We start from the raw sequence: 60948 nt of genomic DNA on the forward strand, positions 1-60948 counted from the left end.
CTGTGTTCTTGGGCTTGAGGGGCAACAGCGGGAGGGTTTCTAGAGTTCCGGGTCTGCTGGTGGACCTCCTAATGGCATCTGGCTTTTGGTCACTGTGTGGCACAGAGTGTTGGACTGAATGGGCCACTGGCATGACCCAAAATGGCCTCTTTTATGTAATAATCAGTATGAAAGTAAAAGCAAAGGTCCATGATCCTTGCGCTCATGGGTCAATGGGTCTATCCCATTGTGCTTTAGTTGTGGTTGCTGGTGCTCTTCGATCTCACCAGAATACAAGCCATGGGATTTTCTGATCACAAGCCAAATGTCTGGAAGGGGATGCAGGTTTTTTCTCATGCCTCACTTTTGGTTGCCCCCCAGTTCTTACTCATGGTTTTTGTTGCTGCTCTGTTTGGTCATTGGGTATCTTTCTGTCTTGGTAAAATTGTAAGAGCATAAGAAGAGCCCTGCTGGCTCAGACCAGTGGTCCCTCTAGGACAGTATCCTGTCTCACACAGTGGCCTTGGCAACTGGTTCCCCTGGAGGGCCCACAACAAGGCATAGAGGCTGAGGCCTTCATAAGAACACCAGAAGAGCCTTGCTGGATCAGACCAATGGTCCATCTAGTTCAGCATTCTGTTTCACACAGTGGCCTTGGCAACTGGTTCCCCTGGAGGGCCCACAACAGGGCATAGAGGCTGAGGCCTTCATAAGAACACCAGAAGAGCCTTGCTGGATCAGTCCAGTGGTCCATCTAGTCCAGCATCCCGTCTCACACAATGGCCAACTGGTTCCCCTGGAGGGCCAACAGACATGGCATGACAATTAACCATGATGGCCAAATGGAGCCTCCATGCTCAGAAGCAGTGTGCCTCTAATTACCAGTTGCTGGGGGTGCATGGGTAGCAGCAGGAGGAAGTTTACAAAATTGTGCATGGCGTAGAGGAAAAAATCTTTTTCTCCCTTTCTGTTCCAAACAATTTTATTAGTAACATATGGTAGTATATTCAATTTCTTACATCATTAATAACTACTTTTCCCTCTATCCCATATATTACTTTCTAACCACTCCTCCCCCCGTTACTTGACCCCCGCCAGTGTACTATACATAAAATATTAGTATTAAAGGTACCCTTAATTAAAAAGAACCAAAATTCATACCCTCCTCCCTCTTATACTTAGTCATTATAAAAAATTGTCTAGTGTCCTTTTATTTTCCACTCTTTTTCTACGTATCTTCTGAATTTTTTCCACTTCATCTTAAATACTTCTAAATCATAGTTTCTTAAGATTCTTGTGAACTTGTCCATTTCACTCCATGTCATAACTTTTACAATCCAATCCCATTTCTCTGGTTTTTTTTCTTGCTTCCGCAACTGCACATACAATGTCCTAGCAGCTGAGCAAGTACCAGATTAAAGTCCAATCTACTTTTGGAAATTTTTCCATTTGTAATCCCAACAGAAAAGTCTCTGCCACTTTATTAAATTCATATCCCAAGATCTTAGAAATCTCTTGTTGAATCATCTGCCAGTACTTTTTTGCTCTTTCACAAGTCCACCACATATGGTAGAAAGAACCTTCATGTTTTTTACATTTCCAACATCTGTCTGGCATCTTATTATTCATCTTTGCCAACTTTTTAGGAGTCATGTACCATCTATACATCATCTTAAAACAATTTTCTTTAATACGCTGACATGTTGAGAGTTTCATAGAATTCTTCCACAAATATCCCCATGTATCCATCTGTATTTCTTTATTTACATTAATTGCCCACTTAATCATTTGAGATTTCACTACTTCATCTTCTGTAGACCATTTTAAAAGTAACTTACAAATTTTCTAAATTAATTTTTCATTATTTTAGTGTAATCATGGTGTAAACCATGTCATGTGAGCTGCCCTGAGCCCGCTTCGGCGGGGGAGGGTGGGATATAATTATAAATTTATTATTATTATCTCCAAGCAGAATTTTTTCCATTTCCATTTGTTCTCGTCTTATTCCTTCGGTTTAAAGATCACTTTCCACCAAACTCTTTATTTGCATTTGAAACCAATCATACTTATAATTCAGCCCCTCAGCAGTTTTCAACTCTGTTTTACCGCTTTGTATTTTTAATAATTGATTATATGACATCCATTTTCCCTCTCCTAACTCAGCTGTTGTTTTTATTACTTCTGCAGGCACTATCCATAGTGGTTTTCTCTCATCTCCATATTTCTTATACTTCATCCAGACATTTAACAAATTATTTCTTATATAATGGTGAGAGATTAAACCATCCATCTTTTTCTTCCCATAGTACATATAAGCGTGCCAGCCGAATTTATTTCCATGACCTTCCAATGTTAAAAGTTTTTTATTCAACAACGTCACCCAGTCTTTTATCCACACCAAACAAATTGCTTCATGATATAGTCTTAAATCTGGTAATTGAAATCCTCCTCTTTCTTTAATGTCTGTTAAAACTTTCATTTTAATCCTTGGTTTCTTTCCAGCCCATATGAATTCTGAGATCTTCCTTTGCCATTTATTAAATTGTTTGCTGCCTCACAATTGGGATAGTTTGGAATAGATACATTATTCTCGGCAAAATATTCATCTTAATTGCAGCTATTCTCCCAAGCAATGACAAATTAAGCTTGTTCCACTTTATCATATCTTCATCCATTTTACGCCATAGCTTTTCATAATTATTTTTAAACAAATCAATGTTCTTCATTGTTATTTCCACACCCAAATATTTTACTTTAGATGTAACCTCACATCCTGTTAGCTTCTGCAGTTCCTTTTGTTTATTTACTTGCATATTTTTACATAAAAGTTTTGATTTTTCTTTATTAACATAAAGTCCAGCCAATTCTCTAAAATTTTGTATTTTAGCTAACAAAAGTGTTACTTGTATAGGATTTTCATTTATAAACATTATATCATCTGCAAATGCTCTATATTTATAGGTAAATCCTTTAAATCTCATTCCTTCTATTCCTTCGTCATCTTGTATTTGCATCAATAAAATTTCAAGAGTCACTATAAATAACAATGGCGAAAGCAGACAACCTTGTCTTGTGCCTTTGCTAATTTTCATTTCATCTGTAAGATCTGCATTTATACATAACCTTGCATGTTGTTCAGTATATATTGCCTTTATCATTCTTACAAAGTTTTCCCCCAACTTTACTTTTTCTATAACTGCAAACATAAAGTTCCAGTTCAGATTATCAAAAGCTTTCTCTGCATCCACAAAAAGTAATGCAACTTCCTTCTCTGGATGTCTTTCATAATATTCTACAATATTTACAACAGTTCTAATATTGTCTCTTATTTGCCTTTTGGGGAGCAAACCCGCTTGGTCTTCCTTTATAAAATTTATTAAATATTGTTTAAGCTGTTCTGCCAGGATTCTTGTGTATATCTTATAATCATTATTTAATAATGAAATTGGTCTATAATTCTTTACATTCATGACGTCTCTATCTTCCTTTGGAATCAACGAGATTACAGCTTCTTTCCATGTATTGGGTATTTTTCCATTTAATCTTATCGCATTCATCAATTTTTGGAGTTTCGGTACTAATTGTTCTTTAAACATTTTAAAAAATTTTGCCATATATCCATCTGGACCAGGTGCCTTTCCAATTTTCATTACATTAATCGCTGCTTCAATTTCTATTTTTTCAATTGGATCATTCAAAATTTTTTCCATATATTCAGTTAAGGGTGCTATTTTGATCTTTTGCAAATACGTTTCAGTCCTTTCTTTCCTTACTTTAACACCCTTAAATAAATTACCATAATACTTTAAAAAAATTTTCTTTATTCCTTCTTGGTCCACCATCTCTTTCCCATCAACTACAATTTTATTAATAATTTTGCTTTCTCTCTTTTTCTTCAATTGCCAGGCCAAGTACTTTCCAGGTTTGTTTGCACCCTCAAACGATTTCTGTTGTCATTTTTTCAAATTCCATTCCATTTCCTTATTTAACAAATGTCTCATTTGTGTTTGCAATATTGTAATCTCCCTTATAATTTTCTTTTTCCCTGGCCTTTTTCTTAATTCACATTCTTTTTTCTTAATTTCATTTTGAATGTCCAAGATCTGTTTATCTTTTGCTCTCTTATCTTTATTATTCAGTGTTATCAATATTCCTCTCATTACTGCCTTATAGTCATCCCATACCATCTGAAATTCTATATCTTCTCTTTCATTAACTTGGAAATAAGCTTTAGTTTCATTTTCTAAAGATGTCACTATTTCTTTGTTTTGTAGTAAATCTTCATTTCTTCTCCATCTTCTCGACTTTTTAGACAATTTTGTAATCCACATTAATGGGTTGTGGTCAGCTCCTATTTTGGGTAAAATCTCTATCTTCCTTGTTATAAGTCCCAAATCTTTAGTACCCCACAACATGTCAATTCTAGAAAAGGAGTTATGTCTGGCTGAGAAAAATGTATAGTCCCGTACTTCAGGATTAAACTTCCTCCATATATCTTCCAAACTCTCTTGTTTAACCAGCTCAAAGATTTTGGCAATTTCCCTTCTTTATCAATGTTTTTTTCTTCCCAGATCTATCTATTGTGTTCTGAATTGTTCCATTAAAGCCCCCCATCAACAAAATTTGCTCTTAAGTCACTTCATCAAGATGTTGCGTAATATTTTTAAAGAAAATGTCCTTTGCACCATTTGGAGCATAGAGTCCCAACAATAAAGTTTTTTTAGCATTCAATAAAATTTCCACTGCTGTGTATCTTCCATCTTTATCTTTGAAAACCAATTTCGTTTTCCCTTTCTCACAATATAAGAACTTGTAGACACTCAATGAAATTAGAACAGATTAAAGGAAGTCCTTCTCCACTCAAAGAGTAGAACAGATTAAAGGAAGTCCTTCTCCACTCAAAGAGTAGTTAACATATGGAATTCACTGCCACAAGAAGTGGTGGCAGCTACCAGGATATGTAGTTTCAAGAGGGGATTGGATAAACAGGAGCAAAGGTCCATCACTGGTTATTAGCCACAGGGAATAGATGGAACTCTGAGGCAGTAATGCTCTGTATTCTTGATGCTTGAGGGGCCACAGTGGGAGGGCTTCTGGAATTCTAGCCCTACTGGTAGACCTCCTGATGGCCCCTGTATTTTGATTGGCCACTGTGTGGCACAGAGTGTTGGACAGGATAGGCCATTGGTCTGATTCAACATGGCTTTTCTTATGTTCTTATATGGAGCAGAGGTCCATCAGTGGCTATTAACCAGAAGGTATGGATAGAACACTCCGTCTGGGGCAGTGATGCTCTATATTCTTGGTGCTTGGGGGCAACAGTGGGAGGGGTTCTGGAGTTCTGGCCCTGCTGTTGGACCTCCTGATGGCCCCTGGGTTTTTGCCACTGTGTAACACAGAGCGTTGAGCTGGATGGGCCATTGGCCTAACCCAACATGGCTTCTCTTATACTCTCATGTCTGGGGCAGTGATACTCTGTATTCTTGGTGCCTGGTGGGGGTAAGAGTGAGAGGGCTTCTGGAGTTCTTGCCCTACTGGTAGACCACCTGATGGCCTCTGGGTTTTGGCCACTGTGTGACACAGAATGTTGGATTGGATGGGCCACTGGCCTGATCCAACGTGGCTTCTCTTATGTTCTTATATTCAGGGAAAAGCTTTCACCTCCAAGTTCCATTTACAAGGGCATATGGTTGGCAACTGAGTAGACAATGCTGACTTTAATGGACCAACAGTCTGATTTGGGATAGGGCACCTTTATATATTCAGTGCAAATTCCACTAGCAGTGATGTGGGAAGAAAGGGAGGCAAGAATTGCAGCTGGGTTTGAGGTCTGCTTTTAGATATATACAAGATTAAATTGTAAAGCACAGAGTGCACCTTAAAAGCAAAGGAAATACTGTTTGACGCAGTGCATCATTAACTTATGGAATTGGCTGCCAAAAGAGATCGGGATTACCACTAGCTTTAAATGTCTTATATCTAATAGAGGAGGAGGAGGAGGAGGAGGAGGAGAAGGAGGAGAAGGAGAAGAAGAAGAAGAAGAAGAATGCAGATTTATACCCCACCCTTCTCTTTGAATCAGAAACTCAGAACAACCTACAATCTCCTCTATCTTCCTCCCCTACAACAGACCCCCCTGTGAGGTGGGTGGGGCTGAGAGGGCTCTCACAGCAGCTGCTCTTTCAAGGACAACTCCTGAGAGAGCTATGGCTGACCGAAGGTCACTCCAGCAGGTGCAAGTGGAAGAGAGGGGAATCAAACCCGGTTCTCTTAACCACTATACGAAACTGGCTCTCCAGAAGAAGATGCTGATTCTCTAACTATAGCCATTCCACCTTGTGCCCTGTGGTCTTTCGGGGGCGGGGGGTGCATCCTCAGGGCAGCATTGAGGTTGGGGGCTGGAGAGGGAGGTAAGAAAGTCTCATTCCATGAGTTCTGCTTGTATTTCTCAAGAGTGTGGGCTGACACCTTTAAAAGAAGGTTAGATAAATCCAGGTGGGATGCCTCTGTTGGGGTTAGTCGCAGTGGTGAAATGGAACCACCATGCTCCTGACCCCTTCTGAGGGTTCCCCCTCCTCCTCCCCACCTACCTTGTCCATTGAATAGCAGGTGCAGCTGCATAACTATCCCTGGATTAGGAGATCAGGCAGCCAGCCAGCCACCAGGGGCTCTGCCACAGCCCTAGCAGCCCTCATTAACCCCTGGAGAAGCCCACACCACCCTTTCTCCACTTCTTATGTGATTTTGGGTGGCGAGGGGCTTGCTGGCCTTTTGACTGGGTGGGGGGGGGGGCGGCCAAGGAGAGCCCCAGGCGAGTGAGGCCTGCTTGGCCTGGCTGGATCTCTAGCCTTGCTTGCTCAAGGCTGGTGGTGGGGTGGCATATGCTAATGAGTTATGCTAATGAGCGCCACTGCCTATTTTTCTACAAAATGACCCCTGCCTTTGAATACCAGTAGCTGGGGAAGCTTTCACACACTGCCTGTGGGCTCTTCTGGTTGCTCTGGGATGCAGGAAGTCGGATTAGATCGACCTCTAGTCAGATCCAACAGGGCTCTGTCTGATTTCTTAATGGCACAACAATGCAATCAAAATGGATTTAAGCAGGGCATTTTTTTTTTGTAGCAGGACCTCCTTTGCCTGTTAGCCCACGCACCCCTGATGTAGCCAGTCCTCTTGGAGGTTACAGTAGGCCCTGTACGAAGAGCCCTGTAAGCTCCAGGAGGATTGGCTGCATCAGGGGTGTGTGGCCTAAAAGGCAAAGGAGTTCCTGGCCTGCTACCAAAAAAGTGCCTTGGATTTAAGCGATTGTCCACACCCACGTTTTTCTTGTTGGAATATGCAGATTTGTACCTTTGATGTGCTATTTTGTTTTTTTTGGGGGGGAGGAGAGAGGGGGAGGGAAGCATCAAGTTACAGCCGACTTACAGAAACCCTTTGAGGTTTTCAAGGCAAGAGACACTGAGAGGTGTGTTAGCACTGCCGGCCTCCACTGCATGACCCTGGCATTCCGTGGCAAACTCCCATCCAAATACTAAACAGGGCTGACCCTGCTTCGCTTCTGAGATCAGGCTATTTGGGGCTGCCCCAAGTCAGAGCAATCCATGACGACTGCATATCGAGTACTCTGATAACAGGAAAACCACCGCCTTCCCAAGATTGCCCTGTATGGCGAACTTTCCACCGGCCATCGAAATAGAGGGGCACCAAAGAAGAGGTACAAGGACTCCTTGAAGAAACCCCTTGGTACCTGTCGCATCAACCATCACCAGTGGTCTGACCTAGCCTCAGATCGCAAAGCATGGAGACACACCATCCACCAGGCTGTCTCTTCCTTTGAGAACGCACGCATAGCCGGTCTTGAGGACAAAAGGAGATTGAGGAAGAATCGCACTGCTACAGCACCAACCCTAAATCAGACTTTTCCCTGCAGCCACTGTGGCCGGACTTGCCTGTCCCGCATTGGTCTTGTCAGCCACCAGCGAGCCTGCAGCAGACGTGGACTATTGCACCCTTCTTAAATCTTCGTTCGCGAAGTCAAGCCGAGAGAGAGAATGCTTTCTACCAACTTTCCCGGTATTGAAGTCAGACTGACTGGCCTGTAATTTCCCGGATCTCCTCTGGAACCCATTTTAAAGATGGGGGTGACATTTGCTACCTTCCAGTCCTCAGGAACGGAGGCAGATATCAATGATATCTTTTTGTACGTTGCAGTATTGCAAGAAAGGTCCACCCAATGAGCACCCAGATATGGGCTCATTTCGTCAAAAAAAAAGCAGCATCCTCAGAAGTATTCCTATTTCCTTCAGGGTTACCAGCCTCATGTTACAATTCAGTATTAATGCTCTCTGTAACATCTTTATCTTCTTCAAGCTCGCTCATCCTGGAATACACCATGGTGATTTGGCAGAGGTGGCCAAACTGGGGCTTGGGAAGCACACGTGGCTCTTTCACACATATTGTGTGGCTCTTGAAGCCCCCCCCCCCCAATCAGCTGGCTTGGGGGAGGCATTCCTCTCTGTAAAACACTGCTCCAAGCTAAGCCAGCCTGCAGCTTGGAGAATGCATTTCACGTTAAACTTGCTTTCTTTCCACCTCTCTCTCTCCCCCCCATTTATTTGCCTGAGTTCCTCCCTCCCTCTCCCCATCTATTTTCCTTCCTTCCTTCCTTTTATCCTCCCTCCCTCCTTCCCTTCCTCCTTCCCTTCCTTCCTCTTATCCTCCCTCCCTCCCTCCTTCCCTTCCTTCCTTCTTTCCTTCCTTCCTTTTATCCTCCCTCCCTTCCTTTTATCCTCCCTCCCTTCATTTTATCCTCTCTCCCTCCCTTCCTTTTATCCTCCCTCCCTCCCTTCATTTTATCCTCCCTCCCTTCCTTTTATCCACGCTCCCTTCCTCTCTCCCTTTTATTTTCCCTCCCTTCCTTCCTCCCTTTTATCCTCCCTCCCTTCCTTCCTCCATTCCTTCCTCCCTTCCTTCCTTTTATCCACCCTCTCTCTCTCACTCCCTTCCTTTTATCCTCCCTCCCTCCTTTGCCGCTCTCAAACATCTGTCGTTTATTCTACGTGGCTCTTGCGTCAAGCAAGTTTGGCCACCCCTGGTCTAAGGGATGATGCCCAATACTTCCCAGGGAAGCTGGCCACTCCAGGGTCCCTACTTTGAAGCAGTCAAGGGCATGGCAAGGTAGAATTCCTGCAGGAAAGAGAAATACCTGTGTGTGTGTGTTTGGGAGGGTGCCATTTATTTTATCACCCTAAGCAACCACCAACAATGAGGCCTTTTGAAGGTGTGGGTTCTCATTTGTTTCCAAACAGACGCACCACGTCCTCCCAGAAAGACTTTTCCCCATTCCCCTCCCTCAGACAGAAGACCGCTTTCCTTCTCAGCCCCACGTTTTCCCCCAAACAAGCGCAAGCCCCAAGATCTGATTGTGAACTGGAAGCCTGATCGCTCCTCCTCGGGGAGGAAGCCTACGCCTCAAAGGCCTGAGCCGACCTGCTTCCAGCTAAGGTGGAGCAGCCTTTTTGGCCCAAGCAAATAGGCAGGCCTTCCCCCCCCCCCCACCTCTTGGCCCAGGGCCCTCCCTCTGCTCCCACTCGCTCTTCTGCTGGTCAGACTGCAGGCTGCTGCCCGAGCTGGCTCTTCAGACTGAGTGCTAACAAAGATGCCCCTGGCAGGAAGCCGCACTGTAAAGGGAAAGGCAAAGAAGGACGGGGGGAGCTGCCCAGAGCTGCCAAGAAGACGGTGAGGCAGAACAGTCCTTTCTCCTTCCCTCTCCGGAGGCTGGGATGGAAAGCCTCAGCATCGCCCAGAAGCAAAAAGCCAACGAGAGGCATCACAGAGCCGAAGTCATGATTGCGGGAGAGCAACTGAGGTATGTTTGGACACTGGCTGCCAGGGGCTGGTGGGTGGTGACCCCCTGCCTCTCCGCAAGGGCAGGTTTAATAGTACACTGGATGCGAATTTCCCAGTCCCTGCATTTCTGCCTCTTGGAACGGAAGAGTGAAATCCATTCCAACTGATGCCCCCGCCCCCCTCTAAGCTGCAGAGTCTTGTGAGCAAAAATTCTACTTTGTGAGCTACCGGCATTAAAATTGTGAGCCGCTGGCATTAAAAGTTGTGAGCTGTTGCATCAGTTATTGTGCTCTGGGGTCATCCTTCCTGAGCGAAGACAAAAAAAAAGTGCAAGCTGGAGGCTAAAAGTGTGGACCAGCTCATGCTAACTCAGCTTAGAGGGAACCCTGGTTCCAATTTACCTTATTTTGCTTTAAATTGGAAACGCCGACAGCGATCCAGGGAAAGGTACGGTAGAGCCTGATCTCATCAGGTCTTGGAAGCTAAGCAGGGTCAGTAGGTGGAAGGGAGGACACCAAAGAAACCTCTGCAGAGGAAGGGGGTCTTGTGCTCGTAAGCAGACTTCAGCAGACAAAATGGAATGGCAAGCTGTCTTTAAATATAGAGAAAGCGGGCAGTGAGTTGGTATGTAGAGTCACGGGAATGTTTTTAGCAGATTAAAAGAACCCCAAATTGGGGGGGGGGGGTCTGTGTTTGTTTGTTTAGTATAGTTAACTGGGCTGTAACAGCAGTGGAGGGTGATGAAAAGCAGACATGTCATAGGTCTGAAGTGCCACAAATCTGGGTGTCATTCTGGCTTCTTAGTTGTGGGCTTAAATGGAGGGCATTAGTATCTCAAGAAGTTATAGCAACGTTATAGTTTGCCATTAGAAGAAAAGAATACATTAGAATATAGTGGAAGATGGGTATATGTAATAAAATAAACAGCCAATATCCCTATTTGAGTCTCTCTCGGCTTGACTTCGCAAACGAAGATTTAAGAAAGGTGCAGTAGTCCACGTCTGCTGCAGGCTCGCTGGTGGCTGACAAGACCAATGCGGGACAGGCAGGTCCGGCCACAGTGGCTGCAGGGAAAAGTCTGATTTGGGGTTGGTGCTGTAGCAGTGCGATTCTTCCTCAATCTCCTTTTGTCCTCAAGACCGGCTATGCGTGCGTTCTCAAAGGCAGAGACAGCCTGGTGGATGGTGTGCCTCCATGCTTTGCGATCTGAGGCTAGGTCAGACCACTGGTGATGGTTGATGCGACAGGTGCCAAGGGATTTCTTCAAGGAGTCCTTGTACCTCTTCTTTGGTGCCTATTTGGTCCCTATTTGAGTATGTCAATACAAAAAACCAAAATATTCTGATACACTGTTCTACAAGAGAAATACATTCTAGCTTGCCGTTAGAAAAAAAGGGTACATTAAAATATAGTGGGAGATGGGCCAGTACATGTAACGAGATAAACAGTCCATATCCCCTATCAATACAAAACCCCCCAAATATTCTGAGCTGCTGTTTCACAGCGCAGACAGGAGGACAGCTAAATCTCATCTGCAGAAGTGTGAGGTAGGACAATGTAGTGTAAGGCTGTCAAACTCATTTGTTATGAGGGCCAGATCTGACATAAATGAGACCTTATTGGGCTGGGCCGTATCGGGCCATGTGTATGCCTGTTTAAGATTAGGTCACAGTATAGACGGGACCATGGAGGAGAAACTAAGCCACAACAAAGAAAAAAACTCTCCGTGTAAAAACACAATTCTGACTTGTTATGAATAATAAATGTCAAAATACAAAGAGAGTATCAGCAGTACACAGCGTCTCAGTCGTGCACAAAGTTAAAACCTCCTACTGCTCCTACTGTCCTTATGTGGCTCAAAACCACTATATTACATTCGGTGCAAAGTTTAAGAAAAAGGTCCAAAGGACCAAGTTTAAGAAAATGGTCCGCTTTGCAAGCCATTTTGGATCTCAAATCCTTCTTCTTGGGACCAGTCTTGTATAGTGTGTGCAAATTCCTAGGTCCAGTAATGTCAAAAATTATTCAGTCATGTCAGTCCGAAGTTCCTAGCTTTCTCTAATTTTCACGCTTAATAGCGGGAACGTCTTAGGTTATATGTTCCTTGTCAGCAAAGCAGAATTATTATTATTACTATTATTATTTTATCAAAGATTTCCAGTTTTCCCGGCTGGTAACATCATTAGGGTTTGTAGAATCTTTCGGGCTCAAGTGCCGTGTTCTACTGGTGTTCTACCAGTAGAACACGGCACTTGAGCCCGAAAGATTCTACAAACCCTAATATTATTATTTTATTTAATAATAATAATAATAAAATGCTACATTACAGAGAATGATTAAAATGTGGAATTCACTGCCAGAGGAAGTGGTGATGGCCACAAGAATGAACTGTTTTAAAAAAGAGATTAGATAGATTCATGGGGGTTGTCTATCAATGGCTACTAGCCACGGTGACTGAGAGGAACCTCAGCATTCAGGGGCATTAATAAAGATCTGTCTTTACTGAAATCCAGTAAAGACAGATCTTTATTAATGCCCCTGAATGCTGAGGTTCCTCTCAGTCACTCTTAACAGGGATTCCCATGATGTTCTGAGGAGTAAACCTGAGGATTATGGACTGAACTCTAGAATAGTTAGGTGACGATGACGATGATATTGGATTTATATCCCGCCCTCCACTCCGAATCTCAGAGCGACTCACAATCTCCTTTTCCTTCCTCCCCCACACCAGACACCCTGTGAAGTGGGTGGGGCTGAGAGGGCTCTCACAGCAGCTGCCCTTTCAAGGACAACCTCTGCCAGAGCTGTGGCTGACCCAAGGCCATTCCAGCAGGTGCAAGTGGAGGCGTGGGGAATCAAACCCAGTTCTCCCAGATAAGAGTCCGCACACTTAACCACTACACCAAACCGGCTCTCTCAATGTGGATAGGGAACTGATTGGAGAAGTGCATTCAAAGAACAGTTGTCAAGGGCATTTCATCTCAATGGAGGGAAGTGTCCAGTGGGGTGCCACAGGGCTCAGTTCTGGACCCAGTACTTTTCAATATTCGTAATAAATGATGTGTATGAGGGTGTGAGGGGCTACTCATTAAATTTGCAGATGACGCCAAGTTGGTTGAAACAGCGACGACACCAGAAGACAGAGATAGAATTCAATGAGATCTGGAAAACTGGGCAGATGTGAACAAAATACAATTGAACCAAGGATGTGCCAACTTTGACATCTGGGTAACAAAAACGTGGAACCTGCATACTGGATGAGGGATACACTTCTGGTTAGCAGTGTGTGAGAACAAGATCTTGGGGTACGGGTGAACCATAATTTAAATATGAGCAGCCAATGTATGGCTATGAGAGCTGGACCATAAGGAAGGCCGAGCGCAGAAGAATAGATGCTTTTGAGATGTGGTGCTGGAGAAGACTCTTGAGCGTCCCTTGGACTGCAAGAAGATCAAATCAGTCGGTCCTAAGGGAAATCAACCCAGACTGTTCACTGGAAGGTCAGACGCTGAAGCTGAAGCTCAAATACTTTGGCCACCCAATGAGAAGGGAGCGCTCCCTGGAGAAGACCCTGATGCTGGGAAAGACAGAAGGCAAAAGAAGAAGGGGGTGGCAAAAGATGAGATGGCTGGACAGCATTACTGATGTAATAAACACGAATTTGAGCAGACTTCGGAGGATGGTGGAAGACAGGAGGGCCTGGCATTACTTTGTCCATGGAGTCGCAAAGAGTCGGACTCGACTGTGCGACTGAATAACAACAACAATGTGATGCAGCAGCAAAAGAGGCTAATGTGATCTTGGTGTGTATCAACAGAGGCAGAACATCCGGCTCACAAGATGTCATAGTCCCACTGTACACTGCATTGGTCAGGCAGTATTGTGTGCAGTTCCGGAGACTTCACTTCAAGAAGGATGTGGGGTGCAGAGGAGAGTGACAGGGATGATCAGGGGCCTGGAGATCAGGGGCCCTAGGAGGAATTCCTATGGGAACGTTCAGTCAGGAGAAGAGGAGACTGAGGTGGGATACGATTGCTCTCTTGAAGTCTTTGAAGGGCTGTCACTTAGAGGAGGGCAGGGAGCTCTTCCTGTTGGCAGCAGAGGAGCGGACCGGCAAGAATGGGTTTCAATTAAGGGTGGGAAAGTACCAGATAGATGTTAGGAAAAGCTTTTTTACAGTAAGAGCTGTTCAATAGTGGAATCAGAGGAGATGATGATGATATTGGATTTATATCCCCCCTGTACTCTGAATCTGAGTCTCAGAGCGGTCACAGTTGTCTTTACCTTCCTCCCCCACAACAGACACCCTGTGAGGTGGGTGGGGCTGAGAGGGCTCTCACAGCCGCTGTCCTTTCAAGGACAACGCCTACGAGAGCTTTGGCTCCCCCTCCCTGGCAGTCTTTAAACAACAGCTGGACAAACGCTTGTCAAGGATGCTCTAGGCTGATCCTGCACTGAGCAGGGGGTTGGAGTAGATGGCCTGGATGGCCCCTTCCATCGTTGCGATTCTATGATCCTGAATCCCGGAGCTTGGAAGCAATGTCTGGGGAAGGCCGCAGCCTCTGTGCCCTGTTGTTGGCCCTCCAGAGGAACTGCACTGCTTAGCCACTGTATGAGACAGGATGCTGAGCTAGATGGACCACTGGTCTGATCCAGCAGGGCTCTTCTCAGGGCTTTTTTGTAGAAAAAGCCCAGCAGGAACTCATTTGCCTATTAGGCCACACCCCCTGACATGGTTTCTATAATATAGTGGGGTCCACGCATTGATGAGGCGAGGTGGTAGTGAAACATGAGCTCTCTTGGTTTCAGCATAGTAAAGGCTGAGTGAAAAAGACTGGAAACTGGGCCAACTATTTATGCACACAAAGTTCCTGCGGTTGGGCCATTCAAACCAGCCAGGGGCTCATGATTGGAGCAGGGCAGCAGGGATTTGGATCCTACTGCCTATTGTTTCCGAGTCCCCAAGCTCAGTCCTACAGCCTCCAATGAGCCAGGCAAGAACTCCATAAACTAGATACAATCCTATCCACATATACAACAGTTTTTGTAGAAAAGGCACTGTGAATCATAGAATGATAGAGTCGGAAGGGACCTCTAGGGTCATCTAGTCCAACCCCCTGCACAATGCAGGAAACTCACAAACACCTCCCCCCTGAAGGGGCTATATACACCACTTTGTTGGTGTTAAAGGTGCTACTGGGCTCCAACTCAGTTCTCACATTTGTTGACTGTCTGCGTTACTATCTGTAGTAGGAGTAAGAACCTGGGTCTGGCAGATCGCACTCTGAAGCCCTAACTTGTATGTCCCCCTTCCCACCCAACCTCAAGGGGAGCTGATCTGTGCCATCTCTTTAGATAGCAGTGTAATTCTAAGAGATCTCCAGGCCTCACCTGGAGATCGGCAACAGGCGGGGGCACGTGCCTAGAGGCCTTTAGTGGTACCTTTCCAAGTCACTGGGAAGTTCCCAAGGGATCACCATAGGCCTCTGAGGGAAAGGCCTTTCCTCCTGGGGAAACAGTGTTGCCAATCTCAAGGTGAGGGCTGGAGATCACTCAGAATCACAACTGCTCTCCAAATCGATGGCAGAGATCAGCTCCCCTTGTGGTGGGGAGGGGGAGGGAATGCCTTCACTTGGGTGGGTGGGAAGACAGCAAGGGAAAGGCAGTTGACTGGGTGATTTTGGACCAGGCATAGACTTCCAGCCTAACCTGCCTTTCAGGGTTGTTGTTCAGATCACACAGGGGGGAGAGGAGAATGATGCAAACTGCTTTGCCCCCCTCCCCCATTCGTGGAAGCTGCAAAGTAACATTGTATCGTAATCTGTGAGGAATTGCCTTTAGCAGGGGTTCCAAAGCTAAAAGAAAGCAGCCAGTGGAAGGTGAATGAAACACAGAACTGAACCTAGGACCTGTGTAGCCGCCACACCTGTCAGACTTCAGTCTGCTACGCATAGGAGGCATCGTATACAAGTGTGGGACCGTCTACGTCTTTCAAGCAAAGGAGAACTGAGACAGTGGACTGTAAAGTACTACCTTACAAGAGTGAGGTGAAATAACATTCTGATTTTGAAAGTACTACCTTACAAGAGTGGCGTGAAGTAACTTTTTTTATTTTTCTATGGACATTGAATGAATTTTGGTTTGTGATGAGAATAATATAATTGCATCATTATGAAAGAAATTGCTTAAGCATTTATTTGCAACATAAAAACGCAGCGGTTTCTTTCTAGTGTTTGCTAATCAGTACACTGCAGTTTCCAGTTTGCCTAATCCCAATTGGGGGCCGGGGATCCCCCAGTTTGGAGGCCCTCCCCCTGCTTCAGGGTCATCAGAAAACAGCGGGGGGCGGTAGGGAAATGTCTGCTGGACACTGATTGATTCCCATAGGGTATAATGGTTAATTGATCTGTGGGTGTCTGGAGCTCTGGAGGGACTGCTTTTTTAGGTAGAGGCACCACATTTTCAGGATAGCATCCAGTGCCTCGCCTCAAAACAACCCCCAAGGTTTCAAAAAGTTTGGACTGTGGAGTCCAGTTCTATGAGCCCAAAAAGATGCGCCTATCCTTCATCATTTCCAATGGAAGGGAGGCACTGAAAAGGTGTGCAGTCCCTTTAAATGTGATGGCCAGAACTCCCTTTGGAGCTCAGTTGTGCCTGTCTCAACCTTGCTTCTGGCTGCATCACAATGTCTTCTGGCTCCACTCCAAAGTCTCCTGGCTTCACCCCCAAAGTCCCCAGATACTTCCTGAACTGGACTTGGCAACCCTACCTAGGTAGCTACGGTCAAGCATGGGACAGGATAGGCTCAATCGCTTGGCTCTTCATGGACATAAGCATATTTCTCAGGAAATTGATCTTAATGTTATAGCTAATGAGTTCATTCAAAGAGCATCTATTAGAAGAAACACATTCAGTGTCAGTTAAGTACAGGGGTTTCGGAATAGCTGCAGCTTAACAGCTGTGTTGTTCTTAGATGAAACAATCTTTAAGGTTTGTCACAAATCATGCCGCACATGGCAACTGCTGGGGTGGGGAGGTGGGAAATGGCAGGAGAGGATGCTTGTGGGAGCAGAAGGGGTAACGGGATTGGGAGAATATTTGATTGTAGTGTAATTTCTAAAAGTAATTTCTAAAGAAACAGTTTGCGTTGTTAATCAAGCTTCAGAGCACCCGAGTACGGGCCTTTTCAATAGCGGCCCCCGCCCTATGGAATCAGTTTCCTGAGGAGGTGTGGGCCCTGCGGAACCTCGATCAGTTCCGCAGAGCCTGCAAGACTGTTCTCTTTAAACAAGCATACATCGACTGCTGTTGTTGATTAAGGATCCGCCAATATGGTCCTTCCAAGGACCTATGTCAATACTAATCACATCGGCAGAAATTAGCGTCAGAATGCCACCATTGCTGCCAGATGGAATTAAATTATGAATTTTTAAAGACATTAATGGGTTTTTATGATGTTATGTTTGAGTTTTATTGTTAAATTTAAAGTTTTATATTTACTACTGTATATGTATAAGATGTTGTTAGCCGCCCTGAGCCTGCCTAGGCGGGGAGGGCGGGATATAAATAAAATTTTACCTTACCTTACCTTAATTAAAAGTTAAAGCTGTAAAATTCAGCTGTCTGAAGATCATTTGTTGAAGCCCGATGTGTTTTGCAAGTTGAACCTGAAGAGCGGAAATACATGCACAGGAATGCAGTCATTTCCCATAAATTGAATCATGTGCTTTTCAGTAATGATTTGTTCTGAATATCTGTTTTTTAAGGTGGAATTTCTAAGCAGTGTTCTAAGAGGCCAAGGTATATAAAATCCTAGGTGGTATGGGGCCATGGGCCATGGGCACTGTTCTAAATTGCCAAAATGTACTTGTACTCACTTTGTAGGATATGAGTTTGAAGTGAGAAGAACATTGCCACTAACTCTGAACTTTGTACATTGCTCAGAAATTGAGCACCTGTAGGCTTGCCAATCCCCAGGTCCCAGCGGGGGATTCCCTGGTTTTACAGGCTTCCCCCCCCCCCCCCCCCGTCCCAGCCAGCTGGCTGACGGGGGAAGCTCCTCCCCCCCCCACAGCCACCATGTACCTCTAGATCTTGGACAGGACCTGCAAACAGGTCCGGTTTTAAAATGTGTGTGTGCCTTTAAATTGGAGCAGGAAGTACTTCATGGGGAAGGGTTAGAAACAGCAGACCTCATCAGAGTGCAGCCCCTGCGTTTGTTTTGCTTTCCTTTCGGATGAGTGTGTGTGTAAAAGAGCAGCGTAGACCCTGTACTTTCCAGACCTCGTTGTCGAGGCACCAGAGACTTCTGCTTTGTTCTGCTTCAGACCAACACGGCTGCCCACTTGCACCAGAAACAGTTAAGCGTGTGTGTGAGTGAGAGAGAGAAACGGCGGGAGGGGAGGGAACTCTATTATTCCCTATGGAGACTTATTCTCATATGAAATAATGGAGAATTGATCTGCGGGTATCTGGGGCTCTTGAGGGGCTGTTTTTTGAGGTAGAAGTGCCAGATTTGCAGCATAGCATCCAGTACCTCTCCCCAAAATACCCCCCAAGTTTCAAAAAGATTCGACCAAAAAGATTCGACCAAGTTTCAAAAAGATTCGACCAAGGGGTCCAATTCTATGAGCCTCCTTCATTATTTCCTATGGAAGGAAGGCATTTAAAAAGGTGTGTGGTCCCTTTAAGTGTTATGGCCAGGGCTCCCTTGAAGTTCACTTCTGCTTGTCACACCCTTGCTCCTGGCTCCGCCCCCAATGTCTCCTGGCTCCACCCCCAAAGTCCCCAGATATTTCTTGAATTGGACTTGGCAACCCTAGCACCCAGAAACTGTTTTGTGTTCTGCCCTGGGTCAGAGACCCATGAATTTATCCAACAAAGGTATCTGTGATGCCATAATTTTGTCAATTTCAGTACAATCGTACTTTATTAATGAGGCAGAAACAAGACACCTGCAAGTGAACGTCCAGGGAAACCTATAAAATGTTCCCTTAAAGCTTTTCTGCATTGCCTTTTACTGTCGATTTTGTGACCATTGGTTTGTCCTATGCAGATGATATGTATATTTGTAGATCTTAAAGTGACTATTCTAAAAGTGAATTTCAAAAACAGGACACAGCAAGAGACCTCTGAGATACCACTATAACCGCTGGCCAACTCCCACCTTTTCCTGTATTGGCCCAGTCCATGGGCATTGTTGGGGGGGGGTGCTCCCTAAATTTATGGGGAGAGAGCGTCTCTATAAATTCATAGGTAGTGGTAATGGAGGCCCCTCCCTGTGATGTCACTGGGTCTTCTCTATGATGTCACTGGATCAAAGACCTCTGGCTGGGCCCCAGCCGCCCCCCCACCCCCCAGGGAAATTAAAAAGTCTACACCCCTGCCTCCAGCTCAGACATTTTTGTCTTAACTCAGGAAGGATAACCCCCCAGAGCACACTAGGGTTGCCAGGTCTGGGATGGCAAATACCTAGAGACTTTGGGGGTGGAGCCAGGAGAGGGTGGAGTTTGGGGAGGGGAGGGGCCTCAGGAGGGTCCACCGTTCCAAGCAGCCATTTTCTGCAGGGGTGTAAATAAAAAACCGCTGAGAGACACCATAAATGTTTTCTTTCTTTCTTTCTTTCTTTCTTTCTTTCTTTCTTTCTTTCTTTCTTTCTTTCTTTCTTTCTTTCTTTCTTTCTTTCTTTCTTTCCTTCTTTCCTTCTTTCCTTCTTTCCTTCTTTCCTTCTTTCCTTCTTTCTTTCTTTCTTTCTTTCTTTCTTTCTTTCTTTCTTTCTTTCTTTCTTTCTTTCTTTCTTTCTTTCTTTCTTTCTTTCTTTCTTTCTTTCTTTCTTTCTTTCTTTCCCCGCCCTATCCCATAATGGGCTTAGGGTGGGTTCCAAAACAATAAAACAATCAAACCAACAATAAAACAGAATCAAACAATTCAAAACAGATTAAAATTTAAACAAGTTAAGCCGTTTAACTCAGTGTTGATTTCAAAGCGGCATGGAATTTAAACAGCTAGACAGCGTAATGTAAAGGTCAGTGGTGCTCTGACAAAGCTTGCACTTAGAACTTCAAATAAACATGTAGCACCTGGAAATCTAACAGATGTGTTCTGAACCTTGTTGGTCTTCTATGAATGTATTGTAAAGATTGGGTTCCAGTGATAAATAAGCCTTTAAACTGAAGAAAGACGGATGAAACGTCTTGATATCTAGAACAGACGTCTTTGGAAGGGCTTCCTTTAGTTCTATGAACTAAATACTGGAATATTGTTACTCCTTTGTGATCGGAAAGACTGTTTTTGAACTGTGAATGTCTTTTTGCTATATGCTCTTGTTTGAAGTTCTATGTGCAAGCGTGGTCAGAACACCGCTGACCTCTACATTACACTGTCTTCTTGTTTAAAATTTATGGTGTCTCTTAGCAGTTTTTTATTTACACAGCTGTACGCTATGATCCTATAGTTTTGCATTTCCTGCAGGGGAGCTGATCTCTGCCAGCTGGAGATCAGTTGTAAAAGCGGGAGATCTCCAGGCCCCACCTGGAGGCTGGCAACCCTACGTCTTCTGCCTCCCCCTCCCTGCTCCTTTAATTTAAATGTAATGTAATTTTAATTTAATTAGTGCCCTGGCACCCCCCCTGGAAAAAAATTCCTGGCCATGGGACTCTATATAAATAAATATCAGGATCAGCTCTTCCTCTGAAAAGGTAGAATATCTCAATATTTGCTCCTGAACATAACGCCAGAGAAGGCTACTTTCCAAAGCCCTTTTCCCCCTTGCTGCCGTCTCCGCCAAAGCTAAATCTCATAAAAAATGGTTTTACATGAGCTCCTTTCAGCCCCACCTGGCCCACTCCCGGCTTCTGCCCCCTGCAAAATTACAGGCTGCAGCAACCTGCTCCGTTTCTTAGCTGTCGGTGGTTAGACTTGCACAAATTCACTGCGTGCAGCCGCAAAAGGCAATCACAGGGTGCCGGCAGCTTGTCCTGAAATACCCCCCCTCCTCCTAGTATAAAAATGTCGACACTTCAAGTCCTCTGGAATGTACTTTACCGAAAGGATCACAAAACTTCTCTGAGTGAGTAATGAAAAAATAAGTTATGATCAATGTTCTCTTTAAGCCGCAGAGTCTTGCAAGCAACAATTCTACTTCGTGAGCTACTGGCATTAAAGTTGTGAGCTACTGCATAAAATAGTGTGCTCTAGGCTTCCCAACCCCCCCGCCCTGGTGGGGGACCCCTGAATTTGCAGCCTCCTCCCCCGCTCTCTCTTCTCTCTGGAAGCGGGAGGGGAGGCGGGGGAGGGAAGAGAGAACATACCTGTAGGCATCATGTTGTTGTAGAGCTTCTGATCCGTTTTTAAAATGTGTGCCCCTTTAAGGCTGCACAGGAAACAGGAAGGGCTTCATGGGAAAGGGTCAGTAACAGTTTCCATGGAGAACGGCCCCTCCCTTTCTTTTCCTGTGCAGCATTGATTTCGTTTTCACAGTAAGCAAAGTTCTGCTGGAAGAAGACCAAGTAAGTATTTGTGTGTGTGAGAGAGGGAGGGGGGCAGGGAGGGGGGATTCCCTGGTATGGGGGCCCTCCCCCCCCTTTAGAAAGCGTGGCGGGGGGAGGGAAATGTCTACTAGGCACTCTATTATTCCCTATGGAGAACGATTCCCATAGGGAATAATAGGGAATTGATCCGTGGGTATTGGGGGCTCTGGGGGGGCTATTTTTTGAGGTAGAGGCACCAGATTTTTAGTATAGCATCTAGTGTCTCTCCCCAAAATGCCCCCCAAGTTTCAAAACGATTGGACCAGAGGGTCCAATTCTATGAGCCCCAAAAGATGGTGCCCCCATCCTTAATTATTTCCTATGGAAGAAAGGCATTTAAAAAGGCATGCTGTCCCTTTAAATGTGATGGCCAGAACTCCCTTGGAGTTCAATTATGCTTGTCACATCCTTGTTCCTGGCTCCACCCCCAATGTCTCCTGGCTCCACCCCCAATGTCTCCTGGCTCCACCCCCAAAGTCTCCTGGCTCCGCCCCCAAAGTCCCCAGATTTTTCTTTAATTGGACTTGGCAACCCTACTCCTGGCTCCACCCCCAACATCTCCTGGCTCCACCCCCAAAGTTCCCAGATATTTTTTGAATTGGACTTGGCAACCCTAACAGGCGCGCATTAAAGAAACACCTTTCGTTGTTAGCTACGCAAAAGCTTGGAGACGGTTACCTCTTCGCCAGCCGGAAAGTCCTACTCCTGTTGCACCAGATTGCAGCCGTACCAGGCACAGAAGAAATTTATAAGCCGGAATGACAACGTTCACACAGGCACCAACCATTAAGACTTGGGTGCAAGGCCTAGAGACCGAAGGCGCAACCTGGGACATTATCGGTCATATCTTGTGCACCAAGGTCACTCTAGTAGCAACAAGGTGCTCCGCTGGGACGGTGCTCCTTCTTTGTTTAAACAAAAACAATATTTGCAAGAAACCCAGAGGCTATTTGGCTGGCATCAGGTATCTTGCGTGGTTTTTTGTTTAATGTGCCGAGACTTTTTCCTTTTGAACGAGATCTGTTCTGTCCTCCTCTCGACCTTGACAAAGGAACATTTGTTGCCCGTACTGTTCTGGGCCTGGTGCCAGATTCGGAGAGAGATGCCGCTTTCTCGGGCCTTTCAGCTACAGGGATTCCTTCTAGTGTTACATGGAGGGGGAATTTCTTTTCCCCCTGAAGAACACTGTTGTCGTGGCCAAGCGCATAGGAGTAGGTGAGGTGGGCGGTGGCCTTTTAAATGCCTTCCCTCCATTTGGAATAATGAAGGATGGGGAACCTAGTTTTGGGGCCAGTAGGGTTGGACTCCCTGGTCCAATCTTTTTGAAACTTGGAGAGTATTTTGAGAAGAGGCAACAGATGCTATGCTGCAGTGTTGGTGCCTCTACCTCAAAAAAACAGCTCCCAAGAGCCCCAGATGCCCATGGACCAATTCTTCATTATACCATACGAGAATCAGTCTCCATTGGGTATAACGGAGTGCCCAGCAGACATCCCCCCCTCTTCCACTTTCTGATGACCCAGAAACGGCCAGAGGGTCTCCAAACCAGGAGATCCCCCGCCCACAACTAAGGACTGGCAATCCCATTGGACCACCGTCTCCTTCACTCCTCCTACCCTAAGATTCTAAGAAACTGACTCCAGTAACCACCATTTTCTGAAGAAGTCTGCATGCACATGAAAGCTTACGTTCTGAATAAAACTTTGTTGGTCTTAAAGGTGCTAGTGGACTCCTACTTTGTTCTATCAGGACATATTGTACGCAAACAACATGTACGTGCAGTGAAGAACAGACACCAACTAATGTATGACGTGGAAGGTACTGTTTTCAGGGTCACATCTTGGTTTCCAAAATACACGTTGTACTTTGATGTGTGGACATGATTAATTTAATTAATATAGAGAGCATCTACTCCCATGATTGTGATTGACGTTCCACAACTAAGGTGTCTTAGGAGACGACAGCACAGCCACAGTTCTATAGGTCTTATCGTGTTGCAACATATACCGTGAGTCTTCCTTTGATTTCTACCCTCCAAAGCAGCCATTTTCTCTAGGCGGGAACTGATTTTGGTTGTCGGGATGATGGTTGTCTGGAGGCAAGAAATGTTCAGAGGTGCTTTTGCCACTTCCTTGGTGGACACTCTCGTCCAAATACTAACCAGGCAGGGCTGATCCTGCTTAGCTTGAGAGATTGTACAAAAATACAAAGTGAATCTGTCATCGAATTGTGTCTGCTGTTAGCCTCTCTGAGCCAGTGTGGGGAGGGCGGGATACAAGTGCAATAAATAAATAAATAAATAAATAATGTTATATTTATATCCCGCCCATTCTATGCAGACTCAAGGCAGCTAGCAACATAAAATACACAATAAACAATAAGCAATATTAAAACAGTAAAACGATCAACTAACATTGCAATGGTGTGACTTCATCTATTCAGGCGGATCAGGCCTTGGCGGGGGAGGGCGGGATATAAAAATAAAGTTTATTATTATTATTATTATTATTATTATTATTATTATTATTATTATTATTATTATTATTATTATCATATAAAATTTTCCTTTCTCAAGCCTAGGCACTTAGTACTGAAGAGCAATAGATCCAGATGTGGCGGCAGCCCTCTCCTGCAGGGGTGGGGAACAATGACTCTCCAGATGTTTTTTGCCTACAACTCCCATCAGCCCCAGCCATTGGCCATGCTGGCTGGGGCTGATGGGAGTTGCAGGCAAAAAAAAACATCTGGAGAGCCACTGTTCCCCACCCCTGCGCTAGATGTTGTAATATGCCATCCGAAACAGTTCAGTCTTGCAGGCCCTGTGGAACTGTGTTAAGACCCGCAGGGCTCTGATGGCTTCTGGGAGGGTGTTCAAGAGTATTGGGGCTGCAACTGAGAAGGCTCTTGCTCTAGTGGAATTAAGCCTAGCCTCTTTTAGCCCAAGGACGGCCAAAAGATTTTGAGAGCTTGATCGAAGTGCTTTCTGGGGAACATGTGGGGCAAGGCAGTGCCGCAGATAGGTAGTCCTAGGCCATATAGGGCTTTGAAAGTTAATACCAGGACCTTGAAAAGGATTCAGTACGCAACAGGCAGCCGGTGCAGCGCTCTCAGCACAGTCTGAATGTGCTCCTGCTGCGGAAGCCGCATTAGTAGCTTGGCTGCAGCATTCTGATGGTTCCTTCAACAGGTAAGAGGACAGATGTGGGGCCATCTCAATATAGTTCTGAGGTAAAAAAAAAAATTAAGTGTCCTCTCACAGCAAAGGATATTATTTAGCAATTGGGTTGCCTTGGGAAATTCCTGGAGATTTGGGGATGGGGCCTGAGGAGGGGGGTTTGGGATGGGGGAGGGACCTCAGTGGGGGATAATGCCACAGAGTCCATCTTCTGAAGCATCCATTTTTTCCCAGAAAGGAATGGATCTCTGTCACCTGGAGATCAGTTCTAATTCCAGAAGATCTGCAGGCCCCACGTGGAGGGTGGCAGCCTGATAAATTTCCTGCCCTTCACACTCTGTTGACCCCCTCGATAGGACCGGCCCTGAATAAACCTTGAGAAGAGTGTAGAAGACAGGAAAACACATTTCGCAGTGATGGACGCCTTTCGAACAGCCTTCACAAAGCAGTTCATCATGTTTTTAGTTTGTTCAAAGCCCTTGACCTTGATGGAAAGCCGCACTCAGCCGCTGATGATTAATGAAGTAAATGAGCCCTAGAGAGGCATAATGACAAAGACCAATCCCACAGGTTTCCAATGGAGTTTATGGCAGGCAAAAAGATTTCACCGCCCAAATTTGGTGTGAAAGCTTTTTAAAACACCCCCTCTCATCCATGTCCATTTCTCTTGTAGGCTTCGACTCCATGACGGCAAACTGATTAAGGACAGGCGTTACCACCTACGCACCTATCCCAACTGCTTTGTGGCCAAGGAGCTCACCGATTGGTTGATTGACCACAAAGAAGCCCCGGATCGAGAAACGGGCATCCGTCTGATGCAGAAGCTGATGGATCATTATATTATCCATCATGGTCTGTGAGTTTCGTAGTTCTGGATTCCACTTTGGGTTGCTAAATCCAGGTTGGGAAATTCCTGGAGATTTTTTTTTTTGGGGGGGGGGGTGAAGCTTGAGGAGGTTGGAGTTTGAGGAAGGGAGAGTCCACCTTCCAAAGCAGCCATTTTCTCCAGGCAAACTAATCTATGTCCCCTGGCAGGGCTCTTTTTCTAGCAGGTACTAATCTTCACATTAGGCCACACCCCCTGATGTAGCCAATCCTCCTGGAGCTTACAGTAGGCCCTGTACGAAGAGCCCTATAAGCTCCTGGAGGATTGGCTACATCAGGGGTGTGTGGCCTCATATGCAAAGGAGTTCCTGCTACAAAAAAAGCCCTGGCTAGCACCTCAGAGACCAACATGATTTAGGGACTAGACCCCAAAAATCACATTGGTCTCTAAGGAGCTACCAGACTTGAAGCTAGTGTTTAGGGGCCTAAGGAGATTCTGTCAGTAGTTTCCTGGGAAAGTTAGCTTTTGAAGATGGCTTTTTTTTCTTTCTTTTCAGAAAGAGCTCTTTGAGGGAAGCCTGGGATAAAATGAAAGAACAAAATCACAACGCTTCTTGAGGGCTGGGTTTTGTTCAAGAACAGTGTCACATTCTTGAGGGAAGGACCTCCCCAGCCCTGCCAACCGGCCATCAGTGTTTGGGTTGTGTGAACGAGGCAGCCCCAATGAAGCCTGCCATTGAGAAGAGATGGTCACGTGAGGTGTTGTGGTGAATCTCGCGCTGGGCGAGTCTGAATGCCTGGCTTTCAGGTTTCCCTGGCAGAGACCCTTTCAGGCAACTTTTCCTCATGAAGAGCCGTACAAGGCCTGTGTCTGTGTCTGGTTCCATCACTGGCCGAGCCTGTCAAAATATACAGAGGTTTTGCAGGGTGCTTTTCAGACATAATCTGAGGAATGGATTGGAAGATTTTTTTTTTTAAAACCACACGCTTACCAGGGGATTTGGGGAAGAGGAGGAGGAAGAACTTGGAATTTATCTTGAGGGGGGAGTGTGGAGAATTTCCCTCTCTACGTGGCACATACGTGTCCACATTTGAACACCTGAAATGTGGAGATAGCAGGCAGTTCATGGGGTTTCCTCCACAGTGGACTGAAGCATGTAGATATGGTGAAACAGATATGTGCGTTCATCATGCGGCATCAATTATTTATTATTAATTATTTAATGAACTTATTTTAATGGAACTTTAACTTAATCAAGATTGCAAAATAATTAACAGAAATATAAATTAACAAAAATATTTGAAATAGCATTCGGACTTAAAATCTTTATACTTGCTTAATTACATCAATTGAGCAACTGCTGTAAGGAGAGGCCAAACTCCAGATCTTTTTTTGTAGCAGGAACTCCTTTGCATATTAGGCCACACACCCCTGATGCAGCCAATCCTCCAAGAGCTTACAGGGCTCTTAGTACAGGGCCTACTGTAAACTCCAGGAGGATTGACTACATCAGGGGTGTGTGGCCTAATATGCAAAAGAGTTCCTGCTGCAGGAAAAAGCTCTGCCAAACTCTATTCAGTTGAGAAATGCCCTTCCCTCTTCTTAAGAATGTCAATTGGATTATCAGAAAAGGTTTCTTTACGTTTCATGGTCCATTCTCATGTAGGTGGATATTTTTCCTGACTTCCAATATCTTGCAAGGGTTGTTTAAAACATTTAAACCAGGGTCCCTGGAGGGCTCCTATCAGGCCCTCAAGCAGCTGACTGTAATGTACTTCCTTCTCCCTCTCTCTTGCTTCCTTCTGTATTACAACTTGCTTTGCCAAGCTTGCTCAATTGCACAGGAGCTACAGAGCAAAGCCTCTATTTTCTCAATTGGCTGAGGTTCTTCCCTTGGGGAGGAAGGTGGGGGAGGGATAGCTTGCTTTGCCAAGCACACAGCAGAACTACTGAGCCAACTCTCTCTTCCTTCTGTTGGCTGAGGCTCCTCCCCCTCCTGGAACCCTGGGGAAGGAAGGAAAGAGACAGTTTCCTTTGCCCAGTTTCTTGGGTTCCATGGAGAGATACAAAGAAAGCACCTTTTAGACCAATGAGTGCTAATGTTTTAAGCATGTTTAAGTATTTTTTTTTAAAAAATATTCAATTGTGTTTGTCTGTGTCCTTTATAAAGTGTATATTTCTGCTACCTAATCTTAAGTAGGTACACACATGGCCCAGCCCGACAAGGTCTCATTTATGTCAGATACAGCCCTCATAACAAACGAGCTCGACACCTCTGATTTAAACAATAGGTACCATAGAGTTTTCCCTCCCAAAATGCTAGAACATCCGGGAAAACCATAGAGTTTCCCCGGAAACACCTAGAGTGGCCGGCGTGATGACGTCACTCGCTGGTGACATCATCGCGCCATGTGTACTTCACCCGCACGAAACAAGGCCCCCCCGCCGGAGGCTGAGGGGGGACTTGACAACTCTAGCTGGTACTGTCCGGCAAGGTGAACATTCTGTCCTCTGCCATCTGTCGCCTGGGGAAAGAACGCTCTACCTGGAATGCAAATCAAACTCTACTGTGGCGCTTCCAGCACGGCTGCAATTAGTTCTGGGTTAATCATTCGCACATAAATCTGAGGTTCCCCTCACACACACACACACACACAGCTGGGAGGGTCATTTCAAAAAGAATCCTGGGACTTTTAATTAAAAGACAACTGGCAGGAAACAAACCCGTGACTGTTTATCCAAGACGTCATCGGAGTATGATAATCCTCTCTAAATTGCGTAGTGTTGGGCACATTTTTTGCTGTGTCTGATTTTCCTTTGTCTGGTCCATACAGGCTTTCTCCCTCCCCCCCCAGATGGAAAGATAATTGTGTCCTTTTGACTCACCGGGTGAAGTAACTCGCTTCTGGGAGCCTTTCCCTAGGTCAGGAACTGTCGTAGTCTGATGGAATGTATTTGATCTGAATTGTCCCCCCCCCCCTTATTGATAAGGGCATATGTGCCCTGAGAAAGAGCTCACGCAAATAGGTGAGGCGATGACAAATGGAAAGTCAAATGCACAGTCCTTTATCTCGTAAAACTACATTCAGTGAAAAAAGGTTAAGTATTTCCCACGATAAGAACAGGACAAAACCTGCCTCAATTACATAGAAGTTGGAGACAGGCTTCCTCAGGAGGTGGTGGGGTCTCCTTCCTTGGAGGTTTTTAAACAGAGGCCATCTGACAGCAATGAGGATCCTGTGAATTTAGGGGCCAGTGTTTGTGAATTTCCTGCAGTGTGCAGGGGGTTGGACTAGATGACCCTGGAGGTCCCTTCCAACTCTATGATTCTGTGATTCTATAATTCTAGGTATAATTGAAGACTCAAATCCACTACTGGGAAGAAAAAGCAGCTATTGTGGATGTATTGCTTTATGCCATGAAGAGAAACTTCAATCACAATACTCCTGTTTGGTGGGGAAATGGGCTAACTGTTTTGGTGGGACGTCTTCCCTTACAGATGACCATTTGCTGAGTCAGAGATCTCCAACATGGTGGCCATGAGCATCATGGCACCAGCTGACAACTTTCTAGGTCCTTCTATTTTTTTTTTTATTAAGCGAATGGTTGGGTTGGCGTCAGGCAGGGCTTCTGACTGTTGCCAGAGATCTGAATGGCTGGGCAGATTCAGATTTTAAAAATTTAAGGTATAATTTTCCTCCCTGCACTTAGGTTTCCTCTGTGCAGTTGACCCCGCCTTCGGTTATAGCCATTTTGTCGTTGGTACTGCCTCCTGTTCTGCGACAGCTGTTTTGTGGCTGTGTCCACCACTGTAAGGAGCCCATGGTGCAGTGCGAAAGCTGCAGTACTGCAGTCCTCAGCTTTGCTCACAACCTGAGTTCAATCCCCGTGGAAGCTGGGTTTTCAGGTAGCAGGCTCGAGGTTGACTCAACCTTCCATCCTTCCAAGGTTGATCAAATGAGTACCCAGCTTGCTGGGGGGAAAGTGTAGAGGACTGGGGAAGGCAATGGCAAACCACCCCGTAAAAAGTCTGCTGTGAAAACATTGTGAAAGCAACGTCACCCCAGAGTCGGAAACGACTGGTACTTGCACAGGGGACCTTTCCTTTCCCTTTCCACCACTGTGTGTCAGAATTCCAAAGGCACACAGAGGCTAAAAAAGGTTGGGCACCCCTGCCATAAAAGATTCCTTTGTTTGCATCTTGAAGCAGAATATAAAGAGTTGGATCCTGTGGATCCATTCTGCTTGCATGCAGCTTTCTTCTAGTTCAATGGGTCTTCCCTGAGGCAGCATCAAGGGAAAGTTCTTTGCACCAGAAGAATAAAGAAGATACTGGATTTATCCAGTACTGTACTCAGTACTCAGTACTGTATCCAGATACAGGATTTATCCACCCTGTACTCAGAATCTCAGAGTGGCTTACAATCCCCTTTATTTCCTTCCATCATAACAGACACCCTGTGAGGTGGGTGGGGCTGAGAGAGCTCTCCCAGAAGCTGCCCTTTCAAGGACAACTCCTGCGAGAGCTATGGCTGACCCAAAGCCATTCCAGCAGCTGCAAGTGGAGGAGTGGGGAATCAAACCCGGTTCTCCCAGATAAGAGTCTGCACACTTAACCACTACACCAAAAATGCCATTACTAGTGGAAAGGATCCACAGGGCCCAAGCCTAAGGTTGTTGGTCTCTCCTGGCAACTGGCAGGGGATTGGGAGGGGACTTACCAGGAGCCGGAGTACGATGTGCGTACATAACTGCCCATGTGACTGGGGATGTGTGTGCATGTGGGGGGGGGGGGGAAGCATTGCAAAGTTCTTTCATTGCGCAGGGGGTTGGACTAGATGACCTTGGAGGTCCCTTCCAGCTCTGTGATTCTATCATTATATGACCTGGAGGTGATGTCATCAGATCGAAGATGACAGGGTGACACTGGTATTCGGGCAAAAACTCTATGGTAATTTTGGCTTCAACCATAGAGTTTTTGCCCAGAAACCAGAGCATCACCCCAATGTCCCTGACATGATGATATCACTTCCGGGTTGCATGGACAGTGACATAGGCATGTCATTGCACCTCAGCAGAGCCTTTGTCTTTTTGGAGGAAGTTCCCCAGCTGGCCAGCTGATCAATAGCTGGATGGTGGAGCTGTAAGTGGGTGTGTGTGTGTCTGCCAACCTCTACCCATAACCGCAGTTTGTGCTTCTGAGTTGAAAAATGCTGATCCCCGCTCTGGAAACTCCTTTTTTTCAGTCTGCGATGAACATTTCGACTACAAGGATGCCAAACTGCTCTATCGCTTCCGCAAGGACGATGGGACCTTCCCCCTCAACAAGGACGTGAAGGTGTTCCTGCGCGGACAGAGCCTCTATGAGAAGTACGTGAGTCTTTCTGCCTGAGGGCTCGCAAAAAGTCTTGGCAAGACCGCGGGCTGGCTGCCTTGTCTGCAAATGATCTCCACTGGTTCCTCACGAAGCTGCCAATGCTTTGCAGCTTTGACGTTTTTTGTTAGGGAAGCCTTTGAGTTTCGGAAAGCCCTTCGGCTGAGCTCGAATATTTCAATTTGGTTTCTTCCTCGCAAGAAACAAATCCAAATGCACGTGAAGCTGCCTGATACTGAATCAGGCCCTCAGTCCATCAAAGTCAGTATTGCCTACTCAGACTGGCAGCCGCTCTCCAGAGTCTCAACCAGAGGCCTTTTGCATCACCCTAATACTTTTAACCAGGGGTCATTTGGTAGAAGAAGAGGTGCCGGAGCTCATTAGCACAACTCATTTGCATCTGCCACACACCCCTGACATCAGTGGAAGGTGGACTAAATTATATCAGTTCAGCATCTACCTTAAAATGCTTCTTGGATTAGAATGGTCATCATAAAACCTCCATAAGAACATAAGAGAAGCCCTGTTGGATCAGGCCAATGGCCCCTCCAGTCCAACACTCTGTGTCACATAAGAGAAGCCATGTTGGATCAGGCCAATGGTTCATCCAGTCCAACACTCTGTGTCACATAAGAACGTAAGAGAAGCCATGTTGGATCAGACCAGTGGCCCATCCAGTCCAACACTCTGTGTCACACAGTGGCCAAAAAACCCCAAATGCCATGAGGAGGTCCACCAGTGGGGCCAGGACACTAGAAGCCCTCCCACTGTTGCCCCCGCCCCCCCCTCAAGCACCAAGAATACAGAGCATCACTGCCCCAGACAGAGAGTTCCAACCAAAAGCTGTGGCTAATAGCCACTGATGAACCTCTGCTCAATATGCTTATCCAGTGCTTTTTTTTTTTTTTTTGGGGGGGGGGGGGCAGGAACGCACAGGAATGCAGTTCCGGCTGGCTTGGTGTCAGGGAGTGTGGCCTAATATCCAAATGAGTTCTTGCTGGGCTTTTTCTACCAAAAAAGCCCTGTGCTTATCCAATCCCCTCTCCCATCCTACTTTTTAAATTACTCTCTCCTATGTGGCCACAGTGGCATGATGAAGACTTCCATCTGTCTGCTTTATATGGTTTGGTTCTTCCCCCACTTTTGGTGTGGGAAAATATTAGAAAGTTTATCACATCTTAGAGTTCAGCCAAATTTTCACAGAGGGTTTGAACAACGGAGCCCAGAAGCAAGTATTTTTGGGGGAAAGGCGTAAAAAAGTAAGAGCACAATGAAATTTGCAGGTTCTGGAGCTCTGCTCCTACGGGGTCCTGCCCAAAATGAGACCTGCTTTTGACTGGCAATGCCTGGGATTGAACCTGGGACTTTCTGCATGCCAGGCAGATGCTCTAACACTGAGTTACAGTTCATTTGTCCTCATTTTGTCACCAGGTTCCTGCTGCTGAAGTCCTCCCCCCACTGCCATTAATACATTTTTCAGCACTAGTTCTTATGCTACATCTCTGTTCTGTTGGTGTGGTTCTCTAGTGGAAGGAACATATAGTACCTATGGAAGAGCTTCTGACTTCAGTGGACCTTTCCTTTGTGTCGATATCAGAACTGTGGCTCAGTGCTAGAGCACCTGTGTACGAACATCAGAAGATCCCTGCTGGATCAGAACAGTGGTCCATCTAGTCCAGCATCCTGTCTCACACAGGGACCAAGTAGTTCCCCTGAAGGGCCAACAACAGGGCATAGAGGCCAAGGCCTTCATAAGAAGATAAGAAGAGCCCTGCTGGATCAGACCAGTGATCCATCTAGTCCAGTATCCTGTCTCACACAGGGACCAAGCAGTTCCTCTAGAGGACAAACAACAGAACATAGAGACCAAGGTCTTCATAAGAACATCAGAAGAGCCCTGCTGGATCAGACCAGTGGTCCATCTAGGCCAGCATCCTGTTTCACACAGGGGCCAAGCAGTTCCGCTGGAAGGCCAACAACAGGGCAGAGAGCCTGAGGCTTTCATAAGAACCTCAGAAGAGCCCTGATGGATCAGACCAGTGAGGGTCCATCTAGTCCAGCCTTCTGTCTCACAGAGTGGCCAACCAGTTCCTCTCGAAGGTGAACAACAGGGCAGAGAGGCTGAGGCCTTTATAAGAACATCTGAAGAGCCCTGCTGGATCAGACCAGTGGTCCATCTAGTCCAGCAACCTGTCTCACACAGTGAACAATCCGTTCCTCTGGAGGACCAACAAGAGGGCATAGAAGCTGAGGCTTTCATAAGAACATCAGAAGAACCCTGCTGGATCAGACCAGTTGTCCATCCAGTCTAGGAACACACACATATAAATTCAAATCATTACAGGAACTCATAGCAATTTTTAAAAAAACTACAAATGCGTCAAATTGCAAATGCTTCAAACTACAAATTGACTTTTCCATCACTTGAAGTTTGGACCTTTAGAAACTAGGGTTGCCAGGTCTGGCTCAAGAAATATCTGGGGACTTTGGAGGTGGAGCCAGGAGACATTGGGGATGGAGCTAGGAACAAGGGTGTGACAAGCACAATTGAACTCCAAAGGGAGCTCTGGCCATCACATTTAAAGGGACCACATGCCTTTAAATTCCTTCCCTCCTTTTGAAAATAATAAAAGATAGGGGCACTTTCCTTGGGGGTTCATAGAATTGGACCCCCTGGTTCAAATTTTTTGAAACTTGGGAGGTGTTTTGAGGATAGGTGCCAGATGCTATGCTGAAAATTTGGTCCCCCCACCTCAATAAGCAGCCCCTTCAGAGCCCCAGAGCCCCACAGATCAATTCTCCATTTTACCCTGTGGGAATCGGTCTCCATAGGGAATAATGGAGTGCCCAGCAGACATTTCCCTCCCCTTGCTTTCTGATGACCCTGAAACGGGGGGAGGACCTCCAAAAAATGGGATTTCCTGCCCCCACCTGGAGATTGGCAACCCTAGAATGCTCACAGCAGGAAAAAAAAAAACAGCTCAGGCTAGACGGCAGTTTGTCATCCTGCAGAAATGAAACGTTGCTGTTGTTCGTAGGCTTGATGCGCCCTCTTGTGGCTACAGCCATTTTCAAGTTGCATATGGGGAAAGCTACTCTGCCCTCTACCCGGAGCTGGATAGTACAGGCTGTTGGGTCTGGTTTAGGGTGGCTGGATTGATCAAGCAGTCGTCCTTCACCTTCACTTAGCAGAGTGCTCCTTCTGAGCTTCAGCACAGCAGCATGGCCTAGTCTAATGGGTTACCACATTCTCTCACAAACTGCACGGAGAGCCTTGCTTTAAGTTAAGAAACCAATAATGGTGGATTTATTAGAAGAAAACATAACATATAACTGTAGTGAGAGAAAGAGTGTCTAAACTGTTCTAGCTAACTGGATGGCTTTGGACTGTAGTAGGCCATCTGCTTTGTTCAGATGAGGAGGAGAGACACCATGCTGTTCCTCCTGATGCGTGCAGGGAAGAAGAGGAAGGAAGGGAAGGAGAACAAGGAGGAAGGAAGTTCCCTGAGATTACATTCTATTGATTAGAGCAGGGGTCCTCAACGCCTGGGCTGTGGACCGGTTCCAGTCCATGGCCTGTTAGCAACCCGGTTGTGAGTTGTATAATTATTTCATTATATATTACAATGTAATAATATTAAGAAGACGACGACATTGGATTTATATCCTGCCCTCCACTCCAAATCTCAGTGTGGCTTACAATCTCCTTTATCTTCCTCCCCCACAACAGACACCCTGTGAGGTGGGTGGGGCTGAGAGAGCTCTCCCAGAAGCTGCCCTTTCAAGGACAGCTCTCCAAGAGCTAAGGTTGACCCAAGGCCATTCCAGCAGCTGCAAGTGGAGGAGTGGGGAATCAAACCCAGTTCTCCCAGTCTGCACACTTAATCACTGCACCAAAATAAAGAGCACAATTGTATCATCCCCAAACCATCCCCCCCTCGCCAGTCTGGAAAAATTGTCTTCCATAAAACCAGTCCCTGGTGCCAAAAAGGTTGGGGACCACTGGGTTAGAGAGGATGAATGAAAGCAGAACCAGACAGGAAGGAGACAGATATGAACCTATCTATCTGGCTTTCTTTATGGTGTTTGTCATCTTGGAGGATTGAGCAAGATATATCACCAATCTGTTCTAACATAAGTTACCCCTATCTTGAGAGATCATGGAAGCCAAGCAGAGTTGGCCCTGGTTGGTATTTGGATGGGAGATGGCCAAGGAATCATAGAGTTGGAAAGGACCTCCAAGGTCATCTAGTCCAACCCCCTGCACAATGCAGGAACTTTACAAATACCTGCACCCCACACACATACATCCCCAGTGACCCCTGCTCTGTTCTCAGAAAATGGCAAAAACCTCCAAAATCCCTGTAGAACAGAATGATAAGAAGTATGCGTTGAACCTATGTAAAAATATTGTACACTGTGGCTCCGTGTAAGGAATTGTGTACATGAGAGAGAGAGCAGACAAAGGTTGCAAAACTGCCATAAAGGCCTAGGTCTGGCAAGTTCTCTCATCTTCTCCTGTGATCTTTTCCTACGGAATTGCTGTCTATTTCTACTGGTTTGGAATTTTCAGTGTCCATCAGCAGAACATTGGACATTTCTTCTTCCTTCATTACATGTCTGGCATCATCTAAAACCTTTTCTTTTTAAAGAGACAGTTTGTTTCAGAATACCCCAGGACTGCAGAAGCTATTTGTCACGGACGTTTTAAAAGCCGTACTTGGTGTTTTCTTACAGTGTGAGGTGTTCACATAAATCCAATTAAGATAAACTTGTTTATCGTTTAAAGTATTGTTTTATTTCGGTGATTTTTCTCATTATTGTACTTTCTCGACATCAGGCTGATCAGCGTGGAGGATTCAATCCTGCAAGTAAGAGAGGAGAACTCAGTGAAGTATCAAAGAACCTTCCTCGGCTGTGAAATGATTGACTGGCTGATCCAGGAAGGAGAGACAGCGAGCCGCAAAGAGGCAGTCGAGCTCTGCCAGACTTTGCTTGAAGACGGGATTATCCAGCATGGTATGTGAAAGGGAACCTTGTAAAGGAGTAGACATGGAAGTTATTAGCTGTTGACAGGATAGGAAAGGAACAATGCTGGCCATGTGCTATGCCAGTTGGAGGGTCAGCCTAGGATCTGAGAGATTTGATTACAAATCCCTGCTTTGCTGTGAAGCTTGCTAGGTATCTCCCATTTCTTGCAGTCTAGACTACGTAGCAGTAGGGGAGCAGAGTGGCATCTGCTTGGAATGCAGAAGGTCCCAGGTTCAATCCAAGGTATCTTCGATTGAAAGGACCAGGCAGTAGGTGATGTGATAGACCTCAGCCTGAAACCCTGGAGAGCCATGGAGGTGGGCTGTGGCTCAGTGATAGAACATCTGCTTGGGATGCAAAAGGTGCTAGGTTCAATCTCCAGCATCTTCAGTTAAAAGGACTAGGCATTATGTAACATGAAAGACCGCGGTTTGAGACCCTGGAAACCCACTGCCAGTCTGAGTGGACAATAATGACTTTGATGGGCCAAATGTCGGATTCACATAAGACACATTGAGAGCCAACAAGCAGAGCCATCTCCTGATGTTGCTTCGTAACACAGGTATTCAGCAGCTTACTGCCTCTGTCTTTTAACTGGATATGCCAGGGATTGAACCAGGGGCCTTCTGCATGCCAAGCAGATGTTCTACCACTGAGCCACAGCCCATCTCCATGGTCTCAGACTGAGGTCTTTTACATCACCTACTTTCTGGTCCTTTTAACTGAAGATGCTCTCTTTTACGAATCCGTATTGGTCTTCTCCAGTCTGTTCTAACGTAATAGGTTAACCCTATGTTAACTTTGGTAATACCTTCTTTAATCTGTTTGCTAGGACCTTTGCAAAAATTTTATAATCTTGGTTTGCCAAACTTATTGGTCTATATAAGAATTCGGATCTTCTGGATCCCTTTGTTGTTTTTGGATTGTAATAATCTCTGTCTTCCTCCAGGAGTCAGAGGCTTTCCCTTCATTCAAAATTTTATTAAACAGCCTTTGTAATTCTGGGGCTATGAAATTTCCCACCAATTTATAAAATTCTGCTGTAAACCCATCTAACCCTGGTGACTTCCCATTTTTTAAGGGATGTACGGTGGGGAAGGAGGAAATTAAGCTGAATTTATTTGCAGATGATATATTATTGGTTTTAGAGAACCCCCTAGAGGCTATGAAAGAATTAATAATCATTCTGGAAGATTTTAAAGAATGTTCAGGACTGGGAATAAACATTGAGAATTGTGAAATAATGTTCAGTAAAGTAGATATAAGGGAACAAAAAGAAATAGCAAGGTTAACAGGCATGAAATTAGGAGTTAAAAAGTTGAAATATTTAAGGGTAATTATAACAAGGAATGTTAAGAAGTTAATGACATTAAATTATAAAATAGTTTGGGGGAAAATAGAAGAAACTTTAATTCAATGGAAGGACAAGTATATGAGTATATTAGGAAAAATAAAAGCAATTAAAATGTTTATAATACCGAAGTTGATGTATCTGTTTCAGGTACTCCCAGAGTGGGTGCCCAAGAAACAATTGATAAGGGATATATGGGATAAGGTACTTAGAAACTGGGTTTTTGGAAAGAAACAAGCCAGTCTCAAAGAATGTGATATACACTTCAAAAGAAGAACTAGGTTGCGGTGTACCACAGTTGAAGCATTATTATGAAGCATTCCAAATAAAAATGTTGATGGAACTGGATGGAAATAACAGAGATAAATGGGTAAGATGGGAAGATAGTCTAAATAAAGGAGAAGGTAGATTTGGCATATTTACGCAAGAAATAAAAAGGGACATAAAAATTCAATAGGACCAAGACAAGTGGGACTAAAAATATGGGGAAAAAAGAAGGCAATGTGGATGCCTACAATTTCAAAATGGGGACCATTAGAATCATTAAGTAGGGAGTCAAAACAAATTGAGAGAACCTTTTGGGAGACACTGAAGGAAAATGATATAAGGAAAGTGAAAGATATGTATGATACCCAGGGTACTTTAATGCCAATGCAAGATTTATTAAGAATAGTAGGGGGTCAATATTGGTTAGGTGTTAATGGTTTATATAGTATGTTGAGACAACAGAAATATTCTGCAATATTTAAGGATGATACCCAGATGGAAGAACTGTATAGAAGTAGGAAAGATGACAGAAAAGGTTTAACAAGAACGATATATAATATTATGAGGGGAAGTAAAGATTATATGATAAGTCAAGTACAGTAAAAGTGGGAGAAAGTTGTGGAGCTCTCGGAACAGGAGATAAATAATGAGAAATATTAATGATATAAAATTGGAAAAATTTAGAGAATTAGAAATGAAATTGATTTGGAAACGGTATAGAACACTGGCTCCATTAGCATATATGATTAAGGGGTTGAGATCCAATTGTTGGCATTGCAAAAAAGGAAAAGGGACATTATGTGCATTTATGGTGGGAGTGTTCAAAAGTGTCTGAATTTGGCAGAAGATTTTGGGAAAGGTGCACGAAGTGTGTAAAGTTAAAGTGAAACTTTCGGGAAAGGTATTATTTATGGGAATATTGGGTACCCTAAAGTGGATAAGCCTTTCCAAGAGATATTTAAGGCTATGATTTTGGCAGCCCAGGCTGTCATAGCATTTGGTTGGAAAGATGCTACAAAATGGACTTTGGATAAATGGAACAGTTATTTATACGAATGAATTCAGTCAGATATATTATCGATACTAAAACAAGGAAAGCAAGGAGAGGACAAGATTGAAGAAATTAAGGAAAGGTGGTATAAATAAATAGGATAGGTGAAAACAGGAGGGGCCAATAATGAAATAAGGCTCAGGCTCCAAAGGGTGTGCATGTGGTTGCAAATATAAATGGGTTCTATAATGGTCAGTTTGGGAGGGGTGGGAGGACGGAAGGTGGAGGGAGGGAGGTAATTGATGGATCTGTAATAGGAATGTAAGATACTGTAGGAACGTAAGATGGAGAAATAACATGAGTTGTATTACAAAATTTAAAAAGAGGACTACAGCCTACATCTGCTTCTTGCCATCTGTTCCCTCCTCAGTCTCCAACCGGCATCACTTCTACGATGGAAACCTCCTTTATCAGTTCCGCATCAACTTCCGCCGGAGAAGGCGTCTTACGGAGCTCTTGAACGAGAACTCGCCCCGCACTCTTTCAGACAGTCCCGACAGCCCCTTCTGCCTCCGCAAGCTGAACCCAGAGCAGAATAGTTCGAGCTTCCTGTCAGGTAACTTTGGAGAAGAAGAATAGGGGGCACTTGGGGGAGGGGCCCTTGTACCTCTTGAGGCTGGCCTGGAAGAGGGGGGGGGATTATCTCTTACTGCTGCAGCTAAACGTTTAAATATTAATTCCTTTGGCTTGCATTTGGTTTAAATAAGGCTCTGTCTTATGGAGATGAGTTCTCTCCACCTACTTTGCTGCTCTTTCCATAACTGATCGTGCTGCTTCCCCATTTTAATGTGTTCTTAATTGCTGCTGATGAGCTAATTGTTTATGGAAGTGTATTATTATGCAACTCTCGTTTTATTTATTTCTTTGGTTTATATTCTGCCCTTTCCCTTAAACGGGGTCAGGGCGGATCACAGCACAAACCAACAATAAAAACCTGCCATTTAGAACTAAAACAACGCATTAAAGTGGGACAAAACCGAAAGAATAGGACAATAAATAAAGTGCATCACAGGCAGGAAGGACACATTTTACAGAACACATGATTTTCGGCTCAAAAATAAAATGATGGTGGTAATAATAAATAAGATAGCACCATAATAAGCGTGATGTCGCAACAAGGGAGGCCAACTGATGGAATAGTAGCTGGAATAGGACGCTCGCTGCCTCAACCAAAAGCCCGGCGGAATAGCTCCATCGTACAGTCCCTACAAAATGGCCGTAGCTCAGGTTGGGCCCGGATTTCCAAAGGGAGCTGATTCCTCCAGGCAGGGGCCAGGGCCAAAAAAGCCCTGGCCCTGGATGAGGCAAGTTGTTTTAATATAGTTTTATGTATACTGAGATACTTCAGCTACGAATATAAGAGAATTCAGACTAACAGTCCCTCGAGTTCTCCGTCCTATTTTGTGCAGATGCCAACCCATTGCCCCCGGAATGCCTGAAAACAGGGCATAGAGGCCATAGCCTCCCCCACTTGCTGTCAGGATATCACTGCTCCTGGACATGGAGGTTCCATTGACTCATCATGGCTAGTAGCCATTGATGGACTTTTATGAATTTTTCTAACTCCCTTTTTAAACTAACAGTGGCCAGCCCAGACCTGGATGGCCCAAGCTAATCTTATCTTATCAGTGTCAGCAAAGGGTTCATTGAAGTTTCAAAATGATTCGACTTGTCTTTGTTCAAAACTAAGTTTCATTTATTGAGTACAACAATGTTACTCTCTACATGAGTTCATTGAAACTGATAACAGATAGCTTGAGCCACTGGTATTTATGAATACACATCAAAGACTAGGGCTTTAAACTACTTCTCATAATAAAACTACAGTTGTCCCTACAAGCAATACTTTCACACGCCTGCTTATCTTGTACCGGTGATGGATGCACTCTCCCCCCTGGTGGTGTCCTTGCTCCGCTAGGAAGGCGCCGGGGAGGCGAGCTTGGCTCTCTGCACTTCAAAGGCCTCTACTGGCCTTTGGAGTTTTGGCACCTTCATTCCCACCCCTCCTCCTTCTCTTGCAGGGCACAGTATTAGTAGCATGATATTTTATTCAGTAATAATATTAGTAGACATAAAATAAGCATAGTCATAGAGCATCATTAACTTCAATGAAGCATGGCCTGACATACAGTTCTCGGAAGTTAAGCAGGGTTGGTCCTGGTTAGTACCTGGATGGGAAACCTCAAAGAAGAAGACTGCAGATTTATACCCCGCCCTTCTCTGAATCAGGGACTCAGAGCGGCTTACTGTACAATCTCCTTTCTCTTCCTCCCCCACAACAGACACCCTGTGAGGTGGGTGGGGCTGAGAGGGCTCTCACAGCAGCTGCCCTTTCAAGGACAGAGAGCGGCCTACAATCTCCTTTCCCTTCCTCCCCCACAACAGGCACCTTGTGAGGTGGGTGGGGCTGGAGAGGGCTCTCACAGCAGCTGCCCTTTTAAGGACAACTCCCGCGTGAGCTATGGCTGACCCAAGCCCATTCCAGCAGGTGCAAGTGGAGAAGCGGGGAATCAAACCTGGTTCTCCCAGATAAGAGTCCGCACACTTAACCACTACACCAAACTGGCCCAGGGTTGCTATGCAGAGGCAAGAGATGGCAAACCGCCTTTGAAATTCTCAGGTCTTGAAAACCCTACAAGGTCACCATAAATCAGGTGCAATTTTATGGCACTTTCCACTACTGGTGGCTGACACTGTATTCAGTGGCCGTGAGTCCCACATATTGGTATTGAGTCAGCAACATTATAAACATTATAAAACGCCTTGGGATACACTTGTGTGTGTAAATGTTGTCAAAGGTAGGAGACTAACAGAGATGGTTTGCCATTCTGTGCCTCTGCACCGTGACCCTGGACTTCCTTGGTGGTCTCTCATCCAAATGTTATCCCAGGTTGAGCTTACTTAGCTTCCAAGATCTAATGAGATCAGGCTAGCCTGAGCCATCCAGGTCAGGGCGATATTCACATAGATCAAAATGAATATATAGCTTCTCAGTTACTAATGAATTTCATGCATGACTTTCCCATCCTTCCAAATGTTCCCCACCCCCATCAAGTGCAGATTCCAGATCTATATTTCAACTAGAACATAGAATGTCATCTAGGAATATCAACTAGAACCTGGATTGGAAGAAAGCAGCTTGGGGTAGTGGTGGAATATAAGAACATATGAGAAGCCATGTTGGATCAGGCCAATGGCCCATCCAGTCCATCACTCTGTGTCACACAGTGGCCAAAAAACCAGATGCCATCAGGAGGTCCACCAATGGGGCCAGGACACTAAAAGCACTAAAAGCACCAAGAATACGGAGCATCACTCGCCACAGACAGAGAGATCCAACAATACATTGTGTCTAATAGCCACTGATGGACCTCTGCTCCATATGCTTATCCAATCCCCTCTTGAAGCTGTCTATGCTTGCAGCATAGTTTCAATATATTAATGTATGAAGGGAAGACTAACAGAATACAGGAGGGGTTTTATACCCTCGCACTCGTAAACCATCCAACAAGTGAAACCCAGGTTTCAGAGATGGGAAAATACAGATTCCCAAAACTAAAATTTCTCCCAAAGGAGCTAAAATTGGGGGGAGTCTGGCTTGATTGCTTGTTTCTGCTCAATACTTGTTTGTCTCTTTTAGTCCAACCCAATAAAGAAATCAAGACAGTCTCAGCCGTTCGAAGGAGTAGCGTTAGCTCGCTCGCCGGAGGATCCAGTTCATATTTCAGTCTCTCCCCTAGTTTGGGGCTTTCTCCCACTGTTGAATGCAACCCCAAATCTGGTGAGGATTCCTTTTTCTCCTTATCTTTTATTTTCAGTGAAGTTGGAAGTATAATCAGGGCCAACTAGGAATCATGTGGAGTCGCAGTGGTGCTAAAGAACCTAAAGTGTACCCACAAATCTATGACATCAAGTAAAAGGATTTCTGGAATCTCAGCCTTTATGCTAAAAGCAAGTCCCAAGTCCTCATGACTCCATAGAGAAGAAGAAACACCACATATTGGGTTCTTCTGCATTCTTATTTTTGTCATTTGTGTGTCCCTATCACTTTGGTGTTCTTTCTGTTCTACATATGTTTTGCTCCCTCTAGTGGTGGATTTAATATTACATCGCTGTATGTCTGGCATATCTTACTACAGGTTTTTATGCTGGACATGCTGTGATGTAGTATCAAATCGAGCATTAGAGTCAGCAGAACCATGTGGAAAAAACAACAATCCAGCAATAGAGACACACAAAAGACAACAATGAGAATGCTGAAGAGCCCATTATGATTCCCCCCCGCAAAGTGAAAGGCCATCCTATGTTTAAATAATTTGTTCTCCACTTAAATCTCAAACCTATTGGCACAGTCCACAATGCATAGATTTTTGAAGCCACCTGGGCACAACTTTCAGCATGAAATTGCAGTCAAACTTTTTTTTAATATTGTAGAGGCCAAGGTGGCCCAGCTGATATATTTAACTATTCTTCAGTTTAAAAAACTCGGATGTATTTGGTCTTTCCAAAAATGGCTTCAATGAAAAACATTGTCTGTCTATCTGGTCAACATTCCTCATTCATTTCTCCATTTGCACTACTATGTTACTCTTTTGCATCCTCGATTTTCTGACGAGAAACAATGACCATTCCTTTCTCCCTCCCCTTTAAAAGTGTTAAAGAGGCCTGTCACAAATGAGGAGCTCCTGAGCCCTGGGGCACCATATATCAAGAAAACACTCACGGTAAGCAACCCAGTTCTCACGATATTCCATTAGTGCTACTTCTAAACTCTTTTGGCTGGTGACTGTAGGCTCACACCCATATTGGGTGCCCCCCCGGTGACACTCCTCTTCTCCATCTTTGTTACCAAACAGCCGATTAGTTGGGATTTTGGCTTTGTGAAAGGACTTGTGGCTCTGTTATGGGCTAATGGAACAGTTCTGCAAAGTGATTATTACCCAACAGTGGATCAGGGGGGCCTCTACTGGCTACCATCACTCTGGTAAGGTTAGTCTGGGAGGGCCCAGAGCTAGGGTTCCCAAGTCCAAGAAATATCTGGGGACTTCAGGGGTGGAGTCAAAAACATTGGGGGTGGAGTCAGGAACAAGGTTGTGACAAGCACAAGGGAGTTCTGGCCATCACATTTAAAGGGACCGCACATCTTTTTAGGGGACAGTTTGGTATAGTGGTTAAGTGCGCGGACTCTTATCTGGAAGAACCGGGTTTGATTCCCCACTCTTCCACTTGCACCTGCTGGAATGGCCTTGGGTCAGCCAGAGCTTTTGCAGGAGTTGTCCTTGAAGGGACAGCTGGTATAAGAGCTCTCTTAGCCCCACCTACCATACAGAGTGTCTTTTGTGTGTGTGTATGTGGGGAAGGTAAAGGAGATTGTGACCGCTTTGAGACTCTGAGATTCAGAGTATAGGGTGAGATATAAATCCAATATCACCATCATCATCTTTTTCTTCTTCTTTTAAATGCCTTCCCTCCATGGGAAGGATAGGGGCACCTTCTTTTGGGGCTCCTAGAATTGGACCCCCTGGTCCCATCTTTTTGAAACTTGGAGAGTGTTTTGAGGAGAGTCACCAGATGCTATGCTGAAAATTTGGTGCTTCTACCTCAAAAAATAGCCCCCCAGATACCAGCAGATCACTTCTCCATTAGACCCTATGGCAGGGGTGGCCAATGGTAGTTCTCCAGATGTTTTTTGCCTACAACTCCCATCATCCCCAGCCAGCATGGCCAACAGCTGGGGATGATGGGAGTTGTAGGCAAAAAACATCTGGAGAGCTATCGTCGGCCACCCCTGCCCTATGGGAATCAGCCTCTATAGGGAAGAATGGAGTGCCCAGCAGACATTTCCCTCCCCGCCACACTTTCTGATGACCCTGAAGCAGGGGGAGAGGCCTTTAAACTGGGGGATCCCCTGCTTCCACCTGGGGATTAGCAAACACTATAAATAAACCGCTGCGTTTTTATGTTGCAAATAAATGCTGAAGCAATTTCTTTCATAACGATGCAATTATATTATTATCACAAACCAAAATTCATTAAATGTCCATAGAAAAATCGAAAAGTTGTTTCACCCCACTCTTGTAAGGTAGTACTTTCAAAATCAGAACGTTATTTCACACCACTCTTGTAAGGCGGTACTTTACAGTCCCCTGTCTCAGTTCTCCTTTGCTTGAAAGACGTAGACGGCACCACGCTTGTATATGATGCCTCCTATGCGTAGCAGACCGAAGTCTGGCAGGTGCAGCGGCTACACAGGTCCTAGGTTCAGTTCTGTGTTTCCTTCACCTTCCCCTGGCTGTGTTTTTTTTCGCTTTGGAACAAAGCAATTGCCTTTAGCACTGGTTCCAAAGCGAAAAGAAAAGCGGCCAGGGGAAGGTGAACGAAACACAGAACTGAACCTAGGACGGTGAACGAAACACAGAACTGAACCTAGGATGGTGAACGAAACACAGAACTGAACCTAGGACCTGTGTAGCCACCGCACCTGCCAGACATCGGTCTGCTACGCATAGTCGGCATCATATACAAGCGTGGTACCGTCTACGTCTTTCAAGCAAAGGAGAACTGAGACAGTGGACTGTAAAGTATTACCTTACAAGAGTGGTGTGAAATAACTTTTTGATTTTGAAAGTACTACCTTACAAGGGTGGTGTGAAATAACTTTTTGATTTTGAAAGTACTACCTTACAAGGGTGGTGAAAATAACTTTTTGATTTGGACATTTAATGAATTTTGGTTTGTGATAATAGTATAATTGCATCATTATGAAAGCAATTGCTTCAGCATTTATTTGCAACATAAAAACGCAGTGGTTTATTTATAGTGCTTGCTAACCAGTCCACTGCAGTTTCCGGTTTGCCCACCTGGGGATTGGCAACCCTACCCAGAGCGCCCACCCACCCCTTGCATGTTCCCTATCAGAAGTACCTTTTAACCATGAGCAAAGCGATGTGAGAACCCAGGCATTTCAACAATAACCACAGGTTTATTATAAGTGCTCAAAAACAATAAGTGGTTTGTAAAGCTTTTAGTACAACAGTGAATATAGAAAAACAGTGATAATAATAAATTTAATAATAAATTTTATTTATATCCCGCCCTCCCCGCCTAGGCAGGCTCAGGGCGGCTGTAAAGGTTGGGACAAAGAAATAAAAACCCTGATGCATCTAACTAGATGTTCTCATCTTCTAATACCAAACTGGCTCACCCCCTCATTGGTGAGGGAACCCTCTGGCTGCCCACTCTCCAGACTGCAGCCTTTCCCAGAGAGAATAATCCTGTCTATAGCTGGGCCTTTTTATACTTTCCTCCCAGGGCGCACCCCTTCTGGGCCAGCTTTCCCTCCAAAACCGCTTCACCCAATCAGAGGGACGGAAGGGATTCTGGGAAATGTAGGCCCTGTAGCTGCTCCTACATGAGCTTCCCTGGAGCCCGTAGGCCTCGCTAGGATCATGACAGTGGTAATAAAATTCTTGCATTCTCTTCCCTTCTTTCACTTTCAGATCGTGGGAGATGCGGTCGGTTGGGGATTTGTGGTCCGTGGAGGTCAGCCGTGCCACATCCAGGCTGTGGATCCAGGTGGGCCAGCTGCTGCGGCTGGCATGAAGGTATCGGACTTAATTTGAGCTCCATCAATGAAGATTCCTTTGCATAGACAGATGACACCATTGGCCAGATATAACCAGAACTCAAAATGCATCTAGTGTAACTTTTGCTCTACCCCAAGGCAGAAGTTCAGCCTGTACACCTGTTGCCCCCAAATGAACCCACCTGAGCCGGAATACAGTGCGGTATAATCAGGGTGCTTTTTTTGTAGCTTATAGGGCTCTTCGTACAGGGCCTACTGGAAGCTTCAGGAGGATTGGCTACATTAGGGAGGTGTGGCCTAATATGCAAAGGAATTCCCACTACAAAAAAAGCCCTGAGTATAACTATGGAGACCGTGTGATGCAGTGGTTAGAGTGTTGAAGAATAGGGTTGCCAATCCGCTGGAGGGGGCAGGGGATCCTCCAGTTTGTAGGCCCTCCCTCTGCTTCCGGGTCATCAGCAAGCAGGGGGCGGGGGCAGAAATGTCTGCTGGGCAATATTCCCTATGGAGACCAATTCCCATAGTTGGGCTAGATGAACCAGTGGTCTGATCCAGCAGGGCTCTTCTTATGTTCTTATGCAGGGGTGGCCAAACTGTGGCTCAGGAGCCACAAGTGGCTCTTTCGCACATGCTGTGTGGCTCTCGAAGCCCCCATCATCCAGACAGTGGGTTTGGAGAAGGTATTTCTCTCTTGAAATCACTTCTCCAAGCCAAGCCAGCCAGTGGCTTGGAAAATGCATTTAAAGTTGCTTTCTTTCAACCACTCACTCCCTCCTCCTTCCCCCACCTATTTTCCTTCCTTCCTTCCTTCCTCCTTCCCTCCTGCCAACATCTGAAACTTATTCTATGTGGCTCTTACATTAAGTTTGGCCACCCCACTTCTGGAGAGCCAGTTTGGTGTAGTGATTAAGTGTGCGGACTCTTAACTGGGAAAACCAGGTTTGATTCCCCACTCCTCCACTTGCACCTGCTGGCATGGCCTTGGGTCAGCCATAGCTCTGGCAGAGGTTGTCCTTGAAAGGGCAGCTGCTGTGAGAGCCCTCTCCATCCCCACCCACCTCACAGGGTATCTGTTGTGGGGGAGGAAGGTAAAGGAGATTGTGAGCCGCTCTGAGACTCTTCGGAGTGGAGGGTGGGATATAAATCCAATATCTTCATCTACCTCACAGGGTGTCTGTTGTGGGGGAGGAAGGTAAAGGAGATTGTGAGCTGCTGTGAGACTCTTCGGAGTGGAGGGCGGGATATAAATTCAATATATTCATCTACCTCACTGGGTGTCTGTTGTGGGGGAGGAAGGGAAAGGAGATTGTGAGCTGCTGTGAGACTCTTCGGAGTGGAGGGCGGGATATAAATCCAATATCTTCATCTACCTCACAGGGTGTCTGTTGTGGGGGAGGAAAAGAAAGGAGATTGTGAGCCGCTGTGAGACTCTTCGGAGTGGAGGGCAGGATATAAATCCAATATCTTCTTATTCTTCTTCTTTCCAAAGGGCGATTAACATGTGGAATTCACTGCCACAGGAGGTGGTGGTGGCTACAAGCATAGCCAGCTTTAAGAGGGGATTGGCTAAAAATATGGAGCAGAGGTCCATCAATGGCTATTAGCCACAGTGTGTATATATGCGTGTGTGTGTGTATGTATATTGGCCACTGTGTGACACAGAGTGTTGGACTGGATGGGCCATTGGTCTGATCCAACATGGCTTCTCTTATGTTCTTACGTCTAACTCATCCCTAAAAAGGACAATCCCAGGTACGAGTAGGGTTGCCAGCCTCCAGGTGGGGCCTGGAGATCTCCCACTTTTACAACTGATCTCCAGCCGGCAGAGATCAGAGATCAGTGAAAATGGTTGCTTTGAAGGGTGGACTCTAGGGCATTGCACCATGCTGAGGCCCCTCCCCTCCCCAAACCCCGCCCTCTCCCAGATCCACCCCCAAAGTCTCCAGTATTTTCTAACAGAGATCTGGCAACCCTGGGTAGGAGGAAGAGGCAGGATTGGAATTCTTGTGTCCCCACTGGATAGAAGGAAAAAGGAAAGGTCCCCTGTGCAAGCACCAGTCGTTTCCGACTCTGGGGTGACCTTGCTTTCACCACGTTTTCACTGCAGACTTTTTACAGGGTGGTTTGCCATTGCCTTCCTCAGTCCTCTACACTTTCCCCCCAGCAAGCTGGGGACTCATTTTACCAACCTCGGAAGGATGGAAGGCTGAGTCAACCTTGAGTTGGCTACCTGAACCAGCTTTCGCTGGGATCGAACTCAGGTTGTGAGCAGAGTTTAGGAACTGGATAGAAAGGTAGGGAATAAATGAGGTAAATAAAGATTAGAATAGGCAGGCCTTGAATTCAGCAGGAGCACAGCTCCTGAACCTTTCTGATGGTCCCCCTCCTCCTCCCCAACCACCTACCTTGTCCATTGAATAGTAGGTGCAGTTGCATAACAATCCCTGGATTAGGAGAGTGGGTAGCCAACCAGCCACCAGGGGCTTTGCCACGCCCCCAGCAGCCCTCATCAACCCCTGGAGAAGCCCACCTCACCCTTTCTCCACTTCTTATGTGATTTTGGGTGGAGGGTGGCTTGCTGGCCTTTTGACTGGGGGGTGCAGTCAAGGAGAGCCCCAGGTGAGCGAGGCCTGCTTGGGCTGGCTGGATCTCTAGCCAGTTCAAGCAGGCCTCGCTCGCCCAAGGCTCTCCTTTCTTGCATTGGGTTGCTTTTGGCTGGTGGGGGTGGGTGGGTGGCGGCAGCCTATGCTAATTTATGCTAATGAGCGCCACCACCTATTTTTCTGCAAAACGACCCCTGAGAATAGGTACGCCGCTACAATGCTCCAGCAGCACCTTGCCTGGCTCTCTGTCCTTCTCCCCCACTTTTGCACCTGTCCCCCTTCTTCCCGCCAGCAATCCTAACAGGAAGTGACAGGAATATTTTGTAACAGGTGGGGCAGCGAGAGGAGCCGGTAAAACAGCTCGGGCCCAAGACGTTAATTGAGCCGTGTTCCGGCAGAGCTCTCAGGAAGTTCAGACCTTCTCTCTGCCCTCCAGCAATTTATCTGGATGGAGCTGTGATTGTTAACCTATTTTGGAAGGGGTGTGCGTTTTGGGCAGTCGGAAAGCTGCCAGAATTGGGATGCTGGAAGTGTCGTGCAGCTTACTCGTAGCACCTGCAGGACCCCGGGCGCTGGCAGTCATGTGGCTTAGTTCAACCAGCAAATCCTCTTGATGTCTCCTCGAGCGTGAAAGGTGAGCGACAGCCACCTGAAACCGCTGAACTGAAACTAAGCCGTTTTCGCTCTTTCCAGCTGACAATCAGTTCTTTAGGAATGAAGGGTGGTGGTGGGGGACGGATGGCTTTGCTGCTCAGGAGTTTGGGGAACGAGCGGAAGAAAGGCGTGCTTCCTACAGATGTGACGTTAGCGTCGCTTTCGGAAATGATTGCAATAACTAGCGGCTTTAAGAAGTTCTTTTAAGGATTTTGACAGAAAGAAGATGGAGGTAGGGTTGCCAAGTCCAATTCATGAAATATCTGGGGGCTTTAGGGGTGGAGCCGGGAGCCTTTGGGGGTGGAGCCGGGAGACATTGGGGTGGAGCCAGAAGCAACGGTGTGACAAGCATAACTGAACTTCAAAGGCAGTTCTGACCGTCATGTTTAAAGGGACCGCACGCCTTTTAAATGCCTTCCCTCCATTGGAAATGCTGAAGGGTAGGGGCACCTTCTTTTGGGGGCTCATAGAATTGAACCCCCTGGTCCAATCCTTTTGAAACTTGAGGGGTATTTTGAGGAGAGGTACCAGATGCTATGCTGACTAGATGACCCTGGACGTCCCTTCCAGCTCTATGATTTTTCCCATCTCATTCTTGTCTGATTTATCTGCCATCTTCTGGGTGTGGAGCAGGTGCCACTGGGGCTGTGTGTGGGGGGAGGGGTTTGTGAAGTTCCTGCATTGTGCAGGGGGTTGGACTGGACAACACTGGAGGTCCCTTCCAACTATATGATTCTATGATTTCCCTCATCTCATTCTTGTCTGGTTTGTTTGTTCTCAGATGTCTTCTATACTCTGGAGTTGCCAACTCCTGGCTAGGGAATACCCAGGGCTTTTTTTTAGCAGGAACACACAGGAATGCAGCTGCAACTGGCTTGGCACCAAGGGGTGTAGAACTCATGCAAATGAGTTCCTGCTGGCCTTTTTCTACATGAAAAGCCCTGTGTGAAACAATGGTGACGTCAGGGTGTGTGGCCTAATATGCAAATGAGTTCCTGCTGGCCTTTTCCTACATGAAAAGCCCTGTGTGAAACAATGGTGATGTCAGGGTATGTGGCCTAATATGCAAATGAGTTCCCACTGGCTTTTTTCTACACGAAAAGCCCTGTGTGAAACAATGGTGACATCAGGGTGTGTGGCCTAATATGTAAATGAGTTCCTGCTGGCCTTTTTCTACATGAAAAGCCCTGTGTGAAACAATGGTGACATCAGGATGTGTGGCCTAATATGCAAATGAGTTCCTGCTGGCCTTTTTCTACAAAAAAGGCCCTGGAAATCCCTGTAAGATTTATGTATTGCATAAATGTGTTTATTCTATCCCTTATCAGTATTTTAAACACTGGCATTAGACTAAGGATCAATAGGTTTTCATTTACTCTTCAGGAAACTTAAAATGTAAATTTGATAAATACGGAGTTAGCAATATAGTAATGTGGAACTTCCTTTGCAACTCTGTTTGAATGCTGGTTTATGGAGGCACCAATTGATCTCACACACTAATGGTTTGTAATGCTTGGAATGAGGATGTTCTCCGCAGCTGAGAACGAAACGTCTGGAAGGAAAACTTTCTCCAGTAGAACACGGCACTTGATCCCGAAAGATTCTACAAACCCTAGTTAAAAAATACTTTGCCTGTGGGGGACCTGAACTCTGGGTTGCTGGCTCTGGTTTGGGAGATTCCTGGAGATTTTGGGCATGGAACCTGAGGAAGCTGGGGTTTCGGGAGGAGAAGGAACTTCAGCAGGGCACAGTGCCATCGTCTTTACCCTCCAAAGCAACCTTTTCCTCCAGGGGAACTGATCTTGGTTGTCTGGGGATCAACTGTAATAGCAGGAGACCTCCAGTTCCCACCTGGAGGTTGGCAAGCCTAGCTGTGATCCCAGGTGTTCTCCAAACACCACCTGGAGGTTGGCAGCTCCAGGCCAAACGTGAGAGACATTGATTGATTTCACACTATGCTTGTTCCGGGGTGGAGAACTCTTTTGCTACCGGGGCTTCTCTCCGTTTTCGCACAAGTTGCCCCGGAGCTGTGAGTTGGTGCCCCGCTATCCCGCAGCAATCGAGATCCTCTGACAAGCAGTTTCCACTTGCTGCGGAATAGCCAACTCACAAGCTAACTCGCAGCTCCGGGGCAACTTGTGCGAAAATAGAGAGAAGCCCCGGTAGCAAAAGGGCTCTCCACCCTGGAACAAGCATAGCGTGAAATCGGTCATATAGTTCTGAGACTGCCACCGTGATGACTCCGTGTACCAAATTAACCTCTGATGTCACTGAGATCCGGGGCAGGCAAGGAAGCTGAAATAGCCCAGGCAAAAACACAGCACAGTGGCTCTCTGTCTGGAACGCTCTTATGAAAGATAAGAAAGAAAGATATTGGATTTCTATCCTGCCCTCCACTCCGAAGAGTCTCAGAGCGGCTCACAATCTCCTTGACCTTCCTCCCCCACAACAGACACCCTGTGAGGTGGGTGGGGCTGGAGAGGGCTCTCACAGCAGCTGCCCTTTCAAGGACAACCTCTGCCAGAGCTATGGCTGACCCTAGGCCATGCTAGCAGGTGCAAGTGGAGGAGTGGGGAATCAAACCTGGTTCTCCCAGATAAGAGTCCGCACACTTAACCACTACACCAAACTGGGTCTCACCAATAAGCAGGGCCAGTGCGTTCGTAACTGATTTCCCCTCTATGCCCACTAATTTAGCATGCAGCCTGAATGTGGTTTGAGGGCTTGGGGAAAAGGAACTGGGAAAAACTGCAAGCGGCAGGACTGGATGAAAAAGAAAAGCCGAATCTAAACAGATCCTCATGGGTGAGAACACCAGAAGAGCTCTGCTGGATCAGACCAGTGGTCCATCTAGTCAGTTTGCTATAGTGGTTAAATGTTCAGACTCTTATCTGGGAGAATCGGGCTTGATTCCCCACTCCTTCACATGCACCTGCTGATGTGGCTTTCAATCTGTCACAAGTTCTCACAGGGCTATTCCTCTCAAGAGCAGTTTCTATCAGAGCTCTCTTAGCCCCACCTACTACACAGGGTGTCTGTTGTAGGGAAGGGGAGGGAAAGGAGAGTATAAGCCCCTCTGAGTAGTGAGGGGTAGGGTATAAATTCAATTTCCTCCTCCTCCTCCATCATCATCATCCGGTCTCACACAGAGGCCAACTAGTTCCTCTGAAGATCCAGCAAAAGGACACAAAGGCTAAGGCCTTCATAAGAACATCAGAAGAGCCCTGTTGAATAAGACCAGTGGTCCATGTGGTCTATAATCCTGTCCCACACAATGGCCAACCAGTTCTTCTGGAGAGCCAACAACAGGGCACAGAGGATGAGGCCTTCAAGAGAACATCAGAAGAGCCCTGCTGGATCAGACCAGTGGTCCATCTAGTCCAGCATCCTGTCTCCCACAGTGGCCAACCAGTTCCTCTGGAGGGCCAACAACAGGGCACAGAGGATGAGGCCTTCAAGAGGACATCAGAAGAGCCCTGCTGGATCAGACCAGTGGTCCATCTAGTCCAGCATCCTGTCTCCCACAGTGGCCAACCAGTTCCTCTGGAGGGCCAACAACAGGGCACAGAGGATGAGGCCTTCAAGAGAACATCAGAAGAGACCTGCTGGATCAGACCAGTGGTCCATCTAGTCCAGCATCCTGTCTCCCACAGTGGCCAACCAGTTCCTCTGGAGGGCCAACAACAGGGCACAGAGGATGAGGCCTTCAAGAGAACATCAGAAGAGCCCTGCTGGATCAGACCAGTGGTCCATCTAGTCCAGCATCCTGTCTCCCACAGTGGCCAGCCAGTTCCTCTAGAGGGCCAACAACAGGGCACAGAGGATGAGGCCTTCAAGAGAACATCAGAAGAGCCCTGCTGGATCAGACCAGTGGTCCATCTAGTCCAGCATCCTGTCTCCCACAGTGGCCAACCAGTTCCTCTGGAGGGCCAACAGCAGAGTACAGAGGATGAGGCCTTCAAGAGAACATCAGAAGAGCCCTGCTGGATCAAACCAATGGTCCATGTGGTCCAGCATCCTGTCTCCCACAGTGGCCAACCAGTTCCTCTGGAGGGCCAACAACAGGGCTTAGAGGCCAAGGCCTTCATAAGAACATCAGAAGAGCCCTGCTGGATCAGACCAGTGGTCCATCTAGTCCAGCATCCTGTCTCCCACAGTGGCCAACCAGTTCCTCTGGAGGGCCAACAACAGGCCACAGAGGCCAAGTCCTTCAAGAGAACATCAGAAGAGACCTGCTGGATCAGAGCAGTGGTCCATCTAGTCCAGCATCCTGTCTCCCGCAGCAGCCAACCAGTTCCTTTGGAGGGTCAGCAACAGGACATAGAGGCTGAGGCATTCCCCTGATGTTGCATTCTGGCTCTGGGATTCAGAAGATTACTGCCTCTGAATGTGGAGGTTCTCCTCAACCATGATGACTAGTAGCCATCGATAGACTTGTCCTTCACGAATACATCTAATCTCTTTTTAAAGCTCTTTATTCCTGTGGCCAGCACTACTTCAGTGGTCTCCAACCTTTTTGGGTCTGTGGTCACTTTTGAAATTCTATCCAGGATGGTGGGAACAATCACAAAGCGGCTGCCATGAAAGGTGAGCCTGACCTGAGAACTGTCACTGGTCCAAGGTTACCCAGCCGGCTGCATGTGGAGAAGGGGGGAATTGAACCTGGTTCTTCAGATGCTCTTAGCCACTACACCACATCAGCTCTCAAGCCATGAGAGGAGCAGGTAGGTGCCAGCAGCCAGAATATGGCCAGTGAGTTGAGGTGCCAAATCTGGGTTAAGAAATTCCTGTAGATTTGGGGGTGGAACCTCAGGTGTGTGGAGAAGAAGGTACTTCAGTGGAGAATAATGCTGTACAGTCCAAACTCAAGTGGAAGCATTTTTCTCCAGAGGAATTGCTTTCTGCAGTCTGGAGGTGAGTTGTAATCTCAGGAGATCTCCAGGCCCCACCTGGAGGTTGGTAGCCATACAGGTGGTGGGAGGGAGGCTATGTCTGGCAGCGGCATGCTGGGAACTTTCCTGGTGACTTCAAGAGCTGATCCCCCTTTGCTTGAGATGCATGGCCCTCTTGAGATATTTCTAACTATAAAATTTTTGTAACTCCCCGAAAGAAACTGCTATAGGTAAAGGCTTCCAAGTTTGCCTCTAATAGGGTTTTTTTCTTTTACCAGGAACTCCTTTGCATATTAGGCCACACACCCCTGATATAGCCAATCCGACAAGAGCTTACAGGGCTCTTTGTACGGGGCCTACTGTGAGCTCCAGGAGGATTGGCTACATCAGGGGGTGTGGCCTAATATGCAAAGGAGTTCCTGCTACCAAAAAAGCTTTGGCCTCTAGTTTCCTCGTAGGTGAAATTGGATGGTGTTTCCAAGGGAAGTATGCATTTATTTATTTATATCCTTCTTCCTCCACAAGTGGCTTGGGATATCATTCGTCCTTTCTCCATTTCCTCACAACAACAACAACAACCCCCCTGCAAGGTAGATTAGGCTGAGAATTTGTGGCAGGCCCAAAGTCCCCCCAGCGAACTTCCATGGTAAAAGTCTCCCAGGATCCTAGTCCAACAATTTATCTCCTACACTACACTGGCTTTCCAAGTATGAAAGTGATTCGGGTGAAATGCCTCTAACCTTGGTTTCCTGTTATTTCGTATTGAATGGATAATGAGTTTTTACCATCTAATCCAGGGGTCCTCAACCTTTTTAAATAGGGGGCCAGTTCACTGTCCCTCAGACTGTTGGAGGGCCGGACTGCCGTTACTGTACAAGGCCGCAGGCCGTCAGTTCTCCATCTTCTGCATCTCTCTCCCTTCCCCACACCACACACCCTGGCCTGGGAACTCACCTCACCTCGGTATCACCTCACACTCTGTCTCCGCCGCCTCAGCCCAGTGCCGGAAGTGTGCGTTGCTAACGCAAGTTTAGGTCGAACGTCACTTCCGGTCTGATTTTGCCATAACCCGGCGGGCCGCATAAACGTCCTCAGCGGGCCACATCTGGCCCACGGACCGTAGGTTGAGGACCCCTGATCTAATCCATTATATACGTCAATGATCTACTTTAGACTGAGCGTATAGTAAGTCTTTAAACACTTAAATTTCATGTAGTATATCATGAACATATGAACATATGAAGCTGCCTTATACTGAATCAGAACTTTGGTCCATCAAAGTCAGTATTGTCTTCTCAGACTGGCAGCGGCTCTCCAGGGTCTCAAGCTGAGGTTTTTCACACCTATTTGCCTGGACCCTTTTTTGGAGATGCCAGGGATTGAACCTGGGACCTTCTGCTCCCCAAGCAGATGCTCTACCACTGAGCCCACCGTCCCTCCCCAATATCCTCTCGTACTTGTTTGCCTTTGTAGAGCTGTTTTTCTTGCTTTAGAATTACTTGATTATTTATAATCAGGTAATTCTAAAGATCTGCTCCAATTCTGCAGGGATCTGCGGGATCTGCTTCGATTCTGCAGGGCCTGCAAAACAGAGCTCTTTCGCCAGGCTTTCAGCTGAGGCAGTGGGCGTCACTTGTTACCGGCCTTCCCCCCTCACTCCATCCCAGAGCTACAAGATCTGCTAGACCTGGACAACGGGTCACATCTGTGAGGCAGAATTCTGGCATCTTAGTGTAGGAATGTCACACAACTCAGGGTTGATGTTCATCGCGCCAGTCTGTCCAGTCTGTCTGTCCTTCTGAGACAGTGGCTGCATTGCTTTATCCTTCTACATTCCTCTGTACACGTGCAGAATAATGAGACCGATGTTTACCTTAGCTTGTTACCCCCGATGTGTATTCCAGGAAGGAGGTGAAAGGGCAGCACATTCCGAGGCCCTCAGCATTCTTGCATAGGGCAAAGTACATAAAGGCTTAAACCTGCCTTCTAAGCCTATAGATGAAGTCAGGACAAGGTTGGCCATGCTGTTGACCCTTCCTTCATCTTAGTCTTTGAAATCTTAGATTTTATATATATTTTTTAAATTGGTCTTTTACTGTTTTTCCTGTTGACTGTTTTTATGATGTAACCCGCCCCGAGCCTGTTCTACAGGAAGGGTGGGCTAAAAATGGAATAAAATCAATCAATCAATCAATCATATGTTATGCCGTATTGGGGAGGGACGGTGGCTCAGTGGTAGAGCATCTGCTTGGGAAGCGGAAGGTCCCAGGTTCAATCCCCGGCGTCTCCAAAAAAGGGTCCAGGCAAGTTGGTGTGAAAAACCTCAGCTTGAGACCCAGGAGAGCCGCTGCCAGTCTGAGTAGACAATACTGACTTTGATGGACCAGGGGTCTGATTCAGTAGAAGGCAGCTTCATATGTATTATATTTTATTATGTTGGTGTTCTCAATAAAAATTTTAAATGAAAAAAAATGCCTCTAACCTAATCCATATGTAATAATTTTATCATTTTGGTTTGCGAATAGCTCCACCCCGGAATATTCAGGGCTCTGAGCGATGTAAAGCAGTCATAAATTACATCAAGATAAAAACAATTCCACAGTTAAACAAGTTAAACATTAACATTAGATGAAAACAATTCCAACAATTAGATACCCTCAATAAAAACAATTCGCAGATGGTGTTATCAGATTCTCAACTGAGTCACTGCTTCCTATAAATAGGAGAAACATAGCTGGAAACAGAGAACCAACTGGTTGAAATTAAATCAAAAGAGTTTTCGGCTAAACATTCGGAAGAACTTCCTGACAGTTAAAGCATTCCTCCGTGGAACAGGCTTCCTCGGGAGGTGGTGGGCTCTCCTTCCTTGGAGGTTTTTAAATAGAGGCTAGATGGCCATCTGACAACAATGAAGATCCTGTGAATTTAGGGGGAGGTATTTGTGAGTTTCATCAGTGGAACAGGCTTCCTCGGAAGGTGGTGGGCTCCCCTTCCTTGGAGGTTTTTAAACAGAGACTAGATGGCCATCTGACAGCAATGCTGATTCTGTGAACTTGTGATTTCCCTGCATCGTACAGGGGGTAGGACTCGATGACCCTGAAGTTCCCTTCCAACTCCAGTTTGGTGTAGTGGTTAAGTGTGCGGACTCTTATCTGGGAGAACCGGGTTTGATTCCCCACTCCTCCACTTGCACCTGCTGGCATGGCCTTGGGTCAGCTATAGCTCTGGCAGAGGTTGTCCTTGAAAGGGCAGCTGCTGTGAGAGCCCTCTCCAGCCCCACCCACCTCACTGGGTGTCTGTTGTGGGGGAGGAAGGTAAAGGAGATTGTGAGCCGCTCTGAGACTCTTCGGAGTGGAGGGCGGGATATAAATCCAATATCTTCATCTACCTCACAGGGTGTCTGTTGTGGGGGAGGAAGGTAAAGGAGATTGTGAGCCGCTCTGAGACTCTTCGGAGTGGAGGGCGGGATATAAATCCAATATCTTCATCTACCTCACAGGGTGTCTGTTGTGGGGGAGGAAGGGAAAGGAGATTGTGAGCCGCTCTGAGACTCTTCGGAGTGGAGGGCGGGATATAAATCCAATATCTTCATCTACCTCACAGGGTGTCTGTTGTGGGGGAGGAAGACAAAGGAGATTGTGAGCCGCTCTGAGACTCTTCGGAGTGGAGGGCGGGATATAAATCCAATATCTTCATCTACCTCACAGGGTGTCTGTTGTGGGGGAGGAAGGGAAAGGAGATTGTGAGCCGCTCTGAGACTCTTCGGAGTGGAGGGCGGGATATAAATCCAATATCTTCATCTACCTCACAGGGTGTCTGTTGTGGGGGAGGAAGGTAAAGGAGATTGTGAGCCGCTCTGAGACTCTTCGGAGTGGAGGGCGGGATATAAATCCAATATCTTCATCTACCTCACAGGGTGTCTGTTGTGGGGGGAGGAAGGGAAAGGAGATTGTGAGCCGCTCTGAGACTCTTCGGAGTGGAGGGCGGGATATAAATCCAATATCTTCATCTACCTCACAGGGTGTCTGTTGTGGGGGAGGAAGGGAAAGGAGATTGTGAGCCGCTCTGAGACTCTTCGGAGTGGAGGGCGGGATATAAATCCAATATCTTCATCTACCTCACAGGGTGTCTGTTGTGGGGGAGGAAGGTAAAGGAGATTGTGAGCCGCTCTGAGACTCTTCGGAGTGGAGGGCGGGATATAAATCCAATATCTTCATTTACCTCACAGGGTGTCTGTTGTGGGGGAGGAAGGGAAAGGAGATTGTGAGCCGCTCTGAGACTCTTCGGAGTGGAGGGTGGGATATAAATCCAATATCTTCATCTACCTCACAGGGTGTCTGTTGTGGGGGAGGAAGGTAAAGGAGATTGTGAGCCGCTCTGAGACTCTTCGGAGTGGAGGGCGGGATATAAATCCAATATCTTCATTTACCTCACAGGGTGTCTGTTGTGGGGGAGGAAGGTAAAGGAGATTGTGAGCCGCTCTGAGACTCTTCGGAGTGGAGGGCGGGATATAAATCCAATATCTTCATCTACCTCACAGGGTGTCTGTTGTGGGGGAGGAAGGGAAAGGAGATTGTGAGCCGCTCTGAGACTCTTCGGAGTGGAGGGCGGGATATAAATCCAGTATCATCTTCATCTTCTATGATTCTATAGCTGGAAGGGGACGGAGGGGAGGGGAGGAGGAGGGGAGGGGGTTCCAGCCAGAATCCTGTTGCTGTCCTCAGCCAAACAGTCTAGGGGTGGGAAATATCTGCAGGATTTGGGGGAGGGGGAGACCTCTGTAATTCTGTAGAGTCCACCCTCCAAAGCAGCCATTTTCTCCAGGGGAACTGAATTGATCTCTGTCATCTGGAATGCAGTCGTAATCTCAAGAAATCTCCAGCCGCCGCCTGGAGGCTGGCAACCCTTTTTGACATTCTCCCCTATGTTTCACTTTAGATATCCCTTCAGGCAAGGCTTTCTTTGAGCAGGAACGCAGTTCCGGCTGGCTTGATGTCAGGGGGTGAGGCCTAATATGCAAATGAATCCCTGCTGGGCTTTTCCTACCCCAAAAGCGCTGTGTGAAACAATGATGACACCAGGGGGTGTGGTCTAACATGCAAATGAGTTCCTGCTGGGCTTTTCCTACCAAAAGAGCCCTGTGTGAAACAATGGTGACATCAGGGGTGTGTGGCCTAATATGCAAATGAGTTCCTGCTGGGCTTTTCCTACCAAAAGAGCCCTGTGTGAAACAATGGTGACATCAGGGGTGTGTGGCCTAAAATGCAAATGAGTTCCTGCTGGGCTTTTTCTACCCCAAGAGCTCTGCCTTCAGGTAACATTTAGTGGAACTCAAGAAGTAATTTCTCCTCCTTTTCCTCCTTGTAGGTATGCCAGTTTGTGTACTCTGTGAATGGGATCTATGTTTTACATTTGGACTACCAGACCATCAGCAGCCTCATCATGACTGGACCACGGACTCTTGTGATGGAAATAATGGAACCCGTTGAATGAACAGGGGGAAACCGCACATGCATATTTCCCCGCTTCCCTGAACTCGCCTTTATTTTTCTTAGATTAGACAACTGTTTCATTAACTGTGGAGGATCCGCTTTGAAAACTACTTCTTCTGAAGACAGAAAGAAGCAAGGGGTTTTGTTTTCCCTTGGGAGCTTTTTGATTAATTAGGAGTCAATTCCACTGATTTTAGAGATGGATTTTTTCTGAAGATGGAAACACCAGGAGTATGTTTCCCTATGGAGATGTGGAGTTAAAAGAGGAACACAGATTCCTTTTTTTTTTTTTTAAGAGTACTTATCAAGAATAAATCTTAAGGGCATGTTCATGAGAATATTACCCATAACACTTTCCACAAAAATTGCCAGAGAAAAGCATTACATTCTTCCCAGAAATCAGAAGAGAATTCAGGGTCATTGGTTTCTTCTGAACATACGAAGATGCCTTATACTGAATCAGACCCTCGGTCCATCAAAGTCGGTATTGTCTACTCAGACTGGCAGCGGCTCTCCAGGGTCTCAAGCTAAAGTTTTTCATGCCTATTTGCCTGGACCTTTTTAGTTGGAGATGCCTGGGATTGAACCTGGGACTCTCTGCTTACCAAGCAGATGCTCTACCACTGAGCCACCATCCCTCCCCAGTTCTGCATTCTCATTTTCACCACATGTCTGTTAGTGTTGCTTTGGGGAGGCAACAGTTCTGCATTTGTTTTGCTCCCTCTAGTGGTCGATTTGATATCACATTGTCGTCTATCCAGCATTGCTGCCTGCAGATTTAAACTGCAGGTTTTGGACGTGCATCAATGTAATATCAAAAAGACCACGAGAGGGAGCCAAATATGTGCAGAAAAGGGAGGGGAAAGAAGCTATAAGGACATAAAAGTGGCAAAAATAGGAATGTGGAAGAGTCCATTTTGTCTGCCTTCCTGTGACCAAATATTATGCTTTCTTTACAGCTTGCTGTTAGCCCAATGGATCAATAGAAAATCCCTCCCTTCTTTGCATGCATTCATTCTGCTTTCCACGCAGACTTTTTGGAGCAGTTCTGTTGCTCCATATCCTAGGAGAATTATCTAAAGGGGTTCACTTTTTTGGAATGTGAGCTCTCCTTTCTGATTATAGAAGGATTTGGCTTCACTGTTCTTCCGTGCTTGTACTTCCATTCTCTGTTTTTTGTTCCACACTGGCTCTTGACAGTGTGGTGTAGTGGTTCGAGTTCAAGAAGAAGAAGAAGACTGCAGATTTATACCCCGCCCTTCTCTCTGAATGGCCCTTGTCTCCCACCAAA

General features: G+C 46.1%; 1 protein-coding gene across 1 annotated transcript; it reads left to right on the plus strand.

The window, feature by feature from the left end:
• Positions 1–9693: 9693 nt before the first annotated feature.
• Positions 9694–59992, plus strand: LOC132566014 (DEP domain-containing mTOR-interacting protein-like). The gene is made up of 9 exons (XM_060230662.1): positions 9694–9847; positions 25205–25383; positions 30604–30727; positions 35572–35750; positions 38802–38987; positions 42072–42212; positions 43085–43155; positions 45931–46035; positions 59533–59992. Exons 1-9 carry the CDS (start codon positions 9762–9764, stop codon positions 59656–59658), a joined length of 1197 nt encoding a protein of 398 aa, XP_060086645.1. The 5' UTR covers positions 9694–9761; the 3' UTR covers positions 59659–59992.
• The last annotated feature ends 956 nt before the right edge of the window (positions 59993–60948 follow it).

Source organism: Heteronotia binoei, chromosome 2 (assembly GCF_032191835.1).
Source record: "Heteronotia binoei isolate CCM8104 ecotype False Entrance Well chromosome 2, APGP_CSIRO_Hbin_v1, whole genome shotgun sequence".
Classification (NCBI taxonomy): domain Eukaryota; kingdom Metazoa; phylum Chordata; class Lepidosauria; order Squamata; family Gekkonidae; genus Heteronotia; species Heteronotia binoei.

Excerpts from the sequence above, each read along its gene's own strand:
- LOC132566014 (XM_060230662.1), top strand. The coding sequence starts at position 9,762 with ATGGAAAGCCTCAGCATCGCCCAGAAGCAAAAAGCCAACGAGAGGCAT. Across the intron at positions 42,213-43,084 it reads TGAATGCAACCCCAAATCTG|TGTTAAAGAGGCCTGTCACA; the intron begins GTGAGGATTCCT and ends CCCCTTTAAAAG. Across the intron at positions 43,156-45,930 it reads ATATCAAGAAAACACTCACG|ATCGTGGGAGATGCGGTCGG; the intron begins GTAAGCAACCCA and ends TTTCACTTTCAG.